This window comes from Vanellus vanellus (genome assembly GCF_965231255.1).
Source record: "Vanellus vanellus genome assembly, chromosome: Z".
Taxonomy (NCBI): Eukaryota; Metazoa; Chordata; class Aves; order Charadriiformes; family Charadriidae; genus Vanellus; species Vanellus vanellus.
In genome coordinates, this window is record NC_138908.1 from 71831593 (window position 1) to 71903393 (window position 71801).

Consider the following 71801-nt stretch of genomic DNA (forward strand, 5'->3'; position numbering starts at 1 on the left):
GGATCAGGGACACAGCCAGGGTTTTCTAAAGCATGTCAGCCCACAGCAATTGCAATGCCAGCAGGCCTCTCTGTCTTCTCACCTGCGCAGACTCTTTCCAAATAGAATCGTAGAATCACAGAACGGTTTAGGTTGGAAGGGAGCTTGAAGATCACCGAGTTCCCACCCCACTGCCATAGGCAGGGACACCTCCCACTAGACCAGGTTGCTCAAAGCCCCATCCAGCCTGGCCTTGAACACCTCCAGGGATGGGGCCTCCACTCTGGGCAACCTGTTCCAGTGCCTTACCACCCTTAAAGTGAAAAATTTCTTCCTAAGGTTTAATCTAATCTACCCGCTTCCAGTTTGAAGCCATTCCCTCTTGTCCTATCACTACATGCCCTAGTAAAGAGTCCTTCCCCAGCTCTCCTGTAGGCCCCCTTTAGGTACTGGAAGGCCACAATAAGGTCTCCCTGCAGCCTTCTTTTCTCCACGCTCAACCACCGTAAATCTCTCAGCCTTTGCTCATAGGAAAGGTGCTCCAGCCCTATGATGGTCTTTGTGGCCCTCCTCTGGACGCGCTGCAACAGGTCCGTGTCCTTCTTATGCTGGGGGCTCCAGAGCTGGACGCAGTACTCCAGGTGGGGTCTCACGAGAGTGGAGTAGAGGGGCGGAATCACCTCCCTTGTAGTACCGCCAGGTACTATTTCCGCGTTCCCTTTGCTCCCCTCAAAAACATGTTTTGCCCGGCTCCAGGCCTGTGTCTCTGCTGCTTTGGGGCTGAGGACACGGCAAAAATCACCATGGGAACCTAGAATCCTAGAATGGCTTGAGTTGGAAGGAACCACTAAAGGTCCTCTAGTCCAACCCCGTGGCCATGAGCAGGGGCATCTTCCACCAGATCAGGCTGCTGAAACCCCCGTCCAACCTGACCTTGAATGTTTCCAGGGACAGGGCATCTACCACCTCTCTGGGCAATCCGTGCCAGTGTTCCACCACCCTCACCATAAAAACATTCTGCCTTATAGCTAGTCTGAATCTACCCAAGCAGGTCTCCCTGGAGCCTTCTCTTCTGCAGGCTGAACAACGCCAACTCTCTCAGCCTGTTCTCATAGCAGAGGAGCTCCAGCCCTCGGATCATTTTTGTGGCCCTCCTCTGGACTCGCTCCAACAGGCCCGTGTCTTTCCTGTGCTGAGGGCTCCAGAGCTGGAGGCAGTACCCCAGGTGGGGTCTCAGCGGAGCGGAGTAGAGGGGCAGAAGCACCTCCCTCCACCTGCTGGCCGTGCTTCTTGCGATGCGGACCAGCATAGGGTTGGCTTTCTGGGTTGCGAGCGCACGTTGCCGGCTCCCATCCAGCTTTTCATCCACCAGTACCCACAAGTCCTTCTCTGCAGGGCTGCCCTCAATGCCTTCATCCCCCAGCCTGGACTGATACCGGGGGTTTCCCCAACCCACGTGCAGGACCTTGCACTTGGCCTTGTTCACCCTCAGGAGGTTCACACAGGCCCACTCCTCAGGCTTGTCCACGTCCGCCTGGGTGGGATCCCGTTTCTCAGGCGTGTCAGCCACACCGCTCAGCTTGGCATCATCTGCAAATTCTGAGGGTGCACTCGATCCCACCATCTATGCCATCGATGAAGGTCTTAAAGAGCACGCGGCTAGACAAGTCCATCATACGTCGAGCATGCAACTGGCTGACATGTCAGGCTCAAAGAGTTTTACAAAATGGGGTTACACCAAGCTGGTGGCCAGTCGCCACTGGAGCAGCTGTGGACTCGCTGCTGGGTGGGTAGAGAGGCCTTACAGTCGCCCAGCATTGGACCAGGCTGCCCAGGGAAGTGGTGGAGTCGTCGTCCCTGGAGGTATTTGAAAGATGTTGAGATGTGTCGCTTAGGGACACGGTTCAGTGGTGGACTTGGCAGTGCCAGGTTGATGGTTGGACTGGCTGATCTCAATGGTCTTTTCCAACCTAAATGATCCTATGATTCTATCCGGATAGACTAGAGAGCTGGGCAATCACCAACCGTATGAAATTTAACACGAGCAAGTGCAGGATTCTCCACCTGGGCCAGGGTTATACGTAAAAATTGGGGGAGGAGAGGCTGGAGAGCAGCCCCACGGGAAGAGGGCAACTAAGATGATTAAGGGCTTGGAGTATCTGCCTTATGAGGAAAGGCTGAGGGAGCTGGGACTCTTTAGCCCGGAGAAGAGAAGGCTGAGGGGAGACCTTATTATAGCGTACAAGTATCTAAAGGGTGGGTTGAAGGAGGATGGAGCCAGGCTCTTTTCAATGGTTCCAAGTGACAGGACGAGGGGCAATGGGCACAAGTTAGAACACAGGAAGTTCCGTTCAAATACACGGAAAAACTTCTTTACGGTGAGGGTGACAGAGCACTGGCACAGGCTGCCCAGGGAGGTTGTGGAGTCCCCTTCTCTGGAGATTTTCAAGACCCGCCTGGATGCAGTCCTGAGTCATGTGCTCTAGGCAATCCTGCTTTAGCAGGGGAGTTGGACTAGATGATCTCTAGAGGTCCCTTCCAACTCTGAAAATTCTGTGATTCTGTGATTCTGTGAAGAGACCAGGCACGTCAAACTGTCTGTGTCCAGAGCAGGGCGACCAAGATGGTGAAAGGCCTTGAGGGCAAGACTTATGAGGAGCCGCTGAGGTCCCTGGGCTTGTTGAGCTTGCAGAAGAGCAGGCCGAGGGGTGCCCTCGTGGCAGTCTAGACCTTCCTCACAGAGGGGCAGCGGAGCGGGAGGTGCGTACCTCCTCTTTCTGATGAGCAGCGAGAGGACACGGGAAATGGAATGGAGCTGCTGCACCAGGGGAAGTTCAGGTTGGGCATGAGGAAAAGGCTCTTCACTGAGCGGGTTGTTGGTCCCTGGATCAGGCTCCTCAGGGAAGTGGGAAATGGAACACCTCAGGCTCCAGGCCTGGATCCAGCTTCTTCCCAGAGCCTGCTCTGATGGCTCCCGTCAGGCAGAGACGCTGGGGCTGTTTGGCGCTGTGTCGCGCCATCGCCCTGCAGACCGCGACCGGGGGAGGCTGGGCCCCATCCAGCCCCAGCCCGGCCCAAGGGCCATCAGGAACTGACAACAAAAAGCCTTCTGGAAAAGTGACCGCCTCCTGTGGTGGCTCCCCGGGGTGCGTGGGATGTGGCTGGCCACGCACTTGGGTTCTCCTCCGCGTAGGACAAGATCCCCCGGAGCAAGCAAATTGCTGCCCATGAGCCACCGTGGGAGGAAGCAGGGGAGCCCAGAGGGCTGGCCAGCCATGCTGGGCTGTGGGGAGAGCCTGTGGGACTTTGTGCTGCAGCCTCCAAGGGAGGCACGAGGCGTTATCGGTGGCACCCTCTTGCAGCGTGTGCCTGGAGAGGTCAGCCACGGGCAGAGTGACCTGACAGGGCCCCAGGAGACATGGCCGAGGCCTTGTTGACTGGCGTGAAGCACGGATGCCGAGCACAAGACAAGAGCTGGGGGATGGAGTGTTGTAGTAACGCTGGACACGTGTGGAAGCGCTGCGGGCCAGGATGGCCCGTTGTGAGATCCCCGAGCCACGGACGGTGACGTCACCGAGCGATGGGTTCTGATGTTACCGAGGGATGGACTGTGACATGTCCAAGCCACGGACTATGATGTCCCCAAGCGAGGGATTCTGAGCACGTGTCCCTCGCTGCTCGCAGCCGGGCACCGAGTCTCACCCAGCCGTCTCGTGCGCGGACGCCAGCTGAGCGAGGACGCGAGGTTGGAGTCCTGAGCGAGGCTGTAGCTGGTGCTGAGGTCGCGCTCGGGGGGTTCTTCCCTGCAACTCTCCGTGCCCGACCCCAGAGCCACGGAAGGATTTTCCCCGGCCCTGCCAGGTTCGGGCAGCCGGGGCAGCCGGCAGGTGCGCTCGCAGCAGACCAGGTGAGCTGTGCAGGGAAACCTCACCCTGGGGAGCTGGGAGGGTTCCCTTCTTGAGGGGCCTGGACATGCCTTCCATCCCTCCCTGGACCCGGGGATGAGTGTGGCCTCTCTTCCTGTTCTAGTGTGACACCCGCTGCTGCAGCACCACTGAGAGGGAGCGACTCAACACCTGCAGCTCGCCCCAGCCCACCGCCGCACGTGGAGAGCATGGCCACGGAGCTGGAGGACCGCTGTCCAATATGCTTGGACAGCTGGGAGGAGGCCAGCTACGTGCTGCCGTGCCTCCACCAGTTCTGCTACCCGTGCATCGTGCGGTGGGCTGAGAGCAAGCCCGAGTGCCCCCTCTGCAAAGGGAGGGTGCAATCCATCTTGCACTCGGTGCGGGCGGACGACGACTTCAAAGAGGATGCCATCGCACCACCGGCAGTACCATCAGTCGTCGTCCAGCTGAGAGGAGGAGCTGGCGGACAAGCAGCCGCCCACAGCGGCCACGAGCGCGCAGCATCTCAGCCACCAGCCACGAGGCCGCTGCGCCTGGCTCCAGTGGGCGGCTTCTATGCCTACGTCTGGGCATCCATCTTCCGCCTCTACCCCACTGTCCTCCATCCCCTGCTGCCCTGGCTGCAAGAGGAGCTGGGGCAGCGCTTTGAGGACGCCCAGGAAGCAGCAGCAGCGCAGAGGCTCATCTTATCCAGCCTGCGCTACTTTGGCCTGGATGAGGAGCCTCTGATCCAGCTGCTGCGGGCCTCCCTGGGCAGGCGCACGAGGAGCTTTGTCCATCGGCTTGTTGAGAGCGTCGTGCGCCGGTGCAGTGGGGAGGCGCGACGTCGGATGGGGCTGGAAGATGCCCGTGCTGCCGAGGAGCAGGAGGGCAGCCCCGAGGCTGCTCCCAGCCCTGCTGCCTCCCAAGAGGGGTCTCCTGGCCCCAGCCCAGCCCTTCAGGGGGGTCCCAGCGGCCCCTACAACGCCTCCGTTCCCACCCACGGGGAGCAAGAAGAGCTGCGGAACCGCCAGGAGGAGGCTGTGCCCGGGCCCTCCGCTCCCAGCCAAGGCAGCCAACGCTCCCCTGGACGGCCCCGACGAGCCCCGAAGAGGAGGGCCAACAGCCCCGAGGACCCCTCCCAGCCTCACAAGAAGCCACCCCGTCATCGGTGACACTGGGAGGGTGCCTCAGGCGCTGGACTACCACGGGCGGACCAGCAGCTGGGACGCGGGCTGGTCCCCAAGAGATCCCGGCCCCCTAGGTCTAATATTATGAAATAAAAGAATGTAAAAGGTGAAAACTTCAGAGAAAGTCTCAGTATTCCGAACAATGCAGCTGGGGTGCTACGCCTGCCGTTTCCTGGCGTGTCTCCTGGACTCTGCTACCTGCTCCACGCAGAAGCCTTGCGCAGTCGGTACAGAGCCTGCAGTGTGGTACTAGCAACGGCAGCGCCACGTTCCTGGGCTGCGGCACTCAAGGGACAGGGTGCACCCACTGTGGGTTCTGTTCCTCTGCGGGGCAGAGGAATGGCGGCAGGAGATGGGACAAGGCTCAGGTCCACGGAGGAGCAGAGGCACAAGCCTCTCTGCTTTGGTTCCCATGGTGAAAGGTGGGAATGCCTTGCACCAGCCATTTCCTCAGGGCTGCTCTGCTTCAAGCGGGTCTGTTGTTTGTTGGAAACACCCCAGCACGGTGTGATCTGGGGGTGTTCCAAGTGCTTCAGGGAGGTCTGTGTGGAGCGCCGGCCTGGATGCCTGTTGAAACGTAAGAGCAGTTTGGGGAGGGGGATTGTAAACATGCTCAAGTGGCTCGCACCTGGGGTGCTGGACAACACATATATATCACCGTAATTGTTGTTCAGCCTCATGTGCTCGCAAGTAGAGCATCCGCACTTGGATAACGTAAGCCTGCAAGAAACTCAGGGACACCTCATCGAGCACGCATGAGATTACTGCCTTGTTGTTGAAGACAAAGCACAGTGAAAAACCACGCCTGCTTGAAGCCTTGAAGTACAGGCGAGAACAGCAAGTCTGGGCTCTCGCTCTTTGCCTGTCTGGCTAAGAATGACTTGGTCACTAAGAAGGACTCTCACTCTGCTGTGACTGTGTCCCCGGCTTTCATGCCTCTGCCCAGGTTCTGCTTCGGAGATGCCCCAGTCTCTGAGATAGCGAGGTTAAATTTGTTCTTTGCATTTTGTTCCTGGTTTTGTGGTTGTTCTTGCATCCGGCCTGCGTCTGCTCACACAATGCCCTTTGCAGCACACCGGGAGCCAGCATTGTGGATCAGGGACACAGCCAGGGTTTTCTAAAGCATGTCAGCCCACAGCAATTGCAATGCCAGCAGGCCTCTCTGTCTTCTCACCTGCGCAGACTCTTTCCAAATAGAATCGTAGAATCACAGAACGGTTTAGGTTGGAAGGGAGCTTGAAGATCACCGAGTTCCCACCCCACTGCCATAGGCAGGGACACCTCCCACTAGACCAGGTTGCTCAAAGCCCCATCCAGCCTGGCCTTGAACACCTCCAGGGATGGGGCCTCCACTCTGGGCAACCTGTTCCAGTGCCTTACCACCCTTAAAGTGAAAAATTTCTTCCTAAGGTTTAATCTAATCTACCCGCTTCCAGTTTGAAGCCATTCCCTCTTGTCCTATCACTACATGCCCTAGTAAAGAGTCCTTCCCCAGCTCTCCTGTAGGCCCCCTTTAGGTACTGGAAGGCCACAATAAGGTCTCCCTGCAGCCTTCTTTTCTCCACGCTCAACCACCGTAAATCTCTCAGCCTTTGCTCATAGGAAAGGTGCTCCAGCCCTATGATGGTCTTTGTGGCCCTCCTCTGGACGCGCTGCAACAGGTCCGTGTCCTTCTTATGCTGGGGGCTCCAGAGCTGGACGCAGTACTCCAGGTGGGGTCTCACGAGAGTGGAGTAGAGGGGCGGAATCACCTCCCTTGTAGTACCGCCAGGTACTATTTCCGCGTTCCCTTTGCTCCCCTCAAAAACATGTTTTGCCCGGCTCCAGGCCTGTGTCTCTGCTGCTTTGGGGCTGAGGACACGGCAAAAATCACCATGGGAACCTAGAATCCTAGAATGGCTTGAGTTGGAAGGAACCACTAAAGGTCCTCTAGTCCAACCCCGTGGCCATGAGCAGGGGCATCTTCCACCAGATCAGGCTGCTGAAACCCCCGTCCAACCTGACCTTGAATGTTTCCAGGGACAGGGCATCTACCACCTCTCTGGGCAATCCGTGCCAGTGTTCCACCACCCTCACCATAAAAACATTCTGCCTTATAGCTAGTCTGAATCTACCCAAGCAGGTCTCCCTGGAGCCTTCTCTTCTGCAGGCTGAACAACGCCAACTCTCTCAGCCTGTTCTCATAGCAGAGGAGCTCCAGCCCTCGGATCATTTTTGTGGCCCTCCTCTGGACTCGCTCCAACAGGCCCGTGTCTTTCCTGTGCTGAGGGCTCCAGAGCTGGAGGCAGTACCCCAGGTGGGGTCTCAGCGGAGCGGAGTAGAGGGGCAGAAGCACCTCCCTCCACCTGCTGGCCGTGCTTCTTGCGATGCGGACCAGCATAGGGTTGGCTTTCTGGGTTGCGAGCGCACGTTGCCGGCTCCCATCCAGCTTTTCATCCACCAGTACCCACAAGTCCTTCTCTGCAGGGCTGCCCTCAATGCCTTCATCCCCCAGCCTGGACTGATACCGGGGGTTTCCCCAACCCACGTGCAGGACCTTGCACTTGGCCTTGTTCACCCTCAGGAGGTTCACACAGGCCCACTCCTCAGGCTTGTCCACGTCCGCCTGGGTGGGATCCCGTTTCTCAGGCGTGTCAGCCACACCGCTCAGCTTGGCATCATCTGCAAATTCTGAGGGTGCACTCGATCCCACCATCTATGCCATCGATGAAGGTCTTAAAGAGCACGCGGCTAGACAAGTCCATCATACGTCGAGCATGCAACTGGCTGACATGTCAGGCTCAAAGAGTTTTACAAAATGGGGTTACACCAAGCTGGTGGCCAGTCGCCACTGGAGCAGCTGTGGACTCGCTGCTGGGTGGGTAGAGAGGCCTTACAGTCGCCCAGCATTGGACCAGGCTGCCCAGGGAAGTGGTGGAGTCGTCGTCCCTGGAGGTATTTGAAAGATGTTGAGATGTGTCGCTTAGGGACACGGTTCAGTGGTGGACTTGGCAGTGCCAGGTTGATGGTTGGACTGGCTGATCTCAATGGTCTTTTCCAACCTAAATGATCCTATGATTCTATCCGGATAGACTAGAGAGCTGGGCAATCACCAACCGTATGAAATTTAACACGAGCAAGTGCAGGATTCTCCACCTGGGCCAGGGTTATACGTAAAAATTGGGGGAGGAGAGGCTGGAGAGCAGCCCCACGGGAAGAGGGCAACTAAGATGATTAAGGGCTTGGAGTATCTGCCTTATGAGGAAAGGCTGAGGGAGCTGGGACTCTTTAGCCCGGAGAAGAGAAGGCTGAGGGGAGACCTTATTATGGCGTACAAGTATCTAAAGGGTGGGTTGAAGGAGGATGGAGCCAGGCTCTTTTCAATGGTTCCAAGTGACAGGACGAGGGGCAATGGGCACAAGTTAGAACACAGGAAGTTCCGTTCAAATACACGGAAAAACTTCTTTACGGTGAGGGTGACAGAGCACTGGCACAGGCTGCCCAGGGAGGTTGTGGAGTCCCCTTCTCTGGAGATTTTCAAGACCCGCCTGGATGCAGTCCTGAGTCATGTGCTCTAGGCAATCCTGCTTTAGCAGGGGAGTTGGACTAGATGATCTCTAGAGGTCCCTTCCAACTCTGAAAATTCTGTGATTCTGTGATTCTGTGAAGAGACCAGGCACGTCAAACTGTCTGTGTCCAGAGCAGGGCGACCAAGATGGTGAAAGGCCTTGAGGGCAAGACTTATGAGGAGCCGCTGAGGTCCCTGGGCTTGTTGAGCTTGCAGAAGAGCAGGCCGAGGGGTGCCCTCGTGGCAGTCTAGACCTTCCTCACAGAGGGGCAGCGGAGCGGGAGGTGCGTACCTCCTCTTTCTGATGAGCAGCGAGAGGACACGGGAAATGGAATGGAGCTGCTGCACCAGGGGAAGTTCAGGTTGGGCATGAGGAAAAGGCTCTTCACTGAGCGGGTTGTTGGTCCCTGGATCAGGCTCCTCAGGGAAGTGGGAAATGGAACACCTCAGGCTCCAGGCCTGGATCCAGCTTCTTCCCAGAGCCTGCTCTGATGGCTCCCGTCAGGCAGAGACGCTGGGGCTGTTTGGCGCTGTGTCGCGCCATCGCCCTGCAGACCGCGACCGGGGGAGGCTGGGCCCCATCCAGCCCCAGCCCGGCCCAAGGGCCATCAGGAACTGACAACAAAAAGCCTTCTGGAAAAGTGACCGCCTCCTGTGGTGGCTCCCCGGGGTGCGTGGGATGTGGCTGGCCACGCACTTGGGTTCTCCTCCGCGTAGGACAAGATCCCCCGGAGCAAGCAAATTGCTGCCCATGAGCCACCGTGGGAGGAAGCAGGGGAGCCCAGAGGGCTGGCCAGCCATGCTGGGCTGTGGGGAGAGCCTGTGGGACTTTGTGCTGCAGCCTCCAAGGGAGGCACGAGGCGTTATCGGTGGCACCCTCTTGCAGCGTGTGCCTGGAGAGGTCAGCCACGGGCAGAGTGACCTGACAGGGCCCCAGGAGACATGGCCGAGGCCTTGTTGACTGGCGTGAAGCACGGATGCCGAGCACAAGACAAGAGCTGGGGGATGGAGTGTTGTAGTAACGCTGGACACGTGTGGAAGCGCTGCGGGCCAGGATGGCCCGTTGTGAGATCCCCGAGCCACGGACGGTGACGTCACCGAGCGATGGGTTCTGATGTTACCGAGGGATGGACTGTGACATGTCCAAGCCACGGACTATGATGTCCCCAAGCGAGGGATTCTGAGCACGTGTCCCTCGCTGCTCGCAGCCGGGCACCGAGTCTCACCCAGCCGTCTCGTGCGCGGACGCCAGCTGAGCGAGGACGCGAGGTTGGAGTCCTGAGCGAGGCTGTAGCTGGTGCTGAGGTCGCGCTCGGGGGGTTCTTCCCTGCAACTCTCCGTGCCCGACCCCAGAGCCACGGAAGGATTTTCCCCGGCCCTGCCAGGTTCGGGCAGCCGGGGCAGCCGGCAGGTGCGCTCGCAGCAGACCAGGTGAGCTGTGCAGGGAAACCTCACCCTGGGGAGCTGGGAGGGTTCCCTTCTTGAGGGGCCTGGACATGCCTTCCATCCCTCCCTGGACCCGGGGATGAGTGTGGCCTCTCTTCCTGTTCTAGTGTGACACCCGCTGCTGCAGCACCACTGAGAGGGAGCGACTCAACACCTGCAGCTCGCCCCAGCCCACCGCCGCACGTGGAGAGCATGGCCACGGAGCTGGAGGACCGCTGTCCAATATGCTTGGACAGCTGGGAGGAGGCCAGCTACGTGCTGCCGTGCCTCCACCAGTTCTGCTACCCGTGCATCGTGCGGTGGGCTGAGAGCAAGCCCGAGTGCCCCCTCTGCAAAGGGAGGGTGCAATCCATCTTGCACTCGGTGCGGGCGGACGACGACTTCAAAGAGGATGCCATCGCACCACCGGCAGTACCATCAGTCGTCGTCCAGCTGAGAGGAGGAGCTGGCGGACAAGCAGCCGCCCACAGCGGCCACGAGCGCGCAGCATCTCAGCCACCAGCCACGAGGCCGCTGCGCCTGGCTCCAGTGGGCGGCTTCTATGCCTACGTCTGGGCATCCATCTTCCGCCTCTACCCCACTGTCCTCCATCCCCTGCTGCCCTGGCTGCAAGAGGAGCTGGGGCAGCGCTTTGAGGACGCCCAGGAAGCAGCAGCAGCGCAGAGGCTCATCTTATCCAGCCTGCGCTACTTTGGCCTGGATGAGGAGCCTCTGATCCAGCTGCTGCGGGCCTCCCTGGGCAGGCGCACGAGGAGCTTTGTCCATCGGCTTGTTGAGAGCGTCGTGCGCCGGTGCAGTGGGGAGGCGCGACGTCGGATGGGGCTGGAAGATGCCCGTGCTGCCGAGGAGCAGGAGGGCAGCCCCGAGGCTGCTCCCAGCCCTGCTGCCTCCCAAGAGGGGTCTCCTGGCCCCAGCCCAGCCCTTCAGGGGGGTCCCAGCGGCCCCTACAACGCCTCCGTTCCCACCCACGGGGAGCAAGAAGAGCTGCGGAACCGCCAGGAGGAGGCTGTGCCCGGGCCCTCCGCTCCCAGCCAAGGCAGCCAACGCTCCCCTGGACGGCCCCGACGAGCCCCGAAGAGGAGGGCCAACAGCCCCGAGGACCCCTCCCAGCCTCACAAGAAGCCACCCCGTCATCGGTGACACTGGGAGGGTGCCTCAGGCGCTGGACTACCACGGGCGGACCAGCAGCTGGGACGCGGGCTGGTCCCCAAGAGATCCCGGCCCCCTAGGTCTAATATTATGAAATAAAAGAATGTAAAAGGTGAAAACTTCAGAGAAAGTCTCAGTATTCCGAACAATGCAGCTGGGGTGCTACGCCTGCCGTTTCCTGGCGTGTCTCCTGGACTCTGCTACCTGCTCCACGCAGAAGCCTTGCGCAGTCGGTACAGAGCCTGCAGTGTGGTACTAGCAACGGCAGCGCCACGTTCCTGGGCTGCGGCACTCAAGGGACAGGGTGCACCCACTGTGGGTTCTGTTCCTCTGCGGGGCAGAGGAATGGCGGCAGGAGATGGGACAAGGCTCAGGTCCACGGAGGAGCAGAGGCACAAGCCTCTCTGCTTCGGTTCCCATGGTGAAAGGTGGGAATGCCTTGCACCAGCCATTTCCTCAGGGCTGCTCTGCTTCAAGCGGGGCTGTTGTTTGTTGGAAACACCCCAGCACGGTGTGATCTGGGGGTGTTCCAAGTGCTTCAGGGAGGTCTGTGTGGAGCGCCGGCCTGGATGCCTGTTGAAACGTAAGAGCAGTTTGGGGAGGGGGATTGTAAACATGCTCAAGTGGCTCGCACCTGGGGTGCTGGACAACACATATATATCACCGTAATTGTTGTTCAGCCTCATGTGCTCGCAAGTAGAGCATCCGCACTTGGATAACGTAAGCCTGCAAGAAACTCAGGGACACCTCATCGAGCACGCATGAGATTACTGCCTTGTTGTTGAAGACAAAGCACAGTGAAAAACCACGCCTGCTTGAAGCCTTGAAGTACAGGCGAGAACAGCAAGTCTGGGCTCTCGCTCTTTGCCTGTCTGGCTAAGAATGACTTGGTCACTAAGAAGGACTCTCACTCTGCTGTGACTGTGTCCCCGGCTTTCATGCCTCTGCCCAGGTTCTGCTTCGGAGATGCCCCAGTCTCTGAGATAGCGAGGTTAAATTTGTTCTTTGCATTTTGTTCCTGGTTTTGTGGTTGTTCTTGCATCCGGCCTGCGTCTGCTCACACAATGCCCTTTGCAGCACACCGGGAGCCAGCATTGTGGATCAGGGACACAGCCAGGGTTTTCTAAAGCATGTCAGCCCACAGCAATTGCAATGCCAGCAGGCCTCTCTGTCTTCTCACCTGCGCAGACTCTTTCCAAATAGAATCGTAGAATCACAGAACGGTTTAGGTTGGAAGGGAGCTTGAAGATCACCGAGTTCCCACCCCACTGCCATAGGCAGGGACACCTCCCACTAGACCAGGTTGCTCAAAGCCCCATCCAGCCTGGCCTTGAACACCTCCAGGGATGGGGCCTCCACTCTGGGCAACCTGTTCCAGTGCCTTACCACCCTTAAAGTGAAAAATTTCTTCCTAAGGTTTAATCTAATCTACCCGCTTCCAGTTTGAAGCCATTCCCTCTTGTCCTATCACTACATGCCCTAGTAAAGAGTCCTTCCCCAGCTCTCCTGTAGGCCCCCTTTAGGTACTGGAAGGCCACAATAAGGTCTCCCTGCAGCCTTCTTTTCTCCACGCTCAACCACCGTAAATCTCTCAGCCTTTGCTCATAGGAAAGGTGCTCCAGCCCTATGATGGTCTTTGTGGCCCTCCTCTGGACGCGCTGCAACAGGTCCGTGTCCTTCTTATGCTGGGGGCTCCAGAGCTGGACGCAGTACTCCAGGTGGGGTCTCACGAGAGTGGAGTAGAGGGGCGGAATCACCTCCCTTGTAGTACCGCCAGGTACTATTTCCGCGTTCCCTTTGCTCCCCTCAAAAACATGTTTTGCCCGGCTCCAGGCCTGTGTCTCTGCTGCTTTGGGGCTGAGGACACGGCAAAAATCACCATGGGAACCTAGAATCCTAGAATGGCTTGAGTTGGAAGGAACCACTAAAGGTCCTCTAGTCCAACCCCGTGGCCATGAGCAGGGGCATCTTCCACCAGATCAGGCTGCTGAAACCCCCGTCCAACCTGACCTTGGTACGCTTTCTTTGATCTTCCTTTTCTGGCCTACATGCCTACAGAAACCCTTATTATTCTTCGTATTTCTTGTCAAGATCAGCTTCAGCTGCACCTTGGTCTTCATGACCCCATCACTACACAACCGGGCAGCATCCCTGTGAGCTGCAAGTGCTCCCAAAGCAGGGAAGAAAAAAAAAACAGTTTGTGTGAGGGAAGAAACATTGTTTGAAGTACATGAGCTGAAGTAACCAACCTCACACTTGTCCAAAAAGAGAACCTAAATTCAGTGTAGCTCATTCATGCTACTGGGTTTGCCAGTTCACACATACAACCTATCTGAAAAACAGGTACTGTTATTTACATGTCTTGGCAGGATGTACAACAGTACTAGAAGTCTAAATTACTTTTGAGGGGCTGGTTAGTTGCCCGATACCTATGGCTTGCTATGCATTGAACAGCTGTGTTAGGTCTCGTCATCCTTTCAATATGAACCAACACAGATGAAATACTGCTCCATGACAACAAACAGAACTCCTGCTTACAAGTTTGAAATGAAAAAAAAGTTCTGACCCTCAAGTCCATCTGACAAGGATCCTTTTTTCTTTTTAAACTCTGGTATTCTGTTGCACTTTTAGAGTTAGACATACCAAAGCAGATCAATGTTCCACGACCGCATTCACCTGAACACCTCTGCCTTTGAGAAACCTTCATCTGACACACTTTCGTCCAAAAAGTGAGACTTGCTACACTGAACTATATGAAACGCAACAATTTCTGATGTAATTTAGACTATACTATCTAACTGTGCCATATGTATCAGCCTGAAGGATGCAAAAATCAGACATGACTGTGTACGGCAATAGTTCTACACCGAAAGGGGCTGATTTAAACTGCCAGTGAACACTGCAGAGGTTCAATCCTAACTGATAACTCTCAAGTTAAGATGCTTGTAACAAGATCTCAACAAAAGATAATTTATATACTGAAAAGCCACTGAAGCACCCTAGCTTTCAACTTTTAAGAAAACACTACAAAGAACTGAAGTGCTTCAGAATCTATATTCAGTAAAGCTTTTAGTCCAACTATGACTTGACACCTGAGCTTTTCCGAAGAGGTCTAACGTAAGCCCAAATTAACTGACTTCCTGTCCCTCACCAAGAATTTTAAGACAGTTGAAAATGCAGTGGCTGTCCAATTTTTTGTCCACAAAATTCATTCTTGCTGTAGGTAAAATTCCCTCAAAGTTACTGCAAGCCATTGCAGGTTTCAGTCACTGTTACCTTGATATGTTGCATATTATACAAATGTTCTTTTTTCAGGAGTGTAATTCATGCCAAGAAGCTAATAGGTAGTAGCAGCAAATCGCTAAGCACTTGCCTTTGCAGTATTATGTCATGTTTGTGGGTCAGCGTTAACAGGCTGCTCAGAACAAAAATCCCACACTGCACAAAGACCATGTAAGATTTTGCAAAGCAAAGGCTTTCATTCCCACTCAGTCAGAATACCTGCCATACCACTGTCCGACTGCACCGCTGCTCAACCATCCCTCAGAGCCTTGCTAACTTGCTTTAAGATGCTTTCAGGGGTTATTCTCACTCTGAGAGCAATAGACACATTTATGATTACTTCACCCTACATTTAAGTGTTTCTCAGTATATCATTAAAACCCACGTTTCAGATGCACTCCCGAGCTCTAGGAATACATGGATGTGTGGTATATACAAAGTGTATTATAATAGCTTCACCACTACTTACTTCCAGACTCTCTCAGCAGGACCAGTTGAAAGCGTAGTACAGTGTACTCGTTACATGCTACAAGAAGAGCAGGGAAAGATTTCCCTTTTGATTTAGAAACAGTTCAAGTAGATACACCCAAGTATCCAAAATCATTAACTGTACTTCATTTAAAAATGAAAAGAAAGTGCAGTCAGGTACACTCCGATTTCAAACCTGGCTGAAAATTTCTTCAGTGATTTGCCCAAGTTGATAAGTTAACTGCAGGTCCTTCAGTACTGACACAGCAGTACGCTGCTTCTGGACATTCCTGGTGAAACCAAAGTAGTCACAGTAACGAGAGCCTTAAAGCATCATAAGCTTTTGTTTTTTCAGGATTTTCTCTTCAAGGCATCTGAAAATCCTCTATATCCTTGCAGTGATTACTGCAATCCCCAAACTTTTGTCAACAGCATTTTATAATCACTTTCTTAAAGCCAAGTTGGAAAGCCAGCTGAGTAGCCGAGTAACACACCACATAGGGTACAAATTCATCAGGCATCAATCCCTAATTTGCATGTACCCCCACATGACCTACTGCTGTATTACTACCTACCATTTACTGTTTACACCCAGCACAGTTAACTCAGATCTTTTTGTGCATCAGCTTCCCCCACCAACCTCCCCAGAGCGTTTGGGCAACTTCCATCCCACCTGCAGCAGATCTCCAGCCCCTTTGTGTCTGGTAGTATGTGTGCTACGGACTTGGGAGTGTCTTTCTGCCCAAGAAGCAATGAGCCACTGAATAAGCAATACTTTTGCAGGCCTTTCAGAGCCACAGAGCAGTGATAAATGGCTAAGACTGGAAAACCCCCTTTAAACTATCACCTCCCAGAACAGCACGTACAGCCATTATTCAAGTTACTATCTTTGAGGTAAATTCTCACTCTCCATACTAGGGCACAATAAAGCAGAGGCAAGCAGGGCAAGTCTACAGTGCCAATATTCCATTTCTCTTGCAAGTGAGTTGAGTAACATGTACAAGCCTCGTCTTAAATTCAGCACAGAGATAATGGTCCTTTTCAAGGCAGAGGTGCTATCAAAGGAAAAGTCAAGAAAAGGACTGTTTTTAATGAATCACTTCAATGCATGTATTTTCATGAATCCTGCATTTCACTGAAGTAAAACATGTATAAAAGGTGACAGATTTTCTGAATAAGACCATTTATTCATAACAAATAGATGAGTCTTTAAGATGAACTGGAGGCTGCAACAGCTGCTCTCTTGGGCTTCGGTGTAGTTCCCTCACGAAATCCATTCCTGCAAGTAGAAATATGGTTACCATTTTTCAAAAGGATGACTCTTGCTCTAGGTTATTTTCTGACAAGTAATGTTTTAGATCAAGCTTACCAGCTTTTTTCAGCTTATCTCAGTCATGCACTGAAATCACTCTGAAGTTCGTATGTTCAGACATTTTTAATAAAAAACATTTTAATAACAAGCATTTTGAGTAAGCAGTATGGTTTTCACTCTCTTCTGCTGAATTAAATTTGCCTTCTTCAAACAGGAAGATTTCAGTAACTGAATGAACACTGCAAGACTACATCAAATACAGCACACCTGCTGAAGGCACGCCTTACTTATGTTCTAACTAAGCAACTTGGCTAAAGATTTCATGTTTGAAGTCCAAGTCAATTTCTTACAGAAATCCTCTATGCTTCCAACCAGAGATTAAGACAGGCATGACAACAGAAGAGTCACGCCAAGCTTGCTTTTGGAGATGACATTTCTACTTCAGCAACACCCAGTGGAAAGCAGGCTGCACTCTGCAAGATATTTTCTCACTGCTGTTTGGAAAGACTGCGGTCACCAAGACAAACAGATGAATAGACCCCCCAACTCCACCCAGGTCTGGGACTTCCAGCCTCATAACAAGTTTTAGAAACCTGCAAGTCATAACCTGATGTTATAGCTACTTGCTGTTAACTAAACACCAAGTAAGAGAGTGACTACTGAATGTCTCCTCATAGGGCAGGCTGAGAGAGTTATAACTGTTCAGCCTGGAGATGAGAAGGCTCTGGGGAGACCTTCTAGCAGCCTGCTAGTACTTAAAGGGGTCCTACAGGAAAGATGGAGAGGGACACATATAAGAAGCGTAGTGATAGGATGAAGGGTAATAGTTTCAAACTGAAAGAGGGTAGATATAGATTAGGTATTAGGAAGAAATTCTTCATTCTGAAGGCGGTGAGACACTGGAAGAGGTTGCACAGAGAAGCTGTGGATGCCCCATCCCTGGAGGTGTTCAAGGCCAGGCTGGATGGAGCTTTGAGCAACCTGGTCTAGTGGGAGGGGTCCCTGCTCATGGCAGGGGGGTTGGAACTAGATGATCTTTAAGGTCTCTTCCAACCCAAACCATTCTATGACTCTATGAAATAAATACAAATATTAACTTAGAATGACAAATCTTATAATTAAGTAACATCTATGCAGGATTTAATACCACACTAGTTTGTAATAAAATGTTATACCTGAATCGACGGTAGACCTTTTTCAGGTGCCTCATGCGACCAGTTCCGGTGGTGTTGCGTCTTTTAGCCTTGGCACTCCAGTTATCTAAAACACACAAGTTATCGTTACTCACCCGCACCAACTAATTAAGCTGCACATTACATTTGTATAGAACAATTACTCAATCTGACAGAAACAAAAAAAAAAAGACACCTATGAATTAAGTAAATTTCTATGTAGTAATACTACACAGTAGCTAAAATACAGTTAAATCAGCATTAATTTGTCATCAAACCAGAAAAATTTGAAAAAAGCTCTAAACACTACAAAGCAACACAGTATTCCTACTTGGTTGGAAAAAAATCAAGACTACTGAAGACAAAAAGCACAGTTTTTTAAATTCAAGTAAGTTAAAAGTTTGTTACTTACACTTTCTCTTACGCTTAGCAGGGTAACCACATTTCCCACAGGTAGACTTCTGCAGATGGTACGCCTTGGACCCACATCGACGACACAAGGTGTGTGTCTTATTTCGACGCTTACCAAATGACGATGTACCCTTCGTCTGAAAAGCATTTCAAGGCATGTCATGTTGGAAATATTACAAGCAGTTGCAAGTCACATAACTAAAATAATAAGATTCTGTAAAAAACACGCACAAATCCACTAGGTCCTATACGCACGCCAGAAGCACAATGAACTCCAAAACAGCAACTAAGTTTTGCCTACAGGTAGCCTCCATTTCTATTAATCACTTCCTTACACCTCTCGTCGCCGTTCCTTATGGAATGCACACACAGCAGACACACAGCCGCCCTGCGCTGATATAAAACGAAGCCACCAAGCGGTTATCCCCAGCTCCCTTCTCCTCTCCCCCAAATTCATCACGGGTAACACTAAACCGCTCTTTCCTGAAGGTTATTTGCTCCGCGCAGACCGGCCGCACGCTCACTGCAACAGCCTTTAGCGACCGAAACCCCTCCTGCTACGTTATCGGCATGGCTGCCTCAGCCACGGGGAGGGCGCCGGCCTGGCCCGCCCCGCCGCAAACACGGAGGAGACCCCGGCGGACCTCAGCGGCGGCCTATTCCCACCGCGGCCTCCCCGCCCGGGAGACGCCCCGCGCTCCGCCCCGGGACGGCTGCGGCGGCGCGCCGTGCCCGCCGCCGCCAGGCCCTCAGGCCCCGGCCCGACAGCGGCAGCCCCGCAGCGCCGTCCCGCCGCCGAGCCCGGCCGCAGCAGAGCGCGGGGCCGCCCCGCGCCCCAGAGTAGGCTCGTGGCCCAGCTGGGCCCGGCGCGGCGGCGGATGGCGGCGGATGGCGGCGGATCCCCCGTGCCCGCGCCGCAGCACTCACCATCTTCCCCGGCCGCCAGCACCAAAGAGGCCGAACCACGCCCCGCTTCCGCTAAGCCCCGGCGAGCGCTTCCGGGGGCACTATGACCGCCTCCGGCCCCGCCCGGCGCGGCTGCGGCCTGGGCTGGCCTCGCCTGGCGTGGCCTGGCCTGGCCGGGGCCGGGAGTCCCGCCCTCCGTTGGCCCCTTCCCGCCGGGCCCGGCCTGCTGGGACAGCGCAGCCCCCGGCAGGCCCTGCTGAGGCCGCCGGGGGCCCGGGCTCTGCCTGAGAGCTGGGTTGTCCCCGGTGACACCACCCCAGAACCGGCGGGTCGAGTGCAGCGGTGTGTCCTAAGCCGTGCTCCGGCCGCACCCGGCAGGGGCGGCTGCGTGTAGGTACGACTTTGCCTGGTAAAGAAAACGCGGGAAGCGCCGGAGCTGCCATGCTGCACACGGCCTGTAACCCCCGGTGCTGCTCTTCAGAGGTGCCCGCAGCTCCGCTTCAGGCTGCAGAGCCGGATCGTGGCCGTACCTGCGCCTCCCGTGAAAATTATTTTAATTAATGAATAGTGGACAGGGGTACTCGTGCCTGTAATACATACTTTGAAACTAAGCGGCATTAAAAGACAGAGCTCTCTGCTCGTCCGTGTGCCTCCCCCTCCCCCCTCGGCCTCCCCCACGCCACGTGGCCATGGGCCTGCAGTCCAAAGCATCCCAACAGACATTATTAATGCAAAGTTGTGTTGTTTTTTTTTTATTCAGGTGCACCATTTAGATTGTCATGTGCCAGTGTACTACGCATCTTCAGCAGACTCACATTCTACACCCAATTTTATCTTGGGAGAGTTAATTCAGGGGAAATAACATGGGCAGAGACAAATAGAATTTTGTGTTTATCATATCACCAGTTCAACACCTTGTCTTCTCAAACAAAGTCAGAATTTGATGATAAAGCCAGTTATATTTATCCCCAATCAAAGAATTATATAACCTTGTCTAACAGCTCTTGATAAAAGTATGTATTTTTCTGGGGCAGGCCAGGTCTCAATCTGTCTGCTGGTTTACTGACTAAAAACGTAGTTATTCCAAATTGCAGTTGGCTGGGCCTGCCACAAGCCACTAACTGTGAGGAACCCCCCAAGATGCACGTGGGGACAGTTGAACCCCTGTAACATGGAGCTCGTTGATCCTGGAAAAGGTGTCATTCCCTGGTGCAATCCCCGAAGCAGTGAAGCTGTGTCTGGCTGCCACATTTTTACTCCTCTCACTGGTAATTTATCCTCACTTGTTTCCTGAGCGTGGCCTCTCGCTGAATTCCTTTGGTGCTAATTTGTGTGCTGGGAGGCTTTTGACCTCTGCTAAGGTTGAGGGACACGACAAAAAGCCATTTTGACTTCAGGTGCATTTCTTCCAGACTCACAGAGGTGTGGCCCAGGCTGTTCACTCAGCTCTTTCATTTTGATTGGCAATTTCTGTCACCAGAATGACACTTAAGGCAGAGGTCTTTGCTCATATTCATATTACCTCACCTGAAAATCCAGGCATTTAGTCCATCCATGGTTCTGCTGTAGTTAAAGGGGAGAGATAAATGGTTCCAAAGGGTAAATCATCCCATCTTAAATTAGATGTCTAAAATAGGCTGGAAAAATCATCCTTGGGAGCAGCCCTTCTCCTTCCATTAATTCTAACAGGAGCCTAGATAGCCCCCTTCGGCGAGGCACGTAGATGGCTGAAAATAGGTGAAATTAATTTTGCCCTGACTGACTTAGTGAATATATTTTTATAGCAATTCTGACTTCCTTGCCAAAAATCAAAAGAGAAAATTCAGTGTCCTATGAATGAAATGCCATACAGAAAAAAAAAAAAAATTGCCAATTAATTCAAACAGTATGAGCAAATCCTACAGGGTGGACTGCAGTCACATTTCTCCCAGCAGCTTTGCTGTGTGTCTTTTAACTAGGACCTCCTTTCCTCTTTCTTTTCTTGTTAGATCTCAGAAATCTGGAAGATGCTGTGAAGACATTGGACAGATGCCATGGCAACAGCCTCCAAAGGAGGTATCTTGGTTTGGCTGCCTACAAGGATATGCTGCCAGAGGAATTATTCTTGTCCTTTGTGGGATAAAAATAGTCTTGTTCATTTAAATGTTACTGTTAGGAAAGAAAGATTTTTCATATGGTCATGTAGTTGTTTTTGGGTACTTTTGATAGACATTTTGGTATCCTCATGCAGTCGTCTTTGGTTACTTTTTGGATACTTTGGATACATTGGATACTGTTAGGGTACAGAACAGGCACCGCTGTGTCTGACCCAGGACTATCCCAGAAGCTCTTAAGCCCGGTGCGGATCACAGATGAGGACAGAGTTCAACGCCCATAGTGAACTCCAGCCTGCTGAAAACCCACAGACGCATGTACTGGCAGCTGCTGAATGGCACCAGCCTAAATTCAGCACTGGCTAATTCACCCTTCTTCTTTGATGCATAGGAAGTAGTCCAAAATTTAGAAGGTGACATGTCTGGACTTCAGGGCTGTCTTTTTGTTGTAGGAAACAGCAGTCTGTCACATCAGCCAGTGTCCCATCACAGCTTTCACACAGTGCTTTTGGTCCAGCCAGGTCCAGTGATGGGAGAAAGTCTTTGTTGTGCCAGGAAACACTGAACCTATTAAGCATCCAGATCAGGATTTACTGTGGAGGTGAGTGCCTTTCTGTATCCCCTAGCCATGTTCTGCAGCCTGTCTGATCTGGTTGGGGTTGAAAAACTGAAGCAAAATTCAACGCTGGATCTGTCCATCCATTTTTTCTTTCATCCCTCTGGGGTACAAGCCTTTCTTCCTCAAGCTGATCCCACCCAAGGCCCATAGATCTCCTTGCTCTGCCCTGGTATTTTGCTGGGGAAGAGGAGAATCACCCGCTTCCAGTCCCTCCCACAACTAAAGCAGAACAGCCTTACAGATAAGTCCAGCTCAGGGACAGGGAGAACAAAACCAGGGCTGGCTAGGCAGTAGAGAGGAAGGTGGGTATGACCACCAAATAACCTCAGTGACATTTGTTTTGCAGAGGTTTGGGGTTATGCTACTACCTCACACCTTCACCAGGGTGCAAGTACAGCCATACAGTCCTTGATCACAGAATCACAGAATCACAGAATTATCAGAGTTGGAAGGGACCTCTAGAGATCATCTAGTCCAACTCTCCTGCTAAAGCAGGATTGCCTAGAGCACATTACTCAGGACTGCATCCAGGCGGGTCTTGAAAATCTCCAGGGAAGGGGACTCCACAGCCTCCCTGGGCAGCCTGTTCCAGTGCTCTGTCACCCTCACCGTAAAGAACTGTTTCCGTGTATTTGAACGGAACTTCCTGTGTTCTAACTTGTGCCCATTGCCCCTCGTCCTGTCACTTGGAACCAATGAAAAGAGCCTGGCTCCATCCTCCTTCAACCCACCCTTTAGATACTTGTATGCCATAATAAGGTCTCTCCTCAGCCTTCTCTTCTCCAGGCTAAAGAGTCCCAGCTCTCTCAGCCTTTCCTCATAAGGCAGATGCTCCAAGCCCTTAATCATCTTAGTTGCCCTTCGCTGGACTCGCTCCAGCAGTTCCCTGTCCCTCTTGAACTGGGGAGCCCAAAACTGGACACAGTATTCCAGTTGTGGCCTCACCAGTGCCGAGTAGAGGGGGAGAATGACCTCCCTCGACCTACTGGCCACACTCTTCCCTATGCAGCCCAGGATTCCATTGGCCTTTTTGGCGACAAGGGCACATTGCTGGGCCATGGATAATTTACTGTCTACCACAACCCCCAGATCCTTCTCCTCCAAGCTACTTCCCAGCAGGTCAGCCCCTAACCTGTACTGGTGCCTAGCATTCTTCCTCCCCAGGTGCAGGACCTTGCACTTGGTTTTGTTGAACCTCATTAGGTTCTTCTCTGCCCAGCTCTCCAGCCTGTCCAGGTCACGCTGGATGGCAGCACAGCCCTCTGGGGTGTCAGCCACCCCACCCAGTTTGGTATCATCAGCAAACTTGCTGAGGATACACTCTGTCCCCTCGTCCAGGTCATTAATGAATATATTAAACAAAATAGGACCAAGTATTGACCCCTGGGGGACACCACTGGTTACAGGCCTCCAACTAGACTCTGTGCCGCTGATCACAACCCTCTGAGTTCTGTCCCACAGCCAACTGTTGATTTGCTCAAAAAAAATAAGAGTAGTTGTACTACTACTACAAAACTTGAACACTGCTGGAATGGCTTGTGTGTGGAAAATGCAAGACTGATAGCTGAGCAATTTCTGTCTAGTGTCATCATATGGCATCACTTATTTGTGCGCATGTGTAGCGCCCTTTGCATATGCAGGGATGACTTCAAGGGATAGGAATAGTGAAGATTCAGGCTTGATATATACTAGAAGCTAGTTGATGCTTGACACCAGTTATCTTCACAGGTGCAGACAAGCTGAAGTCTTTGTTTCTAAATGTGATCTTAAATCAAAGGAATGCCTTTCAGTATCCTCGTGGATATTGATTTCTGTGACCTAGTTAACAATGTCTCAGGAAGGCTGCAGGAGAACTGAGAACTTTGAGGGCAACATTTTCATAAGAGTCTGTTTGGATGCCTTTGATTCTGGATATCATATTGTTTTGCAGGGGTAGACACCTCAGTTGGAATTAGTGTGGAAGAAATTACACTAAATATGTTTTACCAAGCAGCCACAAGAAATGCAACTTTATTTGTACAGTATCCAGATTCTTCAGTTTGAAAACTTTCATGTGTGAATTTGAACCAAAAACATTGGTCACCACAAGATGACAGTATAGTTCAACTAAAACTTTTCTCCTCAACAACTTGGTAAAAACTCTCTCAACAGTAACAGTAAATTAGGTTAATAAATTGAAAACAATATTATCTGTACAGTTCTTAAATCTCTATGACAATAACAGAAAGTATGAGCAAACCGCAATGCTTATGAAAAAGACTTTTGCATCCTTCTAAGAAACTAATGATTATAATACAAAAGGCTTTCTATTTGTTTAAAATGAAAATGAGTGGAAGAAAATTAAACAGCTGTCACTAACTTACAAAATGGCTTGTTAAAATATAGTGGAAATGATAAAAAAATTATAAAACCTCTTTGTACAGCAAAGCTTATACAATGTGTATAAACATCTAGTAGTGTTGCTTCCTACAGCCAGACTGGAATGGGAAGGGAGGAGCCCCTTTATCACTACATACCCTTTCCATACATACTCTTCTTTTCCATAAAAACCAGCACAAAACATGACCTGACATGTAGCACACTGAAATCAATGCCAGAGTTTAATAATAAAAATTAATTCTTCAAACTCACTCTAAAGGAAGTATCTTGGTGGTTTTCTCCATACTGAATTAATTTTCATAGTCGGCCATCCTTTCTATTTATGATGGCATGAATAGGTTCATATTGATGATCATGTAACATTTTTTCTACAATACTCATGAGCAGTGCTCATATAGGTGAGTTACATCAGAAGAGCAGTATTTTTTTATTGCTGCTTCTTAGCCTTGGACAGAGAGACCAGAGAGTAGTCTTCAGAACACTGGCAAATGCTTGGAGGGTGGCACTAATACTTGGTAGATCATGGTTGAAACATGACTACCGTCACAAACATAGCAGGAGCAAGAGCTCCCCACTCATTTCCTCAACTGTCTTTAATCTTTACCTTCGGGTAGCTGGGAGGCATCCTGGGTCCTTCTCCACCCGAAAGCCCACTAAAATCTTTCTTTGTTGTTCCATCTAGCTAGAGAAACAGGGCAGCATACCTCTGTACAGCAGAGGTAGTCACAAACCTCGGACACACCAGTTACACAGTGCAACAGCATAATTCAGAATTTTTAAATTTCCTTAGGTTTTGTGTTTGTTTTTTTTAAATGCTTGTACTTAGATACATTAAAAGGTTGTAGTGCATTGTTGCACGAAAGCAGTAACTTTCAGAGGGGATTTCACTGCTAGCCTCAAGCTTGCAGAGGTGGTTGTATGGCAATATGGGCTGAGCACCAGAAGGGGTGCACAGGAGAAAGCCACAAGTTCCTTTACAAGGTGACAGTGACGGCCATTTTCTTCTCTTCTCAGTTGTATAACAACTAAATTTTCTTGTCTTTCTGATATTATTTTGATAAAAACCTACCTATACTGATCTTGTGTTTGATACTGTTGTCTTTAACCTTTGATGTGTTATTCGTGCACAAATGCATGCACACACAAGCCTAGAACAGAATTTTCACTGGCGACACACAAAAAGCATTTGAGCCACCACAGTCTGGAATTGTAGTTTGCATCACATTCTGGGTGGAAAGGCCCAGCTTCTAACTATGTTCCCCTTACGTTGCAGCAGAAAATATTTTAGTTAGTCATTAGGAAAATTTTTGTACCAGTCCACTGCAGAGCGCTGGACTTCATTTTGCTTCAGATGGCTCTGGAGTTTTTGACAAGAGTCAAAAACTCTTTGTCTTGACGGCAAATGTTTGTTTGAAATGGCTTTGGTGTAGCAGATTTCGCAGTAGTGAGGCAAATAGTCTGGATGATCTTCTGAGGTTCGTCCCAGCCATATTTCTCTGATGCTGTGACTTTATAAGAGGACTCTAAGTATAAAGACATAACTTTATCTCTCATCTCCCTGGGTATCATGTTCTCAGACAAATGCATTTGACCAATTTTATGCTTGCAAAATAACGGTCAGATCTTTGTGAATTCTGCGTTCAAATGCTATCTGCTTTTCCTGTTGCAGTGGTTGGCCTAATAAATGGTATGGCCTCTACAAACTCACCTTGTGCTGACAGGCCTGCATTTTAAACATCTGTCCTTCCCTATGGTAATGTAGGTATCTTACTGGATTTTCAGTATTACTCTAAAACATATTAAACCAAAAAGATTTATTATTGAACAAAAGAAAAGCGAATGTCACCCAGTCATATGTGTATATATGTGTGTATATAGAATCACAGAATCAGTTTGGGTTGGAAGGGTCCTTAAAGATCATCTACTTCCAACCCCCCTGCCATGGGCAGGGACACCTTCCACTAGACCACGTTGCTCAAAGTCCCATCCAGCCTGGCCTTGAACACTTCCAGGGATGGGGACTCCACAACTTCTCTGGGCAAACTGTTCCAGTGTCTCACCACCCTCACAGTAAAGAATTTCTTCCTAATATCTAATTTAAATATACCTTCTTTCAGTTTAAAACCATTACCCTTCATTCTGTCGCTACACTTCCTGATAAAGAAAGTTATCAGTTACCCTTGGACAGGTCCGTGTCCTTCTTATGTTGGGGGCCCCAGAGCTGGATGCAGTACTCCAGGTGGGGTCTCACCAGAGTGGAGTAGACGGGAAGAATCACCTCCCTTGACCTGCTGGCCATGCTTCTTCTGATGCAGCCCAGGATGCAGTTGGCTTTCTGGGCTGCAGGCATGCATTGTGGGCTCATGTTGAGCTTCTCATCAACCAACACCCCCAAGTCCTTCTCCTCAGGGCTGCTCTCAATCCATTCTTGGCCCAGCCTGTATTCGTGCTTGGGATTGCCCCAGCCCACGTGTAGGACCTTGCACTTGGCCTTGTTGAACTTCATGAGGTTTGCATGGGCCCACCTCTCAGTCCTGTCTAGGTGCCTCTGGATGGCATCCCTCCCCTCCAGAGTGTCAACTGCACCACACAACTTGGTGTCATCAGCAAACTTGCTGAGGGTGCCCGCAATCCCACTGTCCATGTTGCCAACAAAGATGTTGAACATCACTGGGGCCCCACACTGACCCCTGAGGAACACAGCTTGTCACTGGTTTCCAGGAACACTGTTGTCACTTGGACATCGAGTCATTGACTGCAGCTCTTTGAGTGCGACCATCCAGCCAATTCCTTATCCGCTGAGTGGTCCATCCGTCAAATCTGTGTTTCTTCAAATGAGAGACAAGGATGTTGTGCAGGACAGTGCCAAATGTTTTGCAGAAATCTAGGTAGGTGACGCCAGTGGTCTCTCTGTGCAGGCACATACACATGGATGTTACACACTTAGCAGTACTACCAATGTTTTATTTCCTTGTTTTTACTAAAATAATTAACAAAAAATTGCCTGATTCATAGATAGACACAGCGTACATCTAGGCCAGACATTATGGCTGAAATTTGCTAACTTGGAAGCTGAGTGTCTAAACATAACTAACAACGTCAATTCTTTTATTCCTCCAAATGTTCTGGTATGAATGATACATGGGCATACTCTTTGGAAAAGAAACATAATGTCAACCGGTTGGAAAAAAAAACACCTTTCCTGCAGAAATATTGAAGTAAAAGTTTTTCCCAGAAGCTCAGGAAAGGAAGCCATCTTAAATTTAAAATTAGAATCAAACAGTTGGGTATCTTACTCTCTCAATTTTCTCACTTTTTATGTGGAATTACACACTTGCCTAGGTATATCTCTGCCATCGCATTCCCACCATATGTTATTCAGCTATGCTTCAAGTGCATATGTGAATGATTTTATCTTTAGTAAAAGTATGTGAATGGTTTTACTTCTCACCAACCATTCCTTAGAACATGACTTGATGTTTTTCTCATCCCAGGAGACTTCTGGGTAGCTGGAGAAATACACATGCATGCCTTACAGAGCCTTCTGTCTCCAAAGGTAAGCAGGTAATTCAGTTTTACAAGACTCATCCAGGTTTGGCACCTGTTGGTACTAGCATGTACGTGCACTGTCAAATTTTTCATGTATGTTGCAACTGGAAGTGTCCAAGTGTGTGAATAAATACAAAGATGTACACAAAATGTGCATTAATTAAATATAAGGTGTCTGATTTTCTTTCAGTAATAGGTCTTTACTTCTCACAAATATTTACTATTTATTCCTTTCAAGTTTTACTTTAGGTATAACATTCAGGGGAAAAAATCCATATGTCTGCAGTAAAGTAGAAGGTCAGAAAAGAAGACATGGGAGAAAACTGGGCCACTCATGTTTAATCTGAAAACAGTAAAATAAGCCTAATATATTATTTTTTATTTAGCTAGTTTATCTCATATCACACTTCAGGCATCCTAAAGAATTTACATTTATCTTGCTCTGCACCTACGACAAATGACTGTTTTTCCCGGTCACTCTGTCGCTTCTCTAGAAATAAAAATATAACCTCGCTTTAAAGTAGGAAAACCTATCACTTGTATGGCACTTTTTACTCTGTATGGAACTGTGGGGTTTGCCTTTAATATTCAGATGTGAGACACAAACTGTAAGAAAAAAAGGCTTTGCAGTGAAATGAAGAGGACAAATGCAAGTTCTATATTTATTGAAGATAAAGCCTGTTTCCCCAAGTAAAATAAGTTTGCTTTCCTTCATCAAAATCACTGTTGCATTTTATTATTTTCACCAGCTGAGAACATTCCCTAAGTACAAATGCTTTGCTAACAAAGGTCAGCTCAACTCTGCAGTTACAAATGTTATCTCCTGTTTATTTTGGAATACGTTTTTCCTGCATCAGGCATTTTCAGTTTTCCATTTACTGGAACTGAAGCATACTGTCTCCATCAGGAAATTCCCCTGACATCCATGCACAATTTACCTCTTCTACTATTTCACTTTAATAAAAACAGAGGACAAAATGTTGCAGGGCCTTACTGGTGTGTGCAAAGAGGACACAGAAAAGAAATGGAGACTTTTGAAATTTTTCTTATCTAATCACTACGTGGAGCTCATGATCCTGTGGCCACAAGACCTAGACTAGACTAGCACATGCAGCACAGCCAGTCTTCTGGAGAGAAAGGCTGTGCACCACTTGGTGGGCCATAGGGACATGCTGCTACTGCTCTGCCTGCCGAGGCAGCAGATATACAGAAAGGTTTTCCAAAATGTCCAGTTGAGTAGCTCCCATTGTTATGATTGGAGCTACACCTTAGCACCTTTCTGTCTCTGAAAGACTGCCTTTGGATGAAGTGGGGCAGACTCAGCTGTGCCAGCACTTATGCTCGTGGTGGAGAATGTGCCAGTACTTAACAATTTTAAATTTGGTTTATCGTGTTAGTAAGTAGTTGTTAACTAATTGTTTTAAATTAGAAATGTTCTTCCGTTGGGTTTGAACATGTTAGGGAGAGATGTAGCCTAAAAAATGGCTGCTTGAGAAGGGAAAAATGCCTGAGGGAATGTTGCACTGAAAAAAGGTCACAAAACTGTGACAAGTCCAAGCCTACTTGTTCTGTCTCACTGTGTTTTAACAGTAAAATAAAATGTGTCAACCCTTGAAGCAACATAATTGGTAACTGACTTTTTCTGCTGAGTGTTTCAACCATTTTACAAGTTTGTGACTGACTTCAGTCAAAACTAAACACCAGCCTTTCTCAGTGGCAGTATTTCCCTGCCCTGGCTTCATTACTGCCTCAGAAGACACAACATGTAGTCACCAATAAATGGGCAGAGGTGCATACCTCTCTTGCCAGGAGCCCACCCAAAGGAGGAAACAGGAGGCTTCCTCGTCTGTTGCTACCACAAGCTTTACATTTTACAATCTCTCCTTGGAATGATCAGTATTTATCTCTCTCTTTTTTTTTTTCTCTCTTTTATAAAAAATTAAAAGCCATTTGCTAGCTCTAGGAAGTCTAAACATTGTTGTTTGCTGAATACATTTTCCTAGCTATGAGTTATTCTACAGAATCTCTGCCAATATCAGAAATACCATACTTTTACTCCCTCTCACGATGGTATTTCATCCAAATAAGTACAGTATGGGATGCGTTTACAGGCTGATTAAGAACAAGTGTCATATCCAGAAATGCAGATTCTTTCAAAGATATTTAGTGATGTGATCTCCACTACCAGATAGAAACATTTCCACTTCAGACAACTCCAAACTGTCTTCTTCCATGCAATTGGTACATACCAGTAATTGCATGGCTTGATAGACAGAAATTTTCTGAGAGTTTTATATCTGGAAATAACAAAGTATATCATTAATATGGGCACAGAGGGAGATATGTATTCACCTACAGCAACAACAAAAAAGATATATATGTATTAAGTGATTATTTTGACCCCATGCTTCAGTGCTGCTCCTTTGAACTGAACTGCAAGTACAGACAAAAGACTCATAAAAGGACGTCATGCCAATTTTAGGGGCTTATAAACTTGTTGTAGAAGAAGTAACAAATGTTAAGCACACCTAAATTTCTCTGGAGCTCAGGTGAATGTCTGCAACTTTACCAGCCCTTTTTTATTACTGGTATGTGTTTTCATTTACTGCAGTCTGATGGTTGCTGTATGCGTAGCCAGCCCAGAATCGGGGAGGGCAAAAGTCAACGCCAGGTCATTTCTGTTCCTGCACAATGCTCTGCATCTCCATTGTCTTTCTGAAAGTTTGAAAAAGGCTACTTTATTTGTTAAACTTTGGTTCCAGCTGGAAGATATCTACAAAAGCTCGTTCCAGAAAGTTTCACAGTAGCAGTTAGGGTTAATTACTGACTTCTCGAGTAAGCTGACAAAATTTTAATGAACTTCGGATGGTCCTAAAAATGTTGTAGTTCAAAAAGACATCATAATAAGATCTGTTTCATTGCAGTCCTGCCTTCATTTTCTTCTCTAACTCTCCTTTACAGGAGAAGAATCTTGGTTCCACTTATTCAAAAACATTTTTTAGATTTCAATTTCAAGATACTTGGAAAGTTTCAGAGGGACACATATTTTTCTTCAAAGTTTGCTGCTTGAACTGTTTTAGCTTTCCAAGTAGTTACAATAATAATTCTAAAATATATAACACACACACTACTGAGTCAGAAAGAACCAGAAATATAAAAGCATGGGCAAGGTTATTAATGGCTGATGTTTGACATTCTATTCATTCTACAAAGAACAATCAGAAAGAGATGATATTTTTAAAAGGACCAAGACATCAGGCTAAAAGAGAACTTCTGGATCATCAACTCAAGATACCACTGTCTCAGGCAGTCATATAAAGCTGCTTATGAATTAAATTCATAGTTAAAAAACGAAGAGTACAAAAAAAGTCAATGAAAACTTAAATAATTGGATACTTGTGAAAAACTGACCTTGTCTGGCTTTGAGGATCAAATGCTTGGAACAGGCTCTGCAAGCCTCTGTGTGATTTAACACCCCTTTATACAGTATGTGTGAGTTTGTGTCACTATTAATGCGAATGCAATAATACTTATACTTTAGTCCTTTTCATGTGACTCTTTCTGTGCTAGCTTATTTAAACTGCTAAAATCGTGAGATCGCTTCCCTGGTTCAAGAAATTTACTTGTTTTATATGTGTGTGTGAGCTTCTGTTGCTGGGGAGGAATACGAGAGCGTATAGATTTGTTGTAGACACAGTACCTCTGCTTCTGCACACAGTTGGCAGGTGAGCTCTCAGCAGAGCTTGAGCAGAAGCCCTGACCCCTGTGAAACCTGTGGGTTGTGTACTACTTAGGTTGAGTAGAACTCAGGGTGGACCTAAGCCTGCTCCCACCCCTCAACCATGGAATCATAGAATCATAGAATGGTTTTGGTTGGAAGGGACCTTAAAGATCATCTAGTTCCAACCCCACTGCCGTAGGCAGGGACACCTCCCACTAGACCAGGTTGCTCAAGGTCCCGTTCAGCCTGGCCTTGAACACTTCCAGGGATGGGGCATCCACAGCTTCTCTGAGAAACCTGTTCCAGTGCCTCACCACCCTCACAGTAAAGAATTTCTTCCTTATATCTATTCCAAATCTACCTTCTTTCAGTTTAAAACCGTTACCCCTCGTCCTATCACTACGCTCCCTGATAAAGAGTCCCTCCCCATCTGTCCTATAGGCCCCCTTTAAGTAATGGAAGGCTGCAATAAGGTCTCCCTGGAGTCTTCTCTTCTCCAGGCTGAACAATCCCAACTCTCACAGCCTGTCCTCATAGGAGAGATGCTCCAGCCCTCTGATCATATTTGTGGCCCACCTCTGGACTTGCTCCAACAGGTCCATGTCCTTATGTCGGGGGCCCCAGAGCTGGACGCAGTACTCCAGGCAGGGTCTCACCACAATGGAGCAGACAGGAAGAATCACCTCCCTCAGCCTGCTAGCCACACTTCTTTTGATGCAGCCCAGGATGCAGTTGGCCAGCACCAGATGTGCAGAAGAAACACATGGTGGAGGTTGGAAGTGAAAGCAGGGAAAGATGTGGAAAAAAATGCATAGTAACTCACCATTTTGGGCAGTTTCAAGCTGCTAAATTTGTTCACCATATTTTGTGTCCTAAGTTCAGAATCTAACTCTAAAGAATAGTAATTATTTTTTTTGCCCAGTGATGACCTTTGTGCACACACAGACTGAAATGTCTATGCTGTAGACAAGTCTGATTTATTACTTATACGCTATGAAAGCTCTCTGAATTTTGAGTTATAATAACATGAGCTCTTCTCTTCCAACCCAGTTCATTCAAACAAGAACTCTCACGGCCCTTGTTTGTTTGGTATAGTTTCTGCCGCATATGGATTCCAGTATCTAAGGCAATATCCTTCTACAAGGTCCCCTGAGAGAGAATCATTTGCATTACGGTTAGCACAGCATTAATGCTACTTGACATATTTCATAGAGACACATCCCAAGCCATTGTCATTAATCCTTGAAATGTGACAAATACATTAAAAGCAAAATATGCTATTAAAATGCTTTTAAAAAAAAAAGAGATGGCATTAGCAAACAGAAACAAATCCAAAAACTCTCCAAGTCAATTTCACAATTTAAAACCATAATGACAAGATGTTCTTTCTCCACTCAGTTGTCACTGGATCCTCGGCATTTGCAGTAGTCACAGAGCACAGACTGTCTTTAGGGCCGTAATACATAATGAACTTGGACAATGAAGACACAAGACTATTTAAAGCTTGGTAAACTATTGAGTAACCTTAGCATCAATCCTATAAAAGGCTGGAAGTCTACAGGGAAATATCACTGATATAATTATATTCTGGCTGACCTTAGTGTGAAGTAGAATACAGACAATACCGTTTCATGCTGTCTCCAGACCAGGCAGGATATCATTAGCCCAGCAAGTGAAGCATTGCGTTAATCATTCTTGTGCTAGAATTATCATTTAGTGCAAGACAAGAAATGTCTTGCCTTATGGCTAACCCTTTGTGTCTCTCAAAATACTCCTCTTTTACTTCCCTAAAATGTTGTTTTTAAGCCTAAAGAAAGTTTATTTCTGAATAGACAGTAGAAATGTCCAGGAAGAACTTAAGGTTGCTATGGTAAAACACATTTTTAACTGCAAAATGGTTAGTAGTTTGTTGCCATTTTCACTAACAGTAAGGGAAAATCAACCCCATCTTCTCTGTAAGTTACGTTCTGTCCCTTACTACCATGCAGTCAGGGGAAATAACTGGGGAGCTCACACAGCCAGGTGTTATTATGGAAGTGCCTATCAGTCAGACTGGGACTGAGCAAGGTCCTGCATAGTCCCTCATCACAAAATTGCAGTGTGAGTAGATTATCATACAACTGCACATAGGCTTAAGTATCAACAACATACAAAAGTAGGATACGATCTAAATGGTCCAGAGCCTAAATGCTAAGCAGAAAAAAAGTTACTCTAAGTACCCTATGAAATGAAAGAAAAATCAACCATTTACACTCCCACTGTTGTAGAGGAGACTGAACATCCATTCACTGCAAACCAGTAAAGTGCCACGGGACCTGTGGACTTGCAGTTCTAGGAGCAACACAAGTCCAACTCTAACCTCCCTCTGTTTTACCCCTTGTCAGTTCAGTCTCTTTGCTTTTGTCACTGCGGGAACCAGGAACAATAAAAAAGCGGGATCCCATTTCCAAGTGAAAGATGAAGTCTTTAGGCTGAGGTACCTCAAAATGTGTGCTAAAAGGACTATTATGCAGCATCTGGCAAAGCAATATTTTTATCTTGCTGAAATGCTTCTTGCAAGAAGACACTCCATCAATATAAACTCATTTGAATACAATACCTGTTACTATCAATGATTATTTAATGACCAATTAATTAAGAGCAGACCCCCCCCACATATACTTTCTTTACTAGCTGTATTTGTCCTCTTCTGTGTTTATTTGCATGTTTTGTTTGTGCGCAAATTACAGTATATCTTTATCTTGAGGGTTATTACAGCTAATGATGTCTTACAGAAAGTGAAATTGTTATCTAAGCCATTAAAACAGCTAACTGCAAGATCAAGACATATGTCTGGAGAGAGAAAATATTCTTCACAGTTCCTGTATTCTGGGCCAGCTATTAAAGGGCTTAACTTGGTTTTAATCATTTCTTTCATAGCCAAATGATCACTGACAATGTTGCACAAATTGGTCATAAAACTTCATAGGATCATGAGGATTTCAATCAAAAGCAATAAAATATGTACAGAAGTCATTAAAGTGTATGAATTACATTATCAAAGGGGTTCATAGTTACTAAATCTGAAAAGTCCCAAAGACAGGCTCTGGCTTAGCTAAATTGGCTCTTGGGTTGCTAACTTCTGAGGAGTAGACATAGGCATCCCTCACTCAGATTGAATAACGTGACCCAAGGTCTAGGCATCTTCTTAAGGAAAGCAGACCATGCCAACAGAGTGCAGGGTTTAAAAGTCATCATGAAGTGATGCTGTGACATGAAGCATTTGGTTTTCTGAGGACTGTGTTAAACTGTTCAAAACAGATATAGTATCTGAGATGTAGTATATGAAGAGATTTCAGACAGAGGAGCTGCTTTCCCATGAGGACTTCATCCAGGCTCCACTAGGATAAATTTATGGAAATTTCCCCAGCAGTGGCATTTTCTTGTTACTGGGATGGATCAGATCTGGAAAATGAAAAAAGTCAAAAGAAAAAATAAAAAGGCATGGCAGGGTGAGGAAAGAGAAAGTGAAGTGCTCTTACTTCTGTAAGAGGATTCCCACAAAACGGCCAGCTGTTGATGGGTCACTGAAACTAGGGTCTGTGTGTGATCTTAGGAAGTCTTTCACAGTCAGGACCATGCCAGTATTGGCTAAAACTTGCATTATGATCCATCAGCAACACTGCAATAGTGGAGACTGGAGATTCGTGATCAGAATTAAACCTTGGCAACATCAGCTTAATTCTAGATGAGCTAGCTCTTCCTGTGGAGAATGGGGACTCAGCTGTGGTGTAGCATATGTGACAGCAGGACTTGCCTGGGGTCTCTGAAAAGTATTGTTCAGAGGAAAGAAACTGTGAGATAGAAGATAAGGAAGAGATGATTGTTCTTCCAGTAAGCGCTCTTCAGAACTTTGTGCCAGCCCCAGACAGTACATCCAAGCTTTGATTTATATGTCTTAAAAACACTGAGCAGCTCCCAAAGCAGGCTGTGTCCCTGGAGAGGTCTAGATGGGTTAAGATTAAAATTCCTCGGCAATATTCAGCCTTTTTAGGCAACGAAAAGCAGAATACAAGGCAGAGTGAGAGGAGACATACAGCGTCAGACAGACTGACTGACCCCTTTGGCTGCTGAATTGAGTGGAAGTGCATTTTCACTGGTAATTGCTGGACATCTGAGTATTTCATCTAACATGAAGGTAAGACTACTGCTTACTTAATTTGTACTGATGAAGAGAATATGGCAAGTGCGATTAAATATTAATTTATATGGAGAAATGCTTATCTGAAAATGTAATATTGCAAGAAAGAAGAAAACTAAAAAACCAACAACTTGCACAACAAAGCTGAGGAAAATCAGTGTGATGTTCTCCTTTATTTCTTAAGCTGACCTGTGTAAAGATTGCAGAAAGTTAGAACAGCTGCACGAGCTAACAGAAAAAGCAGAAAAGCAAAGTAAGTTTGCTTTTACTCCTCTGTTTTCAGGTGCTGGGGATTTTTCTGTTGCTGGAAGCTTCAGGATTCTTTCCCATTTTTTCCAGGTGAGTATTTCTTTAGTAAATTACATGCTGAAGACTAAACATGTATAATTTAACAAGCAACTTCTGGTGTTTGACGTAGGGCAGGGCGTAAAGGGGGTCTCCAGATATATTCCCTGGGAGAAGAGATCCTGTTTGGTGTCAGCACTGCCACTGCCATCAGTGGTGACAAGAGTGAGGCATCATGGTGTCCCTTTGCCTCTGCCCAGAGGAGTCAGCTGCCCTTCAGGAAGAGAGCACACCATGGTGGTCTGAGCCACAGCAGTGCACATCTGCGAAACACAGCACAGATATTACCACAAGCCAGCCCCGGTCCTGGGAGCAGGTTGTACTCTTAGCGCCTCCCATTTGCCAATGGGCTGTTTGAGACCTGCCGTGGGAAGGTCTGCTGCACACCATGGCACACAGGCCCCAGCAGCTCCCTGCTGACCTCGGGAGATGATCTGATCTCTCTCTGCTTTGCAATGTGAAGCTGGTCTTTGAAGCGGGTATAGGGTTGCACAAAGTCCTTGCTGATATTCAGGCTAGGGGAATGTGTCTAGTGTTTTCTGTTGTTCAGTGACCAGAAAGCCCAAGCAGAAACTGATTTCATTATTAGACAACAAGCAGTTCTCAATGGTTTTAGAGGGAACCTGATCATGCTCCTAATTTTTATTGAAGGCCTTCTCTGCTGTTTAGAAATGTTTTGAACTAATGCTTATGGATGGAAATCCCTGAATCCCTGATGATTTTCCTTTCCTTTTTTTTTTTTTTTTTTTTTAATGCAAAAAATACTACTGGAGCAGCCGTTCTCCTCCAGTCCATTGCCGCTGGAATTCTTTTGGCCCTTGGTCTGAGTGCGATGGCTGTACTCAAAAGCAGGTATAGATAGACACACTTTTTCTGTACTCGTGACTTCACAAGCATATGCTTTTTTCCCAGTAACTAAGGAGCTGCTATATCTTTAAAACCCCAAATCAGGTGTCAAACAAAAGCCCCAGCAGAACAAGAAGGATGGAGAACAAAGAACTCAGAATGAGAATCCTCCAGCCTGTCCCTCTATGTTCTCTTTCAAAATTATGATATTCACATTGTAAAATAATTTATGCACATTTTATTTTGGTGATAGTTACAAAAATCTCAACTGAACTGTTCACTAAACTAAGACATTCCTCCCCTGGTGATGGTTTGTACCAATTCTGTTGATTTTTCATTAGTGGAGTCATATCTCAAGGAAAAAAACTTGGTTGCAAAGTATTATCCTCAACAAAACCAAGTTGATGGTTTTTACAGTTCAACTCTATTGATGTGCAAAACACTTGCTTTTGATTTTCCTTCTCATTTACTTTGATGTTGCATCAATTAGGGAGGGATTAGTCAAAATTAAAGATGTGCCATGAGACTGATTCTTTTTAGAAGCAAAAAGTAGCCCACTTGATGTTAGATTTTATCATCGTCCTTAATTACATTGTTTACTTTGAAGAACTTCAGCAAATTTGTATCAGGCATGATTGGTCCTATTAAAAATGTAAAGCAAAACTGAAATGTGTCAGCAGCTTTCTCTTGGTTCTTGATTTCTGAACAAACCAGCCAAGCTTATGCATCAGTCTAAAGACCTTATAGATAAAATAGTTGTCCTTCTATTAACTTGAGAGTTTGTTACAATATTGTCATAATACCAGGTGTGGTTGTTCTCAGAAAAAAATAGTGAATGTCTCATTTTGTTACAGCAGTAGAGTGGTAGCATTGTCTCGGCACTAGTAAACTATTCCTGCTTTGCATCTGGATTTTCTAAGATCTCCCTTGATTTGCATTCAGATTCGGAGACGGACAGTAGCAGTTTACGGCCAGTATGGGGGAAACCCCTGCTCTGGGGATGCCTTTGAAACAAGACCGTGCACCCCCACAAGGGGATGCCCAACAGAGGATGGCTGTGGTGATCGGTTCAGGTGTTTCTCAGGTACCATCCAAGATCTTTTTCACCATTTTCTGGTCACAAAGTTAAGAAAATAACCTTGTTATCTTCAACATTTAGTAAACAGGCAATTGCTTTACAAGACCCCTGACCTACAGATAAATTTGATTTAGCAGAATGTTTCCTTTATTTTTCAACCTACTACGCATGTTTATAATTTAATCTGGAGCATTGCAAAGCTCTGCAGATGATATGCTGTAGCCCTGGTAGCCCCTCTAAGTCATTCTGCTTTACTAATTTGCCCCAGAGTACAGTTTTTTTCATTATGAGATGGTAATTAAGGAACGCAACCTTATATGTGATTGTTCGAAGGCTACGTCCAAACACCTTGGAAATCAATTGCGGCATAGCAACTAATGCTCCCTAAAACAGTGCTAGTGTCGAAGCAGCTTCCATTACCTTCACAAAAAAAGCACATTACCTCAGTAGGCAGACATTTATCACAGAGGAATATAATAAACATGTTTCGGTGCTACCAGTGAGATAATCACAGTTAATCAAAAGTGATAGGGTCAAAGGATGAAAGCTCAGGAAACAAATCTAAAAGTCAACTGTTTTATTAATATATCATAAACCTTGAATGGCTGTGGTTCCCTCAAGTGTACTATACACTATTTCTTCATGTCTACATTTACTGTTGTTTCACAAGCCCTCCTGGGCACAGACTGTTCATCATGGGAGTGAACAAGCTAATTAACGTAGTAGATAAGTGGGGCTTTTGCTTTGAATTTAGGTGATTTATTTTCAAATGAACAAATACTTCTTTCCCCATGCATTTTTGTTCTGATTTAGGTCAGTGCATTAGCAGATCTCTTGTGTGCAATGGAGATCAGGACTGTGAGGAAGATGGTGCCGATGAAGATCGATGTGAAGAGAAGATGACTGTATGTGATACTGATAAAACACCTCCGAATTCGGAACTTACAGGAACAGGGTAATGTTCTGTGCTGGGCTCAGTAGTACTGGTGCCAAATGCATTTATATTTTGGTTGCGTTTACAAGCTGCGGCTGTACAGACAGACTTCCTGGGCCTATGGCAAAACGTCCCATAGGCAAAAGTACAACTGCCTCCATCATGCCAGTGGCTCGGGGCAGCCGGGATGTACAGGCCCTTTGATCTGAAGCACTGAATAAAGCTTTTTATCTTTCATTTCTGCTATTTAAGAACATCTTTTAAGAAGTGGAAAGAAATGTCAGCCAATAAGACATAATCATCAGCACAGAAAAAATGAGTCAGCAACACTCATTCTTTTTCATTGCTGTTGCATTTAGTACTGTGGATCCATATGGATTTCTGTTTATGCGTCCCATCTGCAACCTAGTTAAATAATTATCTTAAGTTTCTTTAGCATAGTTGTATCACTTGGTATGCAATATAATTTACATATAATACAAAAGCATTTGAAATGGATGCCCTGTTCTGTGTTACATTAATTGCTGGAACAATACAACTTAATAACATCAGTTGTGATAGATATGAATATCTTAAGAGATATGATATGTGGTCATTTTTGTTGGCAAATCAAGAGCAACATTTCGCTTTCCATATTGTAAAATGCTCTGCACACTGCAGTTCTGCAGGTATAGAAGTCTATCAGTTGATATCCCCTTTTCTTGGCTAAATCAGTTCATGATCTTAATGTGCAGATACAGCATTCACTTATAATGGCTTTGTAATTTTCACCTCCTGAAAAATAATTTGCTACCTTTCTGTCTTAATGATCTTTCACGTTTTAATTCTCGTAGCTTTGACGGCATCACCGGGGAGACTAGGAGAAGTGTCATTAATACAAAAAGCTTTGGAGGACAATGCAGAAAGGTCTTTAGCGGCGATAAGAGAGAATACTATAGGCTGAGTGAAAGCGTTCTTGCTTATACTTTCCAGGTGTGTTTCCATTAAGCACAGCTTTATATTTAGAGTCATGATTAAAACTGAGAGAATGATGCAAAGCTTGTAGGCTCTGTTGGTAGGTACATTTCCCTAAACACAGCTTCATGTGACCTGTTCCCTCTCTGCAGTCACTTATTATTTTGAAATACAAACTGGTGTAATCTTTAACTCTCTTGCTAAAATGGAAGGAAAAACAACTGTGATTCCTTGGATATGATTTCTAATTCTCTCACAGTTAGACTGAATGTAAAGCCATCTCCTTAGCATAAGTAGTGGCTTGAATCACCCTAAGAAGTCTAATGTACACAAGGCTTTGGGGTGTTTTGTGGAGATCTTCCAGAGTTATGCTTTGTTTGAAGTCACTGTCTCAGAGATTTGGTTCATCTCATGTTTATCAAAAGCATGCCAAGCAATCCTTAATGTCCTTTACTTTATAATGTAAATACTCAATATACAAATATATAAACATATATATAAATCAGTAATGCTTTTCCAACAATTTTCAGTACTTTTATGAAATCTGAAATGGATTCGTCCTGAAGAACACATCAAATTTTTTGCATCAGGAAGGAGTTGCTCTACTCTATAAGTTATCTTTTTTAATATCCTTCATGAATTCCTTTATACAGAATTCTATCTTTCATCTTCTAGGTTAAAATTCAGAATGATTTCAGCTATGAGTTTTTTAACAGTAGCTGGTCTTATATGAAACACACAGAGAGGTATGAAAATTCAAACCGTGGACACAGTTACTCACAGAATAAAATTCTGCAACACAGTTTAAAGGTACGTATAAGTTGTCACTGCGGCTTAGCATTTTGCATAAACACTTTCACCATTTTTTTCATGTGCTTTTGTAGTGTGATGCAAATATTTACTTTATCCAGATATTTTTGGCACAAAGTTCATGACACAAAAAATCCCATAAAACCTTTATAAAGAGATCACGGGTTTGGTTATCAATTAAGAAGCGCTGACTGCTGTTTCTACTTTCTCCATTTTACCTCTTTATTAGTAATTTATTTATATATTAGCTGTTTTCCTCCCTATTTGAGGAAGAAAACCATCATCTTCTTCTCATAATAGATTAATCTTTTTCAGTTTCTTCTAATTATTTACTGCACTTTTTTTTTTTCTATTACCTCTGTTAGTATCTTGGAGTGAAAACATTGAAACAATTCTGTGCTAAAAGCTAGTTTATTTTATAATACATTTTCCACTAGTAGATCTCCTTTAAGAGAGAGATCTGGTGTCTTAAACAGCCATGAAATCACAGTGCCCCTGCCTTTGACTTATTTAAGAAAGAACATTAGATAAATAATTTGAGAGTAACTCTCAATTATGAAGAATAACCTCTATCTTATAGCAAATAAAATCAAGTAATACATTTATACATTTTATGGCTCCCAAGCTGACAGAGGACAAGCTCATTTTACCACACTAGCAATGACGTATTTTGAGACTTGGCATAACAAAGTTCAAAAGCAACTTTGAGAGGCTGAGGTGACCATTACTGTATAGGCATGTAGGTTTTTATAATTCAGCATCATCATCAAGATGGCTAGAGCCCCTTACAAAGAAAGGCTCCTCTGGGCAAAACAGTGCAAACATGACCTCTCTAGTGGCTCTGATTTGCTTTCAGACAAAGTTTGTTAACCTGCTGCTGCCAGACTGCTGGTGTTGGAAACCATGATTAGCTTTGAAGAATGATATTTTCGTTCTTATTTGACCTTATGCTACCTTTCAGGTACATAGGAGGAAAAGAAAGATGATACGGTATTTGTAAATGAAGGCCCAAAAGATATTTCCTAACTTCAGAATATTCTTTTTTACATTCACTGAGTTGCTTAGACATATCTAACAGCTCTGTAAATCTGTTGGTTAGTAGTCAATATAACGTGCATGTCATCTGGCGTGTAGGAGCCACTCTTGTAGTGAATTGGAGCATGACTGACATCTTTTCTTTCCCCCAGAGTAAGCAGCTAATGGTTGTTGAGAACAGTGTGGAAGTTGCTCAGTTTATTAACAACCGCCCAGACTTTCTCACTCTTGCGGAGCCCTTCTGGAAGGAACTGGCCAACCTTCCAGTCGTCTATGAGTACAATGTCTACCGAAGACTTATTGAACATTTTGGGACTCATTTCTTACATTCTGGATCCCTAGGAGGACATTACAAAGTTATTTTTTATATGGATACAGACAAAATTAAAGCAGAAGGTAGAGTACTAGAGTATTTGTTACAAGAAACAAAGTGAATAAACAAGAATAAAAATTTCCTTGCATGTTGTTCCAGATAACATCTAAAATCAAATAAGAGACTTCTACTAGTCACCACATTCTCTTCACAGGGAAAGTAAAGATTAGAAAAAGTGCTTAAACCACAACATTTAGTTCTAGAACAACCTTTGCAACCTGCAGTGCTCAGGGTAGCAAAGTTTCAATAGTTGGTTCAGGACCTCATCAGGCTAAACTTGAATTCTGCTGCCAATCTAGTTCTTAAATAATGTTAAATCCTTAAAGTTACTTGGAGATGAAGGTTGGGTAAAACTGTGTAAAGCAGAATAAATAGAAAACACAGCAAACACTAGAGTGACCAGTATGATGGAACTCAGTGGGGAGCAGTGCTGTAGGATTAGGGATTGCTCAGAAAAGAGATGAAAGAAAAAATAAACTTTTTTCATATACACCTCCCATCTCTCAGCCTCTATCCATAGGTTTTAGCATTGCAGGGACCTTCCCATAGGACATGCTAGTTAGTTGCCTTCTAATTTAGGCATAACACTTCATGGTTCTTTTCTTTCTAAAACACATCTCAAGTCAATGGGAAACTTGGAAATTAATCCAACACACTTTCTGTGTACAGTATTGTTAATGGATCAATTATCTGCAGGTATGAGTGTAACAGACATGTACGAGTGCACCACATCAGGCTGGAACGCATTCATTGTGAAAAAGAAGAAAGTAAAGTGCTCCAAACTGGATGAACTGCTACAGACCTCTTCAGGTAAATGTTCAACAGTGACTCGTATGGTTGACATGTCTCCAGCTTTCACCTCCACCTAAAGAGCTATCAAAATGAGGAGCAGGTGTTGATAGCTTCATTGAACTCTTAACACGCTGAACCCAGACACCAAGTGCCTGGTTTAAAAGGCTCTCCAACACCCATCAATCATTGCTAATGCTTTCCCAGTAACTAGTACTTTTCTGGACACTCTAAGCCAGGGCTGCCAAGACACCTCCAAACCCAGGTACTTCTTGCATATTATCCATGTAGGAGCTCTTGATCCAGGCACAGGTGGTTGATCTGCACTGGTGAGTCCTTTCACCGCTTGCGAGTATAGTTTTTGCACGTATTGTTTCCATTTCCACTTGTAAATATAGCAGTACTGTTATTTTCTGTATTTCCCATCCTGAATCTACAGGAAGCAGTGGTAATAAGATTAAAGGAGACCCCTACATAGAAGGAGGAAGCCCAGGTGCTGTTGCTGGCCTTAGTTATCTAGACCTGAATAATCCTGCTGGGAACAGTCAGAGATACTCCTTTTGGGCCAGTTCGGTGACAGACTATCCCAGAGTAATTAAAAAAAAGGTAAGACTATTTTCCTGAAGCAGAGATGAGCAGATGGGATCATCTCAAGGGGAGAAATGATTAAGCTATAGCTGGTGGTCAATTAGGCTGTAGTCTGCAATCATTTTGTTGTCAGATCACTTTATAAAAAAGAAAATAAAAATTCACAGGACAAAAAGTCCCTGAAGCTAACGTGATCAGCTGCATCACGAATCTAGATCCTTTGGCAGGTCAATACCTACAATCTTACAAGCCCTCACTGACTTTAGTGGAGTTCTGCTTATGAGGAGAAGGTCACTCTAGCATTGGAGAAAGCCTGGATTTCAGAAAACCTCTTTCCTGAAATGGATATTGGCAGGTCTGTGAGGCTTCCACTCAGCTTGCCAATTTATGCGTGTCCCTTTTATCCCTTCTCCTTCTCTCTGCATCTGTAAGTTTGGCATAACCGGAGATTCTGGAAGCCAGACACTTATAAATTGGGCATGACCATAGTCACTGCTACCTTGTCTAAGTCCCTTTTGTGAACTGCCCGCATACTGAGGAATAGGATAAACCTGAAAGATTTCTGTTAAGAAGTTTTCAATTAAATGTAAAAGCACAGAATATCATTAAATAGACAATAAGCGAAATGTTTTTGCTTGTTTTTACCTTCAATCGCTGCTCAATGAAATACTACAAAGTGATGTTTAACTGCCCAGCTTTTTAGGCTGGGAATAGCTGGGTGAGAATTGAGATTACATTACATTGGTGGTCTGTGTTACACTTTTCTCTCAACTGTAATCTCATAGCTCAAATATGTTTAAACATGAGTAATGTACCGGTAGCTTTAAGGGATGCTGTTAAGCAGAGCTGACTTTTCAGGAAAAGGCTAACTTAGTATTTAAACATAAGATTTTAGTGAGCTAGCTAGCAAATTAGAGCACCTGTCAACTCCCTGGAGTTGTGCTGGAGCACTGGAGGAGCATACGTCACAAATTATTTTACATGACAAAATGTGCTGATAAACTCTTATATTCCAACTATAACTGTTTAATGTAAATGTCTCTCTACTGTGTGTAGCTAACACCATTATATGAGCTGGTAAAGGAAGTGCCCTGCTCCTCAGTCAAAAAGCACTACCTAAAACAAGCCATTGAAGAATATATGGCTGAAAATGATCCCTGCAAATGTCAGCCTTGCCAGAATGGTGGTGAGCCAGCCGTGGAAGGAACTCAATGTGTGTGTTACTGCAAGCCTTACACCTTTGGAGCAGCTTGTGAGCTAGGAACCCTTGTGCAAGATCAGCCAGGTCAGCACTTTTTAAACTTGTGAGAGTTTAGAAGTGGCAAAGCGGGCTCTCCTGCTTCAGGAGTCTGTTTGTCCCTCTGCACAACCTCAACGAGTGGCTGATGTGCAGTGGCTGCTTGGGTCAGATGTTGCTGCAGACATACAGCATGGGGAGAGTCATGCTGAGCCTGAGTCTGTGCTTAACGTGTCCAAACAGTACTTAACAAAGAACTGGTTTTATTATTATTATTAAATGCACTGGACAATACTAACCACTCAAAATGTAACCTTCTATAAATAAGTATATATACTAAATGAATGGGTATCAATAACTTAAAAAAACTTTTGCTCTTTAATTTTTTAATTTATTTATATCTGATATCAGAGTCTAAGAAAATATAAAAATAGCTAAATTACAGACTCCATGGAATTACACTTATGTAAAAGATGAATTTGGGTAAGATTAGATCATTGCAATCTGGAATTCTTTGTAAGGTCACAGGTTGGGTCATAACTAGATTTGAACTACACATGGTTTGTTTTTTTTTCTTAAAGGACAACAAAACCTGTGAAGTGGTTTAATGTGAAATATTCCCAAATGTTATATAGGTATTGTTGATGGACACTGGAGCTGCTGGTCTTCCTGGAGTCCTTGTTCAGGGGGAAGGAGATCAAGGAATAGAGCCTGCAACAACCCCTCCCCTCGTGGTGGTGGGAAGGCCTGCATAGGAGAGCAGCATGAAAGCAGATCATGTGAAGATGAAGAGTTGCAGCATTTTCGGTAAGCAGAAAATGCTCCACAGTTGGAGCATCTCTGCAGGAAGATTTAAAAATTTGTTTCTGAAGGGTACAGAATCTATTGAATTCAGGGAGAAGAACACTTACAGAGCTTTCATATTTAAGTTGAAACAAAATAAAATTCAGAATCTGTGAATCTGATACAAGGTAAGACTAGAAAATGGGGTAAAAGCCAATAAACTTGACACCATTCTGTTTAGCACTCTCTCAGATAGCCTGGCAATGCCTGACTTTTAAATATAATTTTGATGTAAATGGGATGCATAATAGTCTTGAAAATGAGCCTTGCTGAGAAGTGTAGAACTTTGAAAGGAAGGGAGACTGAATTCAAACTAAGTAGCACTTTTGTTTGCTTCATAGCTTGATTGAACCACACTGTTTTGATTTATCCATAACTCCTACAGAATTCTGTTCACCTCCTCCTCTCTTGGAAAATGGCTTTGTTCAAGTAAGTTATTTCTAGTACTCTATTATCTGTCCTATGCCTACCTGCAGTGTGTCTATTACAGTTAATACAGATATTCACTTGCAAATTTGTATTTATCTTGGTAAGATTAGTATCAGAGCTACTGTATAGCAGCTCTCTCAGCATTTCTCCCTAGCTGAAGTTTACATGACATCAGACAAGAATTCTTGCTAAAAATAAAACAAAACAAAAAAAAAAAAAACAACCAAACAAAAAAAAAACCCTACCCTCAAAACCAAAAAAAAATTTTTGCTTTTCTGGACCATCATACCTACAGAGAAAAGTAATCTACTTGTCCTTTACCCTATAAGCATATTAAAAAATTTTTGTGCCATGAGTTACATATTAAAGCATGGGAAACTAGAGAAAAAATAGTATGTCCAACGTCATCCAGCAAGTCCATAGCAAATTATAAAAAGATTTGAGGAATCTTCACTCACCATTACACTTTCTTGTTCCCTGGTGAAACTATGATCTGGCAAGGTATTTGGCTGACTGTAACTTAGGCCTATTTAACAAGTGAGACTAAATTCCTCCCTTGGAAGAATGGATTATGCCTTCTCCATGTTGCGAGGCTGTCTAGAGTCTTTTTGCTCAATAAATAGATAAAAGGATTAGTTCAAAATCCATTAGTTGTCTCTGCATGACTGCAGCCTGAGGCAAGATCCAAAATTTTGTGCTCCCTCTTTTGCCAGTGATTTTTTCTTGGTAATCAATAGTTGTCTCTCACATTGATTTTTTCATTCACAAACTAAAGGTAAACCCCTGTACCTTGTGGCATAGTCTCAATTTTTCAAAAAATCTCTCCTTCGAGCAGAGTGGGATATAAAATGAGAAAAGTCCTGTGTCTTGAAATCCAGCTCTTGTAAGTGACCATGTCACATTAACCTGTAGCAAGCTGATACTATGCCATCCTAAGAATTCGCAAAGGCGTATACTCTCCACTGAGGCCCCCGGAAGGCTGTTCAAGACCTTACGTTCCTTGATATGTATATATATGTATACATATTATATATGTATATATAATGCTTGATAATAGCCATATTTGCAGTCAGTTAATACACTGGCAGGAGAGCGCTGTTCCATCACTGACGTGCCACTGCCAGAGCCCTGTCACAGGGTACCTTCAACTCTAACTCTCCCTTTGCTAAGCTAAGGTAGCCTGAATATTCTGTATTCTACCAACTTATTTGTAGCATCGTCTCCATTTTGATCACATTTACTGACTATGGATAACCAGAATTGCCCCCAATATTCCAGACTCTCTCATTAGTGCATTGTAGAGTGACATTAATACTTCTCACTGTCCTCAGCTACTGCATCCCAGAATTAAAGGGAGTTCAAACCTGCTCGTGGTTCTTAGATTGTATATCCAAAATTTCTCCTGTTTCTTTCCTTTCAGAATGCTGAAAACTCATACCCTGTTGGGAAAAGCATTGTTTATGCTTGCAGACATGGATATTCTCTTGTTGGTGATCCCGTTGCTAAGTGTGGCAGTAATTTACAGTGGCAAGTTGGAGACAGGTATTGCCAGGGTATGTCTAACTGATTCTTGTTTTGAAATAAAACTCCATTCCTGAATTCCAGTGAAACATCTCTGAACGTCTGCTTTCCAACATCAACGGTGGAAAAATAAACACCTGCATTTCCCAGTTTCCTAGACATAATCAGGTCTAAACTGACTTTTATTTTGAATCTAGATACTGTAATACTGAAATTAAATATGCCCATAAATTCTGGTTTTAAGGAAGGCTGGAAGTGAGGGAGGCTAAATTCCAATCCGGGAATTACTTCCTGTGGAAGCAAACTTCATTACTTAATTCAGTCCTGTGGCTATATCCAAGAACTGTGGGGATGAGTCTATGTCTAAAGGAAACTGAGGAAAAGGTCCAGTGGGCAGCAATCAGAAACCACAAAGTTCTGAAATAACCACTTTGTCATAACACAACTCCAAGGATCACTTTATATCTTGGATGATCTCCCCACTTCATTGTTTTCCTCTAACCCAGTCAGTAACCTTTTTTTCCCCCACGCATTTAATTTGTGAGTCAACTTCAAGCGTGGTCAGATAGACTTGAGAATTTTCTGACCTGGAGCTTAACACCATCCTTTCCTTCTTCCAACCAGGATTGACTGCCCACAAATCATGGTCCACACTGTTTAAATGCCATCTCTTTCTGTATCAGTACACAGTCTCCCAGGGTCCCGTATGTACGACCTCTCTCTACGAGGATGTTACTGTCTAGTATGAAGCCCCAACAAAAGCATGTGTCCTAAGAACAGAGAAGCCCTCTTCAAGCTAGTGCTGGACCTGCAGGCACTAGAAGACATTGTCACTCTGTCCTTGGCATCGCACATGTTTGACTGGTGTGATGAGTCAATATCCTCTGCTAACATGATTGATATGTTTCTACAGGAAAATCAGCTAAACACACCGTTCAATTTGTTAAGGAATTTAAGAGAAGATAAAATATATGACTGCTTTCTGCAGTCCACTTATTCACTGTGGCTATCTCGAATGCTTCAATCCTTAGAAACCGCTTGTCTCCTGCCTGTCCTGGAGGGGGGTTTACAAGGAGAGCCATGGAAACCTGTGTATGAGATTGGTGAGAGAATAATTCTGTCTTGCCCACACGGCATGCAGTTAGAAGGGGCATGCTCCATTTTGTGTGAGCCCAGTCTCAAGTGGTCTCCTGACATGAAGACTATCCAGTGCAAGAGACCAGGTAAGCCATTGAGTTTCTTTCCTGGACAGACTATGGCTGATGTAGATAAGATATAGACAAAGTTATAGCTGATACAGTGATACAGAAGCCATGCTTATATCACCAGCAGAAAGCACAGAAAACCTGTGTGTTTTCTGTGGGCTGTTCAAACATGGTGCTTTAAGATATTTCATGTGAGGTTTCTTTATGGCTTTTTGCTTCCCACTCCACTATTGCTGTCAAGTATTGTCACTAATAATATTTTAAGACATTTCCTGGGATGTATGCTGCCTGTTCTGCCACCCAAGTATACTTCACTTTCCACACGTTGTATACCACCACCACCACGTGACCTGCACCTTAGAGATACGGCTTTCCTGTCTGGAAGGTGTTCAGTGCACCACCACCTCTGATGGCAGAGAAGGACAAGGCTTGATGACTCCGTTTGCTCATCTGACAATCACACAGCCGATATGAGTAAATCTCCAGGAACTGGAAGCAATGTGAAAATGTTGCTTCAAGTTCATGGTAAGAGCTCTTTAAGCTCTGGTTTGATACTGGCAGGCACTGGCAGAGAGTGAAATGGGCTGTAGCATACAGCAGCTCTATCAAGTCATCTTTTCCAGCCATGGAAGGCAGACAAGGCTTTCTCTTGTGCACTCCCACAATAGTGATCAGTGACATACAGACATCCAAGCAGGATCAATGATGTACAGACATCCAAGCAGCTTGCTGCTTCAGGCCGGTCAGCTCCTCACCAGAGGTCCTAGACGTTCTCATACCCCTGGAGAGACCCTTGCCTGGGGACAATAGCCACCACTGTAGAAGACTAGGCATGTCTCTTACATTTCATGTCTCTCTTCTCCTTATCAGCCAACTGCTGCCTGAGGTTGCCTGAGCTGAGGGAAGAGGCAGGTGACAGTCAAGCTCAGACCTCAAAAGGCAATGGTCCTGTGAGATTCCCAAAGTCGTCTGCCACTGTGTCATACCCACATGCACAGGACGCGTAAGGATTTCAGAAGGAATACCATATCTGTACATAAACAGCTCACTGCTGCTAAAGTACCAGTGCTAAAGTCCTGTTGCCAATTAGTCCTTCAGTTTAGCCTTAGTGGCTGATCTTCATCATATTTTTTTTTGTTACTTTGTGTATTCAAATTCCAGTAATAATTAGAAACAGTTTCAAATGTTTCCGTCTTTAGAAACAGTTTGTGCCTGGCTGTATGGGAGCATTACATTAATACAAAAGTTAACAAAAAAGGGGCAACAATTAGATTAGGATAACAATTAGAGTAACAGTTAAAAAAACAAGTAATATGAGGCAGGAAGGGTAAAAATTAAGAAGATATGTATATACAGACACAGTGGCACACATACATTTGGATGAGAGCATTTGGTCAGCAATAGCGTTGGTAACAGTCAACTATATAACAAACAGGCCCTGAGGATGGAGGCAATGCAGTGATTTTTGGTGGAAATTTCCCCTCTACAGGAAGACAGGGTTATGCCTGCTGTCTGTATTGCAAGGCACTGCAACTTTTTTTTTTTATTTCTCTGGCAATTCCTCTCTATTTTGCTTGGCAAGTCTTAATCTGTAAGGGAGATTTTTTACTTTTTTTTTTTTTTTAAGGTAGCAATGTTGAAGGGTATTAAATTTTCATGTGAAAGTAGAAAACTACAGACACCTAATCTAAAACACAAATCAGGATAAAGCTTTCTCAGAAAATGTGTCCATTAGGATTTAGCAAAGTTTTGCCATTACATGCTACAGAAATCTCCAAAGGAAAGTTTAGCAAGGCCTATTTCATTTTCAAGCTTGGAATACAACTCAGCACTCAAAGAACAGTACTTGTGCAATCATGAAAATTCCTCAAGCATCACTATTGCTCTTGTTTTTAAAGTTAGTACAGATTGAGGACTAAGGATGAAACTTGTCCTTTTCATTACCATCAGTGCACAAAGATATTCAGGTTCACATTTCTACATAGAACTTCAGAGCCTTAGCTTTTCTAGGGACAATAGTGAAGCCAGTAACTCTGAAACCTAATGATAAAGCTGTTGCCAGCTATGATTCCGCACAGCTAAGTTTAGCAGAAACAAACAGCTGCTGCAGAAATTAGATGAATGTTTAAGCTTGAACATAGTACCTGTCTCCTTCCTTCTGACTCATGACCCATGGATAAATTACTGAACAGTAACTTTGCAAAGCGTGTCATATCTTTTTAATAGTGCATGCAGTAGATTAGATACTTTTAATGAACATGCAGGATGTGGCTTAATTCAGTGCCTTTTAAGCTCAACTGATAGGACAATTTCAGCCCTTGTTTTTCTGACCCTTAACAGCACTGTCTGTGTTCTTCTACTTCAGTGCCCAGTGTGAAACCAGAAGTGACAGAGCCTAAATGTCAGCCATGGGAGAAAGTGCATCAGTCACAATGCGTGTGCAAAATGCCCTATGAGTGTGGGTAAGTTCAGGCTGAATTTGACAATGATTTTCTCACTTTATTCAAGACCAATTAAATTTCTTAAGTCTTCAGTCCATGACAGATGAGAAAGATTTACTCATATGAGAAGGAGGCATTGTACTTTGTTTGCTTTACAGCTCAATCAATGTCCTGTTCATCACTTACCTGCCTTGTCAGAGCTGTCAGTGGGTTTTAGCAGTGATGGAATTTGGTTGGATGACAGAAGGTGAACGTATAATTTCAGCTCCACTTGATCTGTGAAATAGATGGAAAAAGATAAAATGGTATTTTGAAGATTTAGAAGACGGAGGAAAAGTTAGAACAGAGGCCCTTGGGACATAAGCCATCAAAGCAGTAAGCTAGTGAAATAAAGCAGATTTCTTTTCCCTGCTGAGAGACTGGAGAGTTATGAAAGGCACAATAATCTAATCTCCCATTTACATAGCAGTTTGCACAGACCAGTTACATCACCTTTCCTGACCTCATAACTTGCAGACCAGAGTTTACTGTTTCCTGTTTGATATAAGCCTATATTCTGCAATAAGCAATGCAGGAGAAATGTAAGGAGATGAGTAACTCTCTCGGTTCTTTGTAAAACAAGGTGGTAACAGAACAAAAACAGAGGAGTAACAAGAAGATACCTTGAGACCACCTGGCGCTGATGGCCAGATGTGCCAAAGAGCTCAGCACTCCAGCACCTGGGCTGGTTTCATACACTGGATGGTCTCCTATAAAGTCATCACAGTGGGTGTGAGGTCTGGATATGAAATCTGGACAGGTTTATGTCACATCAGGAGCTGAACAGTTTGGAAGCTCTATGATAACACACCAAATTTATCTTATCCTTGTGTAGTAGGAGGAAGGAATTTTGAAGTTGCCTCAATTGATTTCAAGGTGGCAGAACTTCTCAGTGGAGGACATGTATTTTCCATCCGCCACATAGTTCAAGAGCGCCCTGCATGGTGACTTTGGTCCTAAGCCAAAATTAGCACACTTTGAACATCACAAAATTCGAATTGGTGAGCTTAGTTCAGGTTTTGTAGATCCACTGGGCACTTCCCTAGGATTTGAGACTATTGTCTTGCATAGGGAGGTGTCAGGTTTGTAACAACTCTGCTAAGACTCTATTCTTACCCTTAATCACCTAAATTTTTTAAATAATCTGGTCCTACTCTTTTTGCCTCATTACTCATTAAAGTGAGGCAACAACTCCTCTGGTTCATGGGTGTGTTAAGGCTAGTTACACAGAAGATGAGGGGAGCCCACAAAGCTAGGGAAGGCCTTGGGCAGAGTCAAAATAACCTTGGAAGTTAAATGAACTACATTCAGTTATGCATTCAGGCTTCAGTTATAATTAATGTACTACTTACCTGTTTCTATTTTTTATAATCATGTTCAAAATGGCAGGAAGATAGATAACAGTCATTTCTGTTACCTGATGCCATCTTTTCACTCTGTCTTGAAATAACACATCTAATAATAGAAGGATTAATCATCAGCTGTAAAGGCAGACTAATCTGCCAGTCTGTTAAGGCTGTAGGACTAAGGTATGTAAGATCTTGGTCCTTCCTCAGAGATCAGAAGTAACTTGGCTTACTTTGCTGTGGCAATGACTTTCAACAGCAGTCCCTGCTCAGAAGAGAGCTGGGAACAAGAATTCCTGTGGGAATTCAGGAACACCATGGTTTCAGACCCATCCTCCATCCTTTCATTTTCCAAGAAAGTAGTAACAGACACTTCCAGGGACAGCACGAGAACCCCACAACAGATTGGTGAGGGGTAGTTTGTCCTTCATCACGTGTTGTCTTATCAGCATCAGTTAGAGCCAGGGAATGATCCTGGGCATCAGAGCTGCTAAATTGCTAAAGCAGCTCCTGGCAGAGCTTTGTCAAGGGCCAACTTCTGGATAACTCCCAGGCACAGGGCAGCAGTTACTAGCGTCAGGTACCATTCCTAACAGGCAGTCTGATGCGGTCCCCATCTTTTGGGGTCAAAAAGAGCTTAACAGTATGGACACCAGCTATTCCGTCTGAATTGGCCCTACTGCAAGGAAGGGGTCAGAGCAGGTGAAATCGCAGCCTCCAGTAGCTAAAGACTGTGTCCAAAGCGAAACATGAGATTTCATAATTTTTAAGTACTGTCCCCTCTTACCCCCCCCCATTTATTTGCGTAGCATCTGTGTCTCTCCTAAGAGTTCTTGACCTGTGTTATATTGAAAATCATGGTCTTGAACATAATTTTAAGAAGTTAAAATCGTTGCCAGCATGCTAAATTTTTCCCTTTTAACTTCACCGAAAATTGCCTGCCTCTCATTGTAGGTGAAAGGGAGAGAATGTATTTGCTGACTTACATCTCATTTGTCACAATATGTGCTTTAGTAAAAGCTTGTTCTTACCCAAGCCTTATTTGTCAGGTAAAAGGTATTTAATTTTTCACATTCACTTTACACAAGGATTCTTCCTTGCCTCTAATAATTTTTATTGCACTGCTGTGATGGTCCCAGGCCTGTAATGTCCTTTCTCAGCAATGAGTGCAAATTATTGATTTCTCTTATGAGTACAGATTCTCCATCCTTTTTCCTTATGCATCTGAATATGTTGGTTTCCTCTGGCTTTCTTCTGGCCGACGCAGCAATAACAAATATGTGAAGGACTCTCAAGACAGTTTGAGGGATTATACTGTAGCAAGAGACTGGCAACATGGACCAGGAGCTCTCTGGGTTTAACCTTCAGCAGCTGGTTAAATCAGCCTCCCTCCCACCTTTTGGGTGTTACTGAAGTGGTGCAAAGCAGACAGATTAGTGTGCTTGTGTCTGGCCTTAATCTTTCAGCTAAATTAAGCTGCCTTATATACAAGTTTTTGACCTTACGACTCAGATATTGATATTTGTCACTCAGGCAAATAAAGAAGGCCTCTGAATAATTTTAAACATAATAAACAACTTAATTATAGACTAGATGCTTTCCCTGGATCACGCTTTGTTCTTCCAATTTTAAGATTATTTTTAAAGATGAAGTTTTTCTTATACCGCTGTCTGTGAAGATAACTCACATTTTAAATCAGTGCACCACTAACTCATAGGGTCTGCAGCCAGACAAGCAAACAATATAATACAGACAAATGCATGGGCTTCCTTTATCAGCTGCTTGATGTTGTGTATCCATTGGGCTGTTGTCTTGTTGTGTCTCAGAATAAGAGTGTTAACCTCATTCTTTATGTTAACAAAAGAGCATTAAGAAAAATTCAGGCAACAAACTTTACTAGGGATTTAGTGGCTGGTATTTTGACTGAGCACAGCAGTTAAGAGACCCACTGAAGTTGATGATGCTAACTTTAGTAGGAGATGTAATACAGTTAATAATCTTTGAAGACATATTTGGTTGCAGATAGATACAGCAAAGTTTTCAGGCTCAGCTGATGAACTGTCTGTCAAATTTTAAATATCTTAAAGGTGCACTGTGTCATAGGTATTTTAAACTTACTGTAAAGCAAGCTCTTTTAAGAGGCTTCAAAACCATTTGTCAAAGGACCATTCCAAAAGCTTGGAGCAGGCACTTTCGCCCAGTGTCATATTTATAGATCTAAAAAAGAAACACTTCCTAATGCCCAGGAGAAAAAAAAAAAAGATTACCTTAACACTTGGCCAGCAAGTGAGCAAGGTTTGAGTCAGGGCTTTGTTACCACACCTTCCCTCTTCCAGACTCCTATTGCCCTACTCTGACAAACCGGTTTCACACGGACTGTTGCCCTCCCCTTCAGGCAACCTCGTGGAGCTCATTAGGACATTTGACTGTACCTCATCAGGGTCTCCTCCCCACCCAACACCGGTTTAGCTGGGTTTACCTTCAAACTGGACCATTAGACACTAAAAGTTTCTGTGGGAGAGTGTTTGTGAGCTCAAAAGGAGGAGCTGTGCTGAAAAGAAGCCTTTGGAGCCGTATTTCAAAGCTCTCCGTTCCCTGGGAGCACGTCTCTGCTCTCTCATACCCTGTGCAGCACCTTTCCTCTGGCTGTGAAACGCATCCAGGAGAGCACAGGCGTGCCCTGCTCCATGGAGAGAGGCACTTTTTTTGTTCACTCTACACGTATGCCACTGATTGCATTGAGAGCAAGTGGAGAAGTTCGGGGCTTGAGATTAAAATCCAGAAATAATGGAAAGGCGTTTTCCTCCCCTCCTACACTTACAGCATGAAACACAAATGGTAACAATTTCCTGGAATTGTCCCCAAACCAAACACTGTTTAAGGTTGTCCAAGAATTGCTAGTACCACTTTTACGAGCTAGTTTTTGTGGGTGTTAGAACAATATCCTAATTTCAAGAAATAAACAGGTAAATCCCCTGGATAAATGGAGCAGGTTTTTCATAAAATTTATGTGGAGATCTATATCTATTTCCAGAAATATCTTTGGTCTGTGATGTTGGATCATAGCATTTTATTTGGTAAAAGCAGAGGCTTTTAAGGGCAGCAGAGAAAAGGTCTTAAGTATATTCTCATCTCTTGTAATTAAGAAACACTTATAAAATATTTTAATGTATGTGCATATGAAGTGTTTTCTGTGTATGTACTTTGGTGCAAACGTGTTACATAATACAGAATAATTGAGGTCTGAACTCTTTTTAACTAAATTGTCACTCTCGCTGCTACTGAAGCCGATGGCAAATACCCAGTAGTATCCCGTATCCTTCAGAGGGAACAGATTCTGGCTCTGCTGAGTTGCAGCATCCTGTGGAAAAGGAAGGAGTCTGAATTATTCACATGTCCATGTCTCAGGTTCCCTTGCTGCACTCTTAGGATGTACCTCAATGAACAGAGAAAATGGAACCAGACCCTGAATATTTCCCATCCCTGCAGCTCTTTTTAAGAGGCACCAAGGTAAAACACATTTAAATACCACAATCCCTGCTTTTGCTTTTCAGTCCTTCCCTGGACACCTGTGCTACAGATCAAAGAACCAAGAGAAACACACGTTTAACTGTTTGCAAGATGCATGCCTTGGAGTGCATGGGCAGAAAATATTCTCTTACTAATGAAGAAAACTGCAAAATACCTCAGGCAGCTGAAATATCATGTGGATCATGCCGTTCATGGGAAAAATGTGATGGTAAGAGATTCTTCATAATTTAAGCAAAATTGTTTATATGACAAAGTGAAATCTTTATTCCCAGTTACGCATTAGCTGTAAGTCTGTCCTGGTATGGCATCTCCAGTCCCTCTCAGAAGTACCAGGCACTGCTAAGCTGGTTCAAACCATTAGCTCAGTGTTTGCTGTCCAAACATGGCAGGAAGCTCCAATCATGGAAAAGACACCCCCCCCCACCCCCCCCCCCCATGCCATATCGTAACAAAATGCGTTTCTACAGGAAAAGCTTATTCCTAGTCCCTGTTGGTCCTCTTGAAGTTTTGGCTGACACCCTTGCCCTACTCTTTTTTCACTGTAACTACTTGTTTTAAATTCCTTAACACATTAACTGCGGTAGTCCTGACTGCCGACAGGAATAGCTAATCCTTTCCTGAAATTTGCTGAGCAGTCTCCCCAGCAGTATATTGTGGCAAGGAATTGAGTGTCTTATTCTATACTATCTAGGAAAGCCAGTTACTTTTGTTTGTACTTCACTGCCTATCCTCAATTTCTCATATTATGATCAAAGGTGAATGCCTTTTCCCTCAGAGGAAATAGTCCCAGTCTTTTGCAATCTGTCTGCATTGGAAGTTTTCAAATTCCCTGATCTAATTTCCCTGAGTGTCCTACACTACATTGCATTTAATGGAGGGTTGCCAGGAATGGGAAGATAAAGGAGTAAATTAGGTTTTTAGAAGCGCCACAGATAGAGGCACAGTTATTGTCATATTTTGAAAATAAAAAAGATTACTTGATAGGGGTTCATCTGTTTTGTCTAACAGTGTTGAACAGACAAAATAACAAAAAAAAAAAGATAATCAAAACTGTCTGGAGCTTCAGCAGAGACAAAAACAGGCAAAAACCCCATAGGATCATAGAATCATAGAATTGCTGAGGTTGGAAGGGACCTTTAAGATCATCAAGTCCAACCATTAACCCACCCTGACAAAACCGTTTCTAAACCATGTCCCCAAGTACCTCGTCTGCCCTTTTTTTAAACACCTCCAGGGATGGTGAATCCACCACCTCCCTGGGCAGCCTATTCCAATGTTTGATAACCCTTTCAGTGAAAAAATTTTTCCTAATATCCAGTCTAAACCTGCCCTGACATAACTTGAACCCATTTCCTCTTGTCCTGTCACCAGGGAGAAGAGGTTAGCCCCCACCTCACTACAACCTGCTTTCAGGTAGTTGTAGAGAGAAATAAGGTCTCCCCTCAGCCTCCTCTTCTCCAGGCTAAACAACCCCAGATCCCTCAGTCGTTCCTCATAAGGTTTGTCCTCCAGACCCTTCACCAGCTTTGTAGCCCTTCTCTGGACACGCTCCAACACCTCACAATGTCCTTCTTGTAGTGAGGGGCCCAAAACTGAACACAGTATTCGACGTGGGGCCTCACCAGTGCTCAGTAGAGAGGTACAATCACTTCCCTTGTCATGCTGGCCACACTATTTCTAATACAAGCTGGGATGCTACTGGCCTTCTTGCCCAGTCAGGCACACTGCCAGCTCATATTCAGCTGGCTGTCAGCCAATACCCCCAGCTCCTTTTCCACCAGGCAACTTTCCAGCCACTCATCCCCCAAGGCTGTAGTGTTGCAAGGGGTTGTTGTGACCCAAGTGCAGGACCCGGCACTTGGCCTTGTGGAATCTCATACCATTGGCCTCAGCCCATCGGTCCAGCCTGTCCAGATCCCTCTGTAAGCCTTCCTGCCCTCAAGCAGATCAACACGCCCGCCTGGCTTAGTGTCATCTGAGAACTTACTGAGGGTGCATTCGGTCCCCTTGTCCAGGTCATTGATAAAGATATTAAAGAGAACCCCAAACATACAACACCAAAACAAAGACACAGCCTCAGATGGAACCTTCTTCTTATCTGATTGTTTAGCTGTTGTGACTGATACAACTACATATGTTTATTTGTGAGAGTATATCCTTTGATCTTAGTGAAACTGCCTGTATGTAAAGAAAGATAACAGCTCTAAGTGTCTGCCTGATCAGTTTCTTACTGTCCAAGGACAAATCTCTCATCTGTTATCTGGACTGTGGAGCAGTAGATACATGAATTGGTTTAATTAGTAACATCAGAGAAGTCTTTGAGAGCAACATCTCAGGCACTTTGATCAAGCTGTTCCCACAAGCACGACTAGCCCTCCGAGCAGAGGAAGCCCCAGCAGTGCACCACTCGAATATCAGCTAATGTCGCTTCTTGTTATGAAAAGACTCAGTCGTAGAATCATAGAATCAATCATAGAATTATTGAATGGTTTAGGTTGGATGGGACCATTAAAGGTCATCTAGTCGAACACCCCTGCAATGAGCAGGGACATCTTCAACTAGGTCAGGTTGCTCAGAGGCCCATCCATGTTTCCAGGGGTGGGGCACCTACCACCTCTACAAGCAACCTGTTCCAGTGTTTCACCACCCTCATCATAAAAAATTTCTTCCTTGGATCCAGTCTGAAACTACACTCTGTCAGTCTAAAACCATCACCCCTTGTCCTATCACAACAGGCCCTACTAAAGTCTGTCCCCAACTTTCTTATAAGCCCCGTTTAAGTAGTGAAAGGCTGCAACGAGTCTCCCTGGAGCATTCTCCAGGCTAAAAAACCTCAACTCTCAGCCTGTCCTCAGAGGAGAGGTACTCCATCACCCTGATCATTTTTGTGCCCCTCCTCTGGACCCACTCCAACAAGCCCACGTCTTTCTCCAGAGAATTTCTGTCAACCCTATGGTTTTGCTGGAAACATTTTCATCTGGTTTTTGTTGAGTTGGATGCCATCCTGAGTGTTTTTCTTCTGTACTTTTGCTTAGCGCCATCCAACAGCTGTGTTTGTGACGAAGACGGGCCATGCGAGGAGGGAGGGATCCAGATCTGTGCTGAAGTGAGTGGCTCTGCTGCCCGTCAGACCATGACCGAGTGCGAGGCCGGGCAGCTCAAATGCCAGGGGGAGACTGTCACACTTGTCAGCATAAGGCCCTGTGACACACAAAGCAAATAAGATATTCTATGGTTCATTTTGCTTATTGCCAGGGGATATGTCAAAATGTGTCAATTCTTGGGCAGGACATACTTCAAACCTTGCCCTACCAAAAGTTATCTCTGGTGTGAAGTCCACTGCAGCTGAAGAGACTGTGTGCATCAGCTCTGGTCCGCTCTGAATCAGGGCCTAAGGCTCTTCATTAGGCAGAGCTGCACTCACTGCTACCAATCATGACAGGGCTCTTGCTTAGGCCCCAGACTTAGCATTGGCACGTTTACGTCACATTTTCATCAGAATTAAAAAATATTGCTGAAGAGCAATTGCCAAAGTAGCATTCATAGTGACGGATTACAGTGTCTGACATTGCAAATATTTTTTTCTTAAAGCCACACAAATATATGCATGCACTGAGTAGATGTAGATCGAAAAAAAAAATTAGGCTTTACAGAGTAAGAGGTATGACTCTTCTCTTTTAATAAAGTAGGTTCTTCCTACTGTGCCTTATTCAGTTAAGCAAACAGTATACACGGCGTTCAACCTGTCCTTGAGTCTGAAGCTCTTAAAGGTCAAAACAATGTGCAGCAATAGTAAAGACAGCCTAAAGTAATGAGAAGACTTATATGCTTGCAGCTTCTTGTACACAGAACCACTTCATGAAAAATCACCATTTTACATTGTCATAACTACCCTCATTTGTAAGTGCGGGTAACTCAGTTGCATTTGTCACATGCATTTGTGTTTGTGCCAAGACCCGTTTGCTTACAGACCACTGCACGTAGAGTTCTTCCACCACAGCTAAACTTTCTCAAAGGTACCTGAAGGGAAAGTGTACCTTCACAGAAATGGAGACGCTCAGCATGCAGTCCCAATGGAGATACCTTTGGAAAATCTCCTAAGGCTGTTCCTGAAAAAAAGAAGTTTCTTACACTCTTTCCTTACACAGGTAAGCACGCTGTCTAGTGTAGTCAGACATGGGCATCTTTACTCACATATGGTGTACCTTGCAAGTCCGTTCAGGTACCCATCCTGGAAGTCCGATGCCTTCTGTCTATTCTCAGACGCAAACAAGGACAAAAGGGTGGGTAGCAAGTGGGTGATCAAGCAAGTGCAGTACTATCAGCAGGAAGCCTGTATGCTTTTTAAGTGACAGATTATTTCTCACTATCAATAAATATCTACACATCTATCTTGGTTGTCACGTTTGTACCTGTAGCTTCCTCACATAAACCCTACCCTCAGCTGGAAAAACTTTGCTTTCCATGGTGCTGGCAATGAGCATTAAGTCAGAACCGGAGTGGCATGCTTTCCCTTGGAGACTCCTTCTTCTGGGGGCAGCTGTGTTGGAGGGGAAGGTTGCCACTGCACTAACTGAAAAGACCTCCGGACCTTTACGCTCTCTGGCACTTTTTAGGTTTTTCAGCAAATTGTAAATATTTGTGATTAGCTTATAGATGAAAACAAGTAGACTAAAAGCCAAATGAATTAATCAGTTATTTGCTCTGTATTATTCATTCAAGAGTAGCATGTTTAGAGAACAGATGATATCTGAAGGTCCCTTCCAACCCCTACTGTTCTGTGATTCTGTGATAGCTGCTGGAGGCAGGAGAAAATCACCTGGAAATTTCCTGATAGATAGCACAGAAATAATAGTGACTTGGTGATTCATGTGTTCAAATATAGGGAAATGTAGAAAACCAGCACAGGCACTCAAGAAATGTTGAGCATTCCTCTTTAAGAAACAAGTTCAAAAACCCAACAAGGTTGCCTGATAATCATCTCCATACATCAGCAGGAACAGATCTCCACATCCATAAAATAAATTAGTCTGAGATAAGACAGACAAAATATTAATGAAGCCTGCATTTCAAATGCTTCATCCGGTCCCTGACATCTCACTGTTTATCTGACCCATTTAAATCTTTGCAGTGATCCTTTTCCTCTCCTTTTTCTTTCTAATTACCCACTCCATCTTTTCCTCTCCTACTTCTCAGCCCAACCAGCTCCTTCCCTGTAGACACCTCATAGACTCTTTCCCTCCCAGCCACCTGCCTGCAGGTGTCCAGCAAAGGTCTGCTCCCTTTCGTGCTGTGACACTGCAGTCCTGTCCTTGCCTGACTTCTGCAACATACTGGTTTCAGTTTTGTATTTGCCCAGGACAGAAAGCAGTTCAGTTCCATCATCCCTCCTGAAAATCTGAGGACATCTTACAGCATTTTAGAACATGCATGGTGCCTTTTAGTTTGTGGTTGTTTTTTGTTTGTTTGTTAAACAACCAGCTGACTGTCTAGTGCTGCTCAGGAGGGAGGAAGAAATAAGGTGAATAGGTAGAAGTTTTTTTCAAAGCAATATGACTATTTAATGAAAGAAAACCAGGTTCATGAAGGACCAGTGGCTGGGATGACAATCTCTCCAGTTGTTCATTCATCCCTGTGGTGTGCACATCTGCTGGCCACACTTTGGCCCTTTCAGTGCAGGAGCATCCCCAGTCACTGTGATCCATTTCTTCACCGTATTGTTGTTAAAATAACAAGGAACCGCATGACATTTTTTCTTGGTAAGAAAGCAAATTCAGATGAATTAGCATCAGATGAGCAGAACAAAGAGGTGATCATGGTTCCATGAGGTCAATCAGCTTAGCAAAATTACATGGCAGTGAGCAGTAAACCCCTTTGTTTTACTTGAACTAAATGACCACATACTTCTTTTGGGGGACCATTTGCCCCATCACCATGTGTCATGATACCTGGGAGGAATTTGACATTAGATGACCTGAGTCTTGGGCAGCTGAACTATGAAGAGCCGAAGTAGAGAGGTGCACAACACTTCTGTGGCAGACAATAGGCTTTTATGGGAACTGGGCTCTTTTAAGCTACTGGGCTCTTTTAAGTCTGCCTTGCTTTCACATTTTCCGGTCTATGAGGCCAGATCCAATGAGACCTGCAATGCATACATGTCCCAAGATGAAGCATCTTAATGTTAATGTTCATGCAATATCGTAAATATCTGCCCCTATTATCAATGAGATGACATCCTCACCCCTAGGGATGCGTAGAGAGACCAATGATTTCATATTTTTTATGAAGAGAGAAGGACAAAGAATGAAGGAGAAAACCCACAGCAAGCTGGTAAATCTTTGCAAATGACATTCAACTAAAAAGAAATATTACCTGGTAAGAAGCTGCTGAGAGACAGAAACCAACTGGGAAATTGAGCTATGCTGTGGCAGATTAAATTTAACTCAGATAGAGGGAAGGTAAACTTGTTACCCATACCGATGAGCCAGACTCATGGGATCATCTGAGGCCAGTGACTTGGAAGATATCATCACAAACTGCTCAGTAAAAATCGTTGCCTGATGAAGAGCAGCAGGTAAAAGGACAGTGGGATCTTTATAGAACAGTAACGCTGAAAAAGTTCCTCCTCGTTAACGCTATTTTGTAAACAGTACCAGCATGTGGAGTGAAATTCAGCCTCAGCTGCTTCCTTGCAAGGTGGTCCCCTGAGCAGCCACACTATCAAGACCTGTTTTTCTAGGAATTTATTTTTTTGTATAGATTTTCTGTTTAGCAAGAACAAGTCTGCACCGTGTCCTTTCCCTTGGGAAAGGCACAGGAGAGATCTTCTACCCAGCTGCCTATTTTCATGAAAGATACTAAAGAATCAATACCTTTGGGACATCTAACCTTCTGGTACATATTGTTAAAAGGTAGACAACACATTCAAATACCATGGAAGGGACAACACAGGTAGATAGACTCCTGCTCAAATGGCCCTGTGACAGCCTCACTTTCTGAAAAATGGCAAGCTGGAAAAGGAAGAAGGAGACGCTGCAGAAGCAAAGGTGGGAAGGACACAGCAGGACTGGCACAGATCAGTGGTGACCCTAGATTAAGCATAAGACATAGAATACTTCCAAGCAGAGCAGACACGTAGCTAGCAGAAGTTTAGGAAAGCAGAAAGCTCTTCTGATGTACATTTTACTAATCTGGGAGCAGCAAATTAGCGCCTGAAGAGTGACAGAGAGATGCTTTGTCTTCCTATACAGTAACATGGGAGAAGCTTTCCAGCTTCCTCCCAAAGGGGAGCCTGCCTGCATGGAGAAGATTTGGGACCAATGTGCATCTGGAGACTGACTGAAGGAGAAAAAGTACTGTGCACCAACCTCCCATTGTTAAACTAATTGTGGTAGCTCTAATTGTGTGAGCTACCATTTGCAAAACTCTTCTTCATGGGAGACTTTATATCCCCAGTGTGCTTCTCATGGCTTCTTGAGCTCACCCCCTGGCACCCATAGGTATCCTCCACCTCTCAGGGTGAGAGACACATGGAGCAGGAGGTTGTGGTTCCTGAAGCACTCCCTGACCTGCACCCCTGGCCAGGAGCCTCCCAGGTGACAGCAGATCAGCAGTTTAGTGCCCTGCCTAAAGCAGAACATCACTAACTGAAATAAAAAGGTTTTGAAGAAAAACATAACTTGAAAACATTAAAAACCTGGTGTAAATAACATTGACAAGGTATATTATTCAGGTATATTATTCCCTGCCACTGAGATGTCCCTTTTCTCTCCTGTTCTGTTAATCTCTTCGTTAGACAGCTTTGGTCAAGTGCACTTCCACTATTCCGCCCCTCTTTCTGTAGGGCTTAACTTGCTGTTGTCTCTCGCTTGCCAGTTCACAACCTGCTGAAACACAGCTGCAATTTCTTTGGGGACAGATCTTTATACCTGATGATTTTCCCCATTGCTTTCCAAACCGGGAACTCTTGGATTGCTGCTTTGTTTGCTCTCTCTCAAGCCCCAATAGAAGCTTAATCAGTAACCTCCTGCCCTGGTCTTGTCACCACCTAAAGCCATTGCATCACCGTATTCATAACATTATTACTGATCAGCTCCGTTTCCACTGCACTGTGGCTCTGCCGCATTGCTCACTGTGGTGAGCCGCCACAGCAAGTACCAGCAGAGCCATTACTGCATATGACAGGAGGCACAGGAAATATCAACTGCTATTGATTTATTTCTCTCTACACTGCAAAACACAGAAGAGTTGTCTCTGACCAGCAGAAAGGTGGTGCTGGCATCCCAGATCTTCTGGCCAAAGTCGGGAGATGCGTTAACTGCTCAGGGCTCAGCCTCCAGGTCCTGCTCTTCTGCACATGCTCCTCAGGCAGCTGTTCTCATTTCTTGTGGTCGTGGGCCCGTAGGCAAAGTCCTGCCCCATAGCAGGCAAGGGAAAACCATCAACTCACTTTAGCACTTCAGTAAATGGATTTTTATTATATTCAAGCCTCTAAGAACTGTATTGAATGTGAATTCACAAAATAAAATTTAGCAAAAGGGAAGCAGTGACAAACAGCTACAAATGGTGCTTTTGAGCAGAGTGGTAGTTTAACCATGCTAGATCACTGGCTGCTGGTAAAGCAAAGTCATGGGTTTATGTTATACTGTTGACAGCAATTGCACTGAGACTTTTACAGTGTTTGTAGTACTCGTTTCCTGAATAATTTCACAATGTGTGATGATAACTGAACTTGTCCATACTACAGGCCTTATTGATCTAAAGGCTACCAACAAACACAAGCAGTATTCTTGTATTTTGAGAACTGTTACTCAGGTGATCAAATCTTATGATGAGAGCTATATAACTACTGCCACATGCATAAAGCGGGTTATAGCATTCTACTTCTGCAATTAGTCCACACACACGTAGCAGTAAAGGCTGCTGCAAATCCTCTCCAAATAGGAAAAGACAGCAAGCTGGCATTTCTCAAGTGAGAATGAATTTATGTGGATCATCTCCCAGGATATGTACGTGCTGATATCTCCCTGAAAGCAGGTTTGCCATCTTTGTTTCTGTACAAACCATTGCTCCCAGCACACAAACACTGGATACTGTCTTTCTGCATGAAGCTCCCACCAAGATGCAATCAGACTGCTTCTAATTCTTGGAACACTGACTGAAGCAAGAGGAAGACGTATTGTGACTCTCAGTGGGAAAATTTGGAGGCATTATCTACAGAACAGAGTTGTTCTTTTCCCTCTCTACATTGTTTCCTCTACCAGATTTTATGGACGCTTATCAATAAAATGCCTTTCCAAGAAGGCCAAATCCCCGTAAGTCCCAGAGATGGTCTCAGGCTATGCATACCTACTCTCCCTGCTCTTTAAGCTGTCTAGACACAAGATAGCCTGATCTGGGAACCTGCGCTAGGGTAATACGGTGGCTGAGCTAATAAGCCCTGGGGGGATCAGGATGGATTAACTTGAGCGCAGCGCAGTGCTTTGAGACCTCAGCCAGATTTTAGGCTAAGCAGAGGTTGGACAAATACAGAGCTGGGGCCAGCAGCGCCAACCACAACTGCATCCAGCAAGGACTGACTGCTCCTGCTGCTTTGCTGCTGCACTCAAGATGTGTTTACAAGTCTTGTTGATTTTAGAAAGAGAGTATATATATCATAAGGTGAAAAAGTAAGCCAAAGTCCTGACATTGAGTTTGTACCCACAGGGGCAAGAATGATTAACTGAAGTCTCTCTGTCATGCACGGTCACATATAAAAGCGAACTGCAGCCTAAACAGGGACTGCAACATCCATGGCTGTATCAGCGACAGGACCATGTGGTGGCATTGGCCAGTACTAAAACATTTGCAGTCCCTCCAGCACACGAGTGTTTTTGCACATGTGCGCAAACACATACCTACACACACACCCCCAAGAGTACCCATCAAACCAGTAAGGAATGCAACTGATACCCAGCTTGTTCTCGGCAGGGCTCTGCACATTGTGTCAGCCAAGAAAAAATTCACATTTACAGGAAAACCCACTGCTGTTCTCACCCTGTTACACAGCAAATAAAAGTGTTGCACAACAAATGTTGACACAGTGCTCTCAGAGGAATTTCACAGACAAAACAACCTTGTATTCACAGATGATAACAAAATAATCTGGGGTTTCACATGTCCTTATTCAGAAATTATTCCCTAGCAAACTAAATCAAGGATATGAGATGATTATCATAAATCATCTGGTACAATCATGTATTGTTGTACTATGCTAGTTTAACTTAAGAAATCTTGAAGGAACGTATAGATTGTTGCTTGACATTGGCCAGTACTAAAAAAAGTTCTTAGTTTCTTAAAATTTTGCAGCTCAATTTAGAGATCCTGGATGTGAAACACTACTGCCAAGTTTCATTTATTCTTCAAAAACTGGAACGTTTCTCTGGCCCTGCACACTGACCCTTTGGACTGTTGTCTGTCCCTAGCGCATGCTAGAGAGTTTCAAAACAGATATGGGCATGTGAATAAAGTAAATCAAGTCTAGGAATTCCTGGGAAAGAGCAAATAGCCAGTGTTTAAAACAATAAATAAGACTGGACAGGCCTCATTTTAAGTCCCAGAGGTAAAGGGGTATAGGACAGTTCACATCCAGACAGCTAAATCCCTGTCACAAAAACAGTTGTCCTGCTGGAAACAGTCCTTGACCCATGAGAGTGGTTGAATTGGGCCCAAATGGTCTTTGGGGAAGGACTAGCTAGCACAGACCAAAACCACATTACATAGTTCAACGGAAAGGAAGACCATGGCCTGGCTGCCTTTCGTTTAAGCAGCACAGACACAATCAGGCTGCGTGGCAAAGGACAGAAATGGCTGCAGCGTTATGCTGACACCACTCTGCTTCTTCCGGCAACACAGGACTGAAAACGCTCCACTTGCAAAACATCCTGAACTTACACAAGCAAAAAAAAATTAAGTGCAATTGGTTTATAAAGTAACAGTTCTGAAACTCTTCCAGAAAATTAACCTATTGCTAAGCTCCAACTCTAAAGTGCTATTTATTTGCTAGGCCATTTTCATTTCTTGGATGATCACAGTGAAAAACTGTAGTTCCCAAAATGGTTTCATACGAGAAGTACTTACTTGCCAGGCTCATTTCTGCCTCTCAAACCTCTGCAAATAAAATCAGCAAGTCATTACATGCAATACAAAGCTTTGCAACCAGCAGGCACAGAACTTTTGTGAATCCAAGGACTGACCATCAAATTTAGCTTTGAAAATGTGAGACCTAAATCAAGGCATTTGAAAGTTATACTTCATGTATTTCCCAGTGGTAGCAGGTGTCATACCTGCAGGGCTGTTTCCTTCCAGTCCTAACTGAAGACTTAATCTTTTCAGCAGCCCAGTTCATGTCAATGTCACGATTGCGGGGACCAGGACACAGAAAGAAGGGTTACTGGTCGCCTTGACATTTTCAACCAAATGCTGGCAACGTAGCTTCCTTCTCTAACTCTGACAAGGACACAGATATCTCCAGAGCTGTCACTATCAAAAGAGAAAAACTTAAAATGAAGTGGAAAAATTCCGTAGTCCCCAAACTTGATAAAAGGCCAGTTCACTTCTGCCTCCTGAAATCTAAAGCATGCTTGTTGAATCCAGCAGCCTGACCAGTGTGCGTCGTGGTTCTTTGTCCCTGTTCCTGCCCCTGTCCTCGGATACTTTTATTTTGCATCGATATTTTTCCTGGTGCATGGCCCTGGTGAACCAAGACCACTATTTTTCTGTAATTCAGCCTAGCACTACATGGAACACATTCCGGTTTGAAATCACATCACCCTGGCTGGAAGCATGGTTCACTCTTAATGGATTATTTCAGGACTGCAGTTTAAGGGTTTCTGGTTATTTTTAGCTCACGCGGTAATAATCTCAGGGAATGGAAACACCAAACTTCCCTACATATTCTCACTCACAGTCTTCAGCTGTAATCATGCAGATGCTTTGGGATCCAACCTGCCTTGTCCAAAATAACAACTACCCCTTGAGCTCCCCTGAAAGGCAGCAGGAGGTGGTTGGCAGCCAACATGGCAGCTCCTGGGGGGAGCATCGATGGTCTTTGAAACAGTCAGGGCCATCCTCAGCCTTGCACCCCCCAGAGTGGCTGGAGTCATATTCAGTGACTCATTTCTGGAGAGAGATTGTGGCAATGGCACCTATGCACCTGTTAATTATAACCTGCATCACCCTGATTACATGCGCACCACAAACAATAACTGAGGAAATTAGTAAAAAAAAATAATCAAGTGTTTTCAACCAGTTATGGTTTATTCTGCTGTGTTTCAATTGTCTCTAGCTGACATGATTTCCAGGAACAGATCTTCTAATTTCAGTTCTGCTGTTAATTGCGGCTCTCTCTCTCTGGGCTGGTAATCTGAAGCTATGGATCAGCTGCTTTGCGGTGCTGTGTCAGAAAGCCTTCCTGAGGTACAAGTAAACAGCCAGTGAGCTGAGGAAACAGCAGATAATCAGCTTTATTTTCTCCCTGAGTGGTTTTTAGCACACGGGTCACATTGACCAGGACCTGAAGCCTCCGAGAAAGCGTTTGACAAGATCTACTTGTTCATCAGGGGCCTGAAATTCCCAGTTGGTGCTCATTACCCGCAATCACTCGTGTGTGATAGCTTTTGTAGTTCATTTGTCTGAAAAGTAAGATATCACCACGGGAAAACTAAGGCCCTCCTATCAGCAGCGCTATTTACACTATGTGCACAGAAAGATCAAATAAAAGAGGAAGACTGTTTTTATTATTATAGCAAGATCTCAGCAGCAGAGAACAATAGAGGGAGAAAGACCCTAGTAACCAGGTTTTATGCCCAATAAAGAAAATTTCATTGGAAGTTTTCACTTGCTGACAGCTTTATGACTTCCAGCTAAATGTGCACTTCTTTACCTTACTCTGAAGGGGTGGCAGGGGGGTCCCTGGGCACCCCCCGGGCAGCAGGCAGCGCCGGGCAGCCCAGGCACGTCTCTGAGGAAGCGGACAGGCCAAGGCCAGGCTGGGACATTGGCCCATGGCAGGCATCTCAATCAACAAGGTCTACGGCCAGGCAGGGAAGGGCTTGATGGGCTTGGGGGGCTGAAACTGGGTCTTGGGCCATGGGCAGGGTAGGGAGAGGCTGGAAGAGAGGCTGGAGAGGAGGGAAGCTGGTGAGGGTTGGTCTCTTTTCCCAAGTAACAAGCAGTAGGGCAAGAGGAATGGCTTCAAGTTGCACCGGGGGAGGTGTAGATTGGATATCAGAAAAAATTTCTTCACCAAAAGGGTTATCAAGCATTGGAACAGGCTGCCCAGGGAAGTGGTTGAGTTGCCATCCCTGGAGGTATTTAAAGGGCGGGTAGACATGGTTTAGTGGTGGTTTTGGCAGTGTTAGGCTAATGGTTGAACCTGATGATCTTAAAGGTCACTTCCAACCTAGATGATTCTATGATTCTATAAATGCAGCTGATGCCCTCAGGCCCTAACACTTGAGATAACCTATGTGCTGTAGGTAAATGATTTAGTCACCTAAGGATGATGCTGGGTGAAAGACCCTGCTGCTGTGCAAGTTATGGGAGCGCAGTTTCCAAAAAGCTTGTTTGTGCCATGCTGAAGACACCTGACTTTCACCTTAGGACATAACTGGGCTCTATGGAGGTGGCGGCAGGACCGGAGGGGGTGGTGACCAAGCTTCATCTAAAAAGAAACATGTTAGAATCAAGTCCATTCTGCTCTGGCTTTGGTTATTACAGGTCCCAGAACAGCTGAGCCCCAGGCCCCGTTGTGTAATGAGCAGTGCACAGCACACTGAAATCACCCCATGGCTGTTTTGCCAGTGGCTGGCTGTGTCTCACACAGACGTGCTAGTCCCTTTCACCCAGGCGTGAATAACGCTTTCTGGTTCACCGAGCATGCGATGGGAAGGAAGCATAGACACCTCCTTTGGTGCTCAGCACCATTTTGGGACCCAGTCTCTAACTTTGAGCTACGACAGTGCCAAGCCCCACAATAGCTTTGGTCCTGTGTGGATGGAGCCAGTTATTCCTGAAAAGTGGCAATATAAATGTCACTGGTCTAGAAGACAAAAAAGCCAGTGCTCAAAATTAAATATTAGGAGTATATATATATATTCATATATTTTATATATATATATATATAAACACACACAATTTTAAGAATAGAAAAGGTAGGATTAATTTCATGCAATTCTAGACATCTATAGCATAAATGCTTGTATCTGATCTAGCCACCCCCAGCTTCCTTTGCAGTCAACAGAGGAGGACAGACACCTTTAAGGCTTAACACATCTGGCTTGTTTTTAGATGTCTACCTAAGAAGACAGAAATCCTGTCCTCTAAGGGAATGTTTCTCTCCTCCACTGACTAAAAGGACAGCCAAAGATGATTAGCTTGGATGCAGACATAAACCTTTAGGGCCATCTCATGCCCAGTCACCAAGGAAGGAAGATCAGCTTACCCAAACCTCTCCACGTCAGAAATCTTCACACCTACCACACAAAAACACGCAGAGCCTTAGGATCCAGTTGAAAGACCCCTTATAGTAATATTGACGCCTCTGAGCAGAGAGTTTATTAAATATAGTGAAGTTTTAACTTATAAACAATGTTATTTTTAGCATCATTTTCCCCATAACATTCCACAAGCAGAGTTGAGTCAGTTCTGTTACAGATATAGCTGAAGCCTCTGTTTTCTGAAGCAACTAGCCAAAGCCTACTGCTCAGTGACCTCTGGGTGAGGAGAAACATGATGCACCTCTTCCTCTAAATACATAAACTGAATGTGTTGAGCTGGAGCTAGCATGAATGCCACAAATTATGCTGCTGCTGGAGATGCATCCCTGCACACCCTGGAGTGAAAGCCCAGGAGTGCATTGGACAGCAGTGAGCTCTGCCAGAACCCAGTGGGAGAAACGGGCTGTGATCACCTCCGGTTTATCATTCACTGGGAAAGCGGCAGTAGCAAAAGCTCTGGTATCCATCTTCTACTGTGCTCACTGCATCTAGCAACTCTGCATTTAATAGCCACAGTCATATTTTGCACCAAATTTTTAAGAGATGTTTAGCTCTCACATAACAGCTGAAACGAAGACATCGGGACTCAAACATTTAATGCAAGATGCTTTCTCTCATAGCTGTGACAGGAAACAGTAATTGCTATAACCGAGCAGTGGGCCATTGGAAAAAGTTTGGTGGTTAATATTTTAACTTATATATCTGCCTTACCTTCAATCCCTTGAAGCAAACTCTTCATTACCCCTTTCTGAGGTTGCATAAGGATAAACATTATAACAGACTTTCTCTATATATTCAGTTCTCTTCTATATTTGGTCAAATTTTGCATTCTATGTTACAATTGCAATAACTATTTATACAGAAGCCCACAACAGCAGCTGCTAATTGTCCAACCATTGAATCGTGCCTCAGCTGTCTCACTGTGGTAAGTGTATACTACATACACTTCACATACTCTTGTGCTAGAGAAAAATTAGATATGCTGGATGTTGTACGGAACTTTGTGTCAGTGGAAAGGCTCATTATATTCATTTTGGATAATGCATCCTCTCTGACAATAAGAACAAATAGATGGGATTTTTCTGTGCAGTAGAGAAGCTGCATTACCGAGAAAGCTGTCCTTCGAGAATTGGTGAGATCTCTGTGACCCTGGTTACCCTGACAGATTCAGTTCAGGTTTGCTTCATCTTCCCCAGTTATAATTTATGACCCAAGGCAATGATCCATCAAACCAGATAACATTACTTGGAGCTTACAGTGGCAAAGGAGGGACAGCATTTCCTGCCACCAGTGAACAAGAAAACGCTATCATTACCCAGTATAAGTTATCACGGTAGAAGATTATCCAAGAAAAAGATAGGTGTTGCAGGAAACATTAAAGAGCTGCAGTCTATTGATGTGAGGGTTGGGGACTCCTGTGACAGAGCAAGGCAACAGACCCAAAGTCCTTGCGAGTGCAGTCCTGACCCTACTGAAGTCAACAGCAAAACTCCCACTAATTTCAGCAAGCTGAAGATTTCTTCTGGATTCCATTTATGGCTGAATCACCGCCTTATTAGTGAGTGGCAGATGATGTCTCCACTCTGCCACAAAGCTCAGCTGTAGAACAGAATCTACAGGAGTTATCCAC

At 45.2% G+C, this 71801-nt stretch overlaps 2 protein-coding genes across 2 annotated transcripts; one reads left to right on the forward strand and one right to left on the reverse strand.

Moving 5' to 3' along the window:
• Positions 1-16114: 16114 nt before the first annotated feature.
• On the reverse strand, positions 16115-18837 carry RPL37 (ribosomal protein L37). The gene is made up of 4 exons (XM_082497529.1): positions 18771-18837; positions 17845-17980; positions 17436-17520; positions 16115-16227 (listed from the first exon to the last, which is right to left on the reverse strand). Exons 1-4 carry the CDS (start codon positions 18771-18773, stop codon positions 16158-16160), a joined length of 294 nt encoding a protein of 97 aa, XP_082353655.1. The 5' UTR covers positions 18774-18837; the 3' UTR covers positions 16115-16157.
• Positions 18838-18852: 15 nt separating this feature from the next.
• On the forward strand, positions 18853-58989 carry C7 (complement C7; the record flags this gene model as incomplete). Its single annotated transcript, XM_082498008.1, has 19 exons — positions 18853-19091; positions 20738-20804; positions 35574-35629; positions 36412-36487; positions 37424-37565; positions 38373-38514; positions 39327-39465; positions 40123-40257; positions 41445-41688; positions 42362-42475; positions 42894-43060; positions 44099-44327; positions 44915-45086; positions 45464-45551; positions 46972-47104; positions 48104-48295; positions 50643-50739; positions 55658-55842; positions 58670-58989. 19 exons carry the CDS (start codon positions 18853-18855, stop codon positions 58855-58857), a joined length of 2805 nt encoding a protein of 934 aa, XP_082354134.1. The 3' UTR covers positions 58858-58989.
• Between the last annotated feature and the right edge of the window lie 12812 nt (positions 58990-71801).

Coding starts and splice junctions, on each gene's coding strand:
- RPL37 (XM_082497529.1), bottom strand. Junction 17,521..17,844: donor TGCTAAGCGTAAGAGAAAGT/GTAAGTAACAAA, acceptor TGTGTGTTTTAG/ATAACTGGAGTGCCAAGGCT. Junction 16,228..17,435: donor AAGGTCTACCGTCGATTCAG/GTATAACATTTT, acceptor TTCTACTTGCAG/GAATGGATTTCGTGAGGGAA.